This window comes from Sciurus vulgaris, assembly GCF_902686455.1.
Source record: "Sciurus vulgaris genome assembly, chromosome: 14".
In the NCBI taxonomy this organism is placed as follows: domain Eukaryota; kingdom Metazoa; phylum Chordata; class Mammalia; order Rodentia; family Sciuridae; genus Sciurus; species Sciurus vulgaris.
The window spans coordinates 31,899,755-31,971,843 of record NC_136475.1 but is presented as its reverse complement, the minus strand read 5'-3'; the positions used below and the strand labels follow the sequence as shown (position 1 = coordinate 31,971,843).

Genomic DNA, 72,089 nt, shown 5'->3' with positions numbered 1-72,089 from the left:
GTGGATTTTACCAAGGTGTTAATATCTGTAAGACCTTGATCTTCTTTCTTGGGATGGGTGACAATTACCTGAAATAGGGCATAGGGACACCATTTTGATAAGCAATAGCTCTAACCAGTAGTCTCAGCTTTTAGTACCCTTCTTTCCAGGAGTGAGCACAAATCTAACCTCCTGTCAGGTAAAGGGCACTTCTGCAAACCATCACCCTTCAGGACTTGAAATACCTAAAGGAATAGAATTTCATTTGCCCATGGCTTCAGCCCCCGTTCATTACGTTCTCTCTCTCTCTCTCTCTCTCTCTCTCTCTCTCTCTCTCTCTCTCTCTCTCTCTTCTCTCTCTTTCTCAAATGTTTATTTTGTTTGGGAGCATGCTGTATCCTATTTATATTTTTTTCTACAGATTTTTACTATCTTTGGAGGAGAAGGGAGAATTTCAAGCCAAAATGCACAGCACTATGCATGTGTCATTGGCGGGAGTTTCATTGAAAACTTCCTCAAATCTGGGCTGGATTACCCAGGCTCAGCTCAGCATTACCACCACCTGCATCACTAAGGAGAGGTCAGGAATGATATTTTCAGAACCTTCTTATCTCCATGATCCCAGATTAGCATGTCTATGAGAGGTATTTGCTTGAGTGTGGAAAGCAGAGGAGTGCAAGAGGCCACAGTGTCGGAAAGCATTTGCAGACAGGGACAGAAGGCTGAAGTATACAAGGCTTTTAGCACTTTGGGGCATTTACTCTCATGTGAATGACCTTCTCTGGTACTGCAGACAGCTGAGATAGCCAACAGTGGCCTCTTGAGAATCTTACTCCAGAGCTGCTGGCTGAAGAGAGGGTGGGACTTTCTTGAAGTTTCTTTTTTTTTTTTTTTTTTTATTGTAAATAAATGGGATACATGTTGTTTCTCTGTTTGTACATGGCGTAAAGGCATACCATTTGTGTAATCATAAATTTACATAGAGCAATGTTGTTTGATTCATTCTGTTATTTTTTTTCCCTTCCCCCCACCCCTCCCACCCCTCTTTACCCTCTATACAGTAGTTCCTTCCTCCATACTTGCCCCCCTCCCTAACCCTAACTCTAACCCTTTTGAAGTTTCTTATATTTGAAACAGCTTCTAAGTGAGTGTTACCAAACTTCTTTTGTTGGTGATGCAGGCTGGGATCCTCACAAATGGCCTCTTTGACCTTTGTTCCCTACCCTTACAGACACATATAAAATCCTCCAATATCCAACTTTCAAGGTTACAATACTTGGAGTAGATTTAAGAACCTCCAAGATCGTCCCCAAGGAGGGTTGGGGATGTAGGTCAGTGGTAGAGCATTTGCCTGACATGTGCAAGGCTCTGGGTTCAATCCACAGTACTGTCAAAAAAAAAAAAAAAAAAAAAAAAAGTTTCCAATTATGTTTTCTCCTGATGTGTATGACTTTGTGGGGACCCCTTCCACACATGAAATGATGTGGTAGGTTTGGCGTGTGAATTCTGAAGTTGTATCTTAAAAGGCATTGTGGTTTCTGCCTTTTTCAGAATGCTTGCCCTGGAGGAAGCTAGTTGTTAAGCCACAAGGACATTGAGATAGGCCTCTGGAGAGGTGCACCTGATGCCGAAATGGAGGCTTCCACCAACCGGCACCAACCACCAGCCATGTGCGTGAGCTCCCTTGGATGGACCTGTAGTTCTAGGCAAGTCTTCAGATGACTGAAGCCCCAGCCAACCTCTGACCACAACCACCTGAGAGACCCCAAGCTAGAACTTTCCAGTTGAGCCTCCCCCAAATTACTGATCCATGGAAATCATGACAGATAATAAATGATTATTGTTGTTATAAGTCACTAAATTGGGGTGGGGGGTTGTGCAGAAATGGATGATTAATACGTTTTTATATTCACAGATAAACTTTCCATTCTTATTTGTCCCAAATTGTTTTATGGACCTATATAGTCACTGAACAGTGAGAGTTAAATTCATTGCCATTTACTCACCTGGAATTATTTGACAAGCCTAGGCATTATGGTTTTTCAAACTGGTTGCCAATTTCCAGCTGGAAGAGTCATTTGTATCTTCCATGTTTATCAGCATGCCCTTTTCTTATTCTTACAGACAGAAGATGGCAGGTTAAAGAGTGGTCAGAGTGTACTTAGTTTGATTCTCATTTCTACTATTTTTCTGGCTGTATAATATTGAGCAAATTTCTAAAACTTTTCTAAAATTTACTTTTCTTGCCTATTAAATGTGAATAATAGTATCTACCTCACAGGTTTATAGGCAGGTTAAATTTTAAAAGTATATAAAAACCTACAACCTAGTATCTGGCACTTAGTCATCACTTATTAATGACTTCTATGATGATTATGATGATAACAAATATAGATTTTGGCTTTCAGTGCCTTTCACAAGTCCCTTCCTGTTTTAATTATTTATTGTTGTATTAAATACCACTCCCCAAATTTGTGTCAAACAGCAAGGGCCTTTTTGTTATCTCTCACAGTTCTGTGAGTTGACCATGATCAGTTGAATGTTTATTCTGCTCCACATGGTGTCAAATGGGCCTGTGTCACCTGGGTACTTGACTAAATTGGGATATATAAAACATGATTACATGTTTACATGATTGGTCTTATTACTATCTGTTGACTGGGGATGCAGTTGGGGGCTGGCTTTTATTTTATTTAAAATGGGGTTTCACTATGTTGTCTATTCTGGTCTTGAACTCCTGGACTGAAGTAATCCTTCTGCCTCAGAGTCCCTAGTATCTGGAATTATAGGCATGTACCACTGCATCTGACCAGTCAGTGTGGACTTGTGATCAAAGAGTCTAAAGATGGCTTTTCTATGTGGCTTGGGTCTCTTGCAGCATGGTGACTGGGTTTGAAGAGACAGCAGCTAAACAACCAAAGTTCTAAATAGTAAAGTAAAAGGTACTGAATCTCTTAAAAAGGCTAGATCTGAAACTGGCCTCTCTGGTTTGAGTGTGTCCCCCAAATTCATATGCCGGAATCTTTATCTCTAAACTCATGTGTTAATGGTATTCAGAGGAGGGTCCTTTAGGAAGTGATTCTGGGATTTATGGGATGTGGCCTATACTCTCAAGAGTGGTGGATTAATCTATTCATGGATTAGTGGATTAACAAAAGCCAGTGTGTCTGGGTCTCACCGTGGTATGTCCTCCATGCTGTGAACCAGTAGGAAGGTCTTCACCAGATGCTGAGCAGATGTCATGCCTTGCTCTTGGATTCCCTGCATGCAGAACCATGAACTAAATAAACCCCTATTATTTATAAATCATCCAGTCTGTGGAATTTGGTTGTAACAACAGAAAATAGAAAAGACAGAAAATTGGAACCTGGAGTGCGCCACTGCAATAAGGGTACCTGGAAATGTGGAAGTGGCTTTGATGGGCAGAAGATGGAAGAGAAAATGAGGTATGGCCCAGAGACTATGTGCTAAAGAGATTAGCACAGATAAAAGGGAGCCAGGTGTTGTTTTTTAACACAATGAGGGAAAGGCCCCCAGGATATCTTGGAGATTTCTGAGGCTGCCCCTTCCATCACAGGTTCAAAATGTTAGGATCTTGAGGACAGAAGGGTCTTGCTGCTCTGAACTGCTTTGAATGCCTGCTCCCGGTGTTTCAGCTGTGCCTAAAGTGGACCCAGGTGCTGCTCATCTCTCTGCTCTGGAAAGTACAAGCTGTAAACCTTGGCAGGACTGCACCACACCATAGTTCAAACAGGTCCATATGCGGTTCATGCCTCTGCTCCAGAGGGCACAAGCAATAAGCCTTGGCAGTGTTCACATGATGCTAATCCTGTAAGCATGCAGGACACACATGCTGTGGGTTCACAGCAGCGTCCACTGAGATTTCAAAGGATGTCCTGAATAGTCTGGGGGTCCAAGCAGAAAGCTACCATAAAGTTGAAGTCATCACAGGCAGCCTCTACTAGGGAAATGCCCAGCTGAAAAGCAGGGTACAAGATGCCTCTGAATGTCCCCACCAGCACAGTGTTATTGGAGCCTCAGGGGCAGGACAAACACTGAGTTCCCAGAACTGTAGAGTAACCCTGCATGCAATACTACTGGGGACAGCTGTCACGAGACTCTGAACTGAGAGAGCTGAAGTGTGAACTCAGCCCAGCACAGCCACAAGGGTGGGACCGCCAAGGCTTTGGGGGCCCTGGTCCCCATACCAGTGTGTCCAGGAAGCAGGACACAGAGTCAAGAAAGATTATTCTGGAGCTTTAAGGATTAACATGGTTTCCTCTGTTGGATTTTGGACTTATGTGGGGCCCATCACTCCTTTCTTTTTGCTTATTTCTCCTTTCTGGAACTGGAATGTCTATCCAATGTGTTTGGGGAGTAGATAACTTGTTTGATTTCACAGTCTCACGGTTGGAGTGCATTTGCTCCAGGCATGCTTTGAGTGGCACTCAGATCTATTTCAGATGAGACTGGACTTGGGAATTTTAAATTAGTTCTGGAATAAGTTCTGACTTTCGAGACTATTGTCATGGAATGAATGCCTTTTGCATGTGAGAACATTAGCTTTAGGGGCCAGGGTTTGAATGCTATAGTTTGAATTTGTCCCCCAAATTCCTGTGTTAGGAATGTAATCCTCAAATTCATATGTTAACAGTATTTGGAGGAGGGATTTTAGGGAGGTGACTGGATCACAAGGGCTCTGTTCTAATGAATGGATTAATTCATTAATAGATTAATAAATTAATGAATTGATGGGTTTTCATGGAACTGGCTTTGTTACAAAAGCCAGTTTGATGCTGTCTTATCGTGTGATACCTTTCACCATGCATAATTCTTCTTTCTTTTTTTATTGCAATCCTAGGGATTGAACATAGACCCTCAAGCATACAGGGCTAGTGTTCTCCAAATAAACTACATTCCCATTTCTTTAAATTTTTATTTTCCTTTTTCTTTCAGTGAAGAATGAGAGAGAACAGAGGAAGAGACAGAGAAAGAGACAGGGTGGGGGAGCCTTTTAAATCTTTCTTTTGAAACACAGTCTCACTAGTTTGCTGAGGCTGTCCTAGAACTTGCCATCCTCCTGCCTCAGCCTCTTGAGTAGTTGGGATTACAGGCATGTACCACCATTTCTGGTGTCAAAACTATTCTTTACAAATTACCCAACCTGTCATATGTAGTTATAGCAAAAGAAAATGGGCTAAGACATTGACATAGTATCACTTCTGCTGCATTTTATTTGTCTTGCAGTCTCAGCACAGATTGAGGAATAGAAGCACACGCTCTCATGATGAGGAGGGGGTGACAAAAAACTTACCACCATCTTTAAACCCACCCCATTTTCTAATTTCCTTTCCAGAATCACCCACTCCGACCCCAAGTCCTCTAAGGGGTTTCTATTTAAATCAGATAAGTCTATGAGCTTTCCCAAAATATACCTACTTGTTCCTCATCTCTTTGCCCCAGAGCAAACCCAACCCTCATATAGCTTTCCCTTAGATACCCCTACCCTCTGGGAGATCCCCAAACTGACTGTCAGAATTGGCCATCCATCAAAATCTCCTGTGTGGTTTTATGCCATCACATGTGCCTGTCATTTGGCCTTTCCGGTTTTGAATCTTCACTTTGAATGTCATTTCCCATTGAGTGGCTTTTATACTTCTCAGCTTCATGCCTTAAGCTTGGTATAAGTTTTTCCATTAATCACTGCTTGGTATTTTCTGAATTGAATGCTAGACTATGGAAGGAGGTAGTAGTGGAAAGGAATTGACATTTATTGAACACTCGGGGTCAAGCGTAATGCCAAGTATTTAGAGCTCCATCATCTCATATGTTCTTCATGATCATCCTATAAAATTGGTATTATTATTCCCAGATGACAGATGAGAAAGCCAAGTACCTAATTTGCCCTACTGAGAACTACCAGTCGGTGGAAAACCGGAATCGAATGCAGGTCTTTCTGATGTCAAGGCCCTTATATCTTTCCTTGCCATTGCCCTGCCTATAGCTCCCTAGAGATGATGCTCTCAGGGAAAAGAAGAGGAAACTATGTGAGTAACTGCAGACTGTGGTTTCTAAAGCCCTTAAACCATAAAATCCCCTGGCGAGGGCATCCTCTCATGAGCATCGCTGTGTGCAGGCATGGACTTCACATGGGACCAAAGTTAAACATTAACTCGCTCAAACTTTGCCTTTTCTTTCTTATTTTCCAACTCCCATGACTCCTGGTGGCTTTGGTCAAATAGACGCTATCCATTATTATTCCCTTTTAAACAGCTTCCGGGCATCGTGACAACATGTTTGGAAACACTGCGGCATATTTGTGGTGATTAAACTTCACTGAAACATCTGGATTCCCGGCTTCCACGGGCCTGGTGGCTCCAGCACCGCCCGGGAGCCCCCACTTATGCCTCCAGTTGAGGAATCTCGAGCGAGTGCTTGTGGCTCCTTCTCCCCAGCCTCAGAGGGAACAGAAATTGCTGCCCAGGCATTTCCAGAGGGTTTCGAGGGGATCAAAGAGAGAAAAGCAAACACTGAGGGAAAATGTGCTATTTATTCTTGGAACAAAGTTACATTGGCAGCTTTCTCCTCTCCAGTAATACTTGTTTTCCTGAAAGGATTACACTCGCGTTTGCTTCCTCCCTCGGGATTTAGCTGCCACTCCGCTCATGACCTGTAACTTCTATCTCCCGCCCTCTCCCAACCATGCTTTCAGTTTTCTCATAGGCTGGGCAAAAATTAAAGAGATTAAAATCACCCATGGGAGAAAGTGGGTTAGCGCAGCTGCTGTGAATGCCCTGCGTCAGCAACCCAGGTCAGCAGCTCGGATAAACTCGGCCATGTGAGTGGACTTCCTGTGCCACAGACCAAGCATCCTGGGACTTTCAGGCCTCTCTCTGGGCAAGACATGAGGAGGGCGGGGCTGAGTGAGGAGGGATGCTAGATGGAGATATCTATTTTCTTTCTTTTCTTTTTCTTTCTTTCTTTCTTTCTTTCTTTCTTTCTTTCTTTCTTTCTTTCTTTCTTTCTTTCTTTCTTTCTTTCTTTCTTTCTTTCTTTCTTTCTTTCTTCTTCTTCTTTCTTTCTTTCTCTCTCTCTTTCTCTCTCTCTCTCTCTCTTTCTTTCTTTCTTTCTTTCTTTCTTTCTATTTTTATTTTTTTGGTCCTGGGGATGGTATCCAGGGACATTTTATTACAGAGCTAAATCCCAACCTTTTTTATTTTTTATTTTGAGACAGGGTTTCACTAAGTTGCCCAGACCAGCCTCCAACTTGTAATCCTCCTACCTCAGCCTCCTGAGTTGCTGGGGATTACAGGCATGTGTCCCCACTCCCAGCTTCCTGGAGGTGTCTTCTTTTAGAAAAACAATTCCATGCAAGTTCTTCATGGTTTTAAATAAGTAGTTAAATTCAAGAATGGTTGTATGGCAGAATGATTTTCTGAGATATTTGAGTCTTGTTCTCTTGGCTATAGTTTTTCATCTTTCTCCAGGAGATAGCAAGACTTTTGTGAGAGTTTTGTTGCAGGGCTGAAAACGGACTTTTGAGTAGGAGAAGGATTGCGCTTCCTATTTGTATTGTGGTTGGCTATACTCACTGAGGGGAATCCTGCTGCTCTGGGATGGGGCGGGGCTTTGCATTTCTAAGGATGCACAGCCTGAGTAGAGGCGAGGGGAGTCCCCTAAAAATGAAAGTGTGGCATCATTGGTAGTGTCCACGAAATGTGGTCACCTGGACTCTGCCTTCCCACCCTGGGGGCTGCTGAGGGGGTGAAAGGTTAGAGGGGGATAGAGCAAACTAAACACCAAGGGCTATGGCCTTGAGGACCCCTGTGAAAAAAATGTCCAGGTGAACAATCCTCAGGTGAACTTGCCTCATGGTTCCATGCAGGCTTGGGCATTAATCTGGATGTGGTGACCATGTAGACAGAATCCGGGGGGCTCTCTGTGCATCTTCTATATCCCGCCAGTCATGGGGGACCTCCACTTGACTCTGGGGAGGGGACATGCTCCAATAATGTCTGAAATCACATTTCCCTATGGGGCAAGAAGAGTGCTCAGAGCAGAATAAATTTAATTTAGAGAAATGAAAGAAATGATGTTTCCTGCACCCTAATCATACAGAGGTGCTATACTAAACCCCAGGACAAAATAATGAAGAAGCACAGACTCAGATCTGGTTGAGGGGACACAGTACAGAGCTCTACAATGGAGGTAAGTCACTGACGCTGAGGACCCAGAAGGAATCCCTGCAACTGCCTGTTTGGGGGCAGAGAAGCCTTCCTGGAACTGTTCACCTTTGTTCTGAGATGATGTGGAGTTCTTCAGAGGAGTACGGGGGCGGAGGGGGCATTGAGTTGAGAACATTCTGTACCTAGGTACAGAGCGTGAAATGGCATTACATGTCGGGGAAACTGTAAAGAGGCTGACGTGGCTGCAGCATAGAGCAGGTTGTTACTGAGTGGTGAGAGAGGCAGGTAGCGGGTGGCCCTCTGCATTCTATGCTAAGGAGTCTCCACTTGACCCTGGAGATATTTTAGTGATCAAACAGATGCTTTTGTTATGAGTCCAAGTCAGTGCAAGAGGGTTGCAAAGGAGGAAAGATCTCGAAGGTAGGAGGGGGTCTCAGAAATGGGGAAGTGCAGAAGTGAAAGAGGAAGGGGTGAAGAAGGCTGAGAGCAGATGTTGCAGAGAGATGGAAACACAGGCACAGGACAGACACCGGTGACTTAATGAGGGCAGTGCTGGTGTGGACAAAAACTAGACTACTATCAGCTAGGATCCAATGAGGATTAAGAAAGTGGGGTGGAGAGGGAAGACATCCATTTGCTTGAGAAGTTTTGTTATAGAAAATAAAGATGCAAAAAATATTTAGAAATATGAAAAGTCTATGTGATAATTGATGAACATATTTTATTTGTTTTATTTTTGCTGTACACAGACAATGTATAATTGGACAGATTGTGACATTTTGATTTATGAACACCATGCGGGGCATTTAAGCTAATTAACATATCCATCACTTCAAATGCTTATCATTTTTCAAGATGAAAACATTTGAAATTTACTCTTAGCAATTTCAAATATACAATACACTATTATTAACTATATTCACCATGCCGAGCAATAGAACAAGAAAAACATCCTTATTCCTCCTGTTCCAGAGTTTGTACCCATCGTCTCCCTGAAAGACTCTGTCACCACCATTCTACTATCTGCCTTGGTGCCCTTGATTGTTTAGATTTCACGTATAAGGGAGTCTGTGCAGTTCTTGTCTTCTTCTGCCTGGCTTTTTTCACTTAGCACATGATTCTCTAATTTCCTTCATGTTCTTAGTAATAACACAATTTATTGCTTTTTTAAGACTGAATAGTATTCCATCGTCCAGCTTTTCTTTATCCATTCACTGGATGGTGGACACTTAGGTTGACTCTGTATCAGGGCTATTGTGAACAATGCTGCAATGGTCGTATGAGTGCAGACATCTTTTGACAAATTAACTTCAGATCTTGTGGGTAAACAGCCAGAGGGGGATTGCTGGAGCATATGGTAATTCTATTTGTAGTTTTTTCAGGAACTTCCATGCAGTTTGCCAGAGCGACTGCAACATGTTTTAAATGATGGGGGGTGGGGCGTAGTTCAGGCAAGTTCAAAGCTGAGGGCAAAGAGACAGTGGAACGATTAAAGACAAGGAAAGAAAAGTCAAGCTGAAGAAGAAAGATCTGGCAAACAAGGGCTTGAAGCCCAGAGAAGACCCCAACCTGAATCCCATGTGCCCAGGGGATTTGAAGTCACTCATCCACGTGAAAGCTCTGGTGCCCTGCACAGCTCATTGCAAGTAAACCTATGCTGCCAGGGAGTAGAGTAGACCATTAAAAATAAATCAATGACTCACCAAATTATATACTATAAACGTATTAATCCAATTTGCTAATTTAAAGAATTCCTAGTGGGGGACCCTTTGGTGCAGCAAATGAATCAGCCTTTTATCTGATATTTTTTATCTGATATTCTCTAAGGATCAAAATCTCAGATTCCTTTTTTACATCTACAGTAGATCCCTAACTTGGTCTGATGAATCTATGGAGGAGACCCACCAGCTACTGATTGCAGGTGCCCATTTAGGAATGGAAATCACCCCAATTTGGACACCCGGGTCATGAACACATTGCTCACCAGTTAGTTTGATTAGATCTTTCACACCTGTGCCTGAGGACAGCCTGCTCTAGAACCTGCTACTGCAAATTTAATGAATCAGAAATGTAGGCACTGTGGGGTTTCCAGAATCCCACACAGTCGTCTGTTCTGGTAAGTATGCACTCCTACAGGAAATCAAGACTTTGGTACAATTTCTCTTGTGCTGTGATTGCCCATTTATCTTTCAGACCAAGACTGTTAATTTTTCAAGTTCATGCCTTTTGCAGAGTTATGGGAAATAATTCTGAGGAATCTGGGAGAATTACAGGTAGGCTTGTCATGCAACCTTGAAATAAGGGCTCAGTTTTCAGATCAGTTATGCTGTCAGGTTGAGCTGCTTTGATTCAAATTTATACTTGATTCTAAACTCTAGCACCTCCTTTTGTTCTAAATGCATAGTTTTCTATAAAAGATGTGTGATTTTTTGATAGAGTGTGGGACTACAGCATAGCAGAAGATCTCAATTTTATGTGTCAACAGTATTTCCTACATAAAATAGATGTAGACATTTATCTCACTGACAACTTTATGGGGTCATGTATATTATGGCTAGGGATCTAACTTGCATATTCTTAAAGAAGTATTGGCCATTTTCTCTAGCCATGTTAAATAGTTTCATTCTCATTTTTTGTAATTGAAACCTCTCACTTTTACAGTAGCTTCCTGTTGGTTAGGAAGGGACAGCTTTACATGAATGATTTATTAATGTTAAGTTTCTGCTTATTTAACCTTGTTAGCCAAGATGAAGAAAGTAGAGGTGCTGTCAACCCTGGGCAGGAGAATTTCACTATTAAAAAGATGGAGGGAAAGAAAAGAAGAAAAATTTATACTAAGCTATGTTTATGGTTTAACTGGTGAAATGTTTTGATTTAAAACCTATCATTAATCAGAAGTAATGTTGTACTAGGCAGCAGCAACTGGATAGAGAAATATTTTGATTGCTACTCTATTAACCCAAGCGAGAAGATAAAGTGCGTAGAGTGATTGAACCAAGAGTATTCAGATTTCTCCTCCTCTGATTGGCAAATAATTCAATTGGATAAGCCTTCACTCTGTAATAGAGCAGATAAAGCCAATGCTTAATTCGTTTTTTCTTCTCACTATTTTATCTTTTTGGGAAAGCTTACTTTTTAAGAAAGGTGGGGGATGTGATTAGACATTGTGGGGACGCAGTCATGTAATCTGTATTCCCTGGAATTTTTAATTCTATTAAAAGTTCTTTTTGACACCTGAATGGTGTTCCTGGCATCTCTTCCTATTCCCCTGAATAGGTGAAACTTCACTTCCTGGAAAGAAATACAAAGTCTAGAGGATGTAGATTTTTATAATTTGGTTGTCTACACCTCAGAGAAGGTACAACTGTGAATGTTGATTTATTTAGTGATTAAAGACATCAGACTTTATGAAATGGTGAAAGTTTGCATGTAAATAGGTGTGCTATGTTCTTTGACCTGTGGTGTCTGGGAGGTGTTGGTAACCAACATTATCAAATGAGTAGCTTCATCTCAGCATGCTGTCATGGGGTGAATGAATTTAAATGCCACCTAGTTAATGACTATCCATGGGCCTTAACAGAAATCCCATTCCTTTGCCAGGGAATGCAATGGCAGAAATGAGTCAGTGGGTTAAAAATGAAAGAGACAGAGAGAGAGAGAGAGAAAGGAAGGAAGGAAGAGAGGAAGGTTGGTTGTCCTGCTCTCCCCAAACTAACATTTTAAACAAGTGTACATTTTCTTTTCAAAATCACTTTGGCTAAGATGAATAGATATGAAACCACCGTAGGGCAAAGCCTTAAAAAAATTCTTGGCCTCTTGATTTTTCCTAAAGTGACATCATTAATGGTGACACATTGGTGTCTCTGTCTGCACATCCATTAGCTTCTCATTGGGCCATGAGGCAATTTCCTTTGTCCCTCACTATTTGGTTTACATGACTGCCTTGCTCCTGCACTCCTGGAGATCATTTACTACTTCTGGAACTAATAAGAGCTGGAAGTTTGAAGGCTTCTTGTAAATAGCAGTGCCATAGGAGAAGCAGGCATGGATTCTGGTTTCAATCATTTGTACTTTCCTAGGGTGGACCCAGATTTCCTACCCTTGACTATGTGGGGGTGACTTTACTCAGTTAAAACAGAGGTTAAGTCCAGGGATTTTTGTACCTTTGGCACTGTCTCTTTTTTGGATTGGGGTTTGAATATAGGGTGCTTTACCACTAGGCTTCATCCTCAGCCCTTTGGATTTTTTATTTTGAGACGGGGTCTCACCAAATTGCTGAGGCTGGCCTGGAACCAGCAACCCTCCTTCTCAGCCTCCCTAGTAGCCATGATTACTGGGATGTCCCACTGTGCCCCTGCTGACATTGTCTTAATATGTTTTGGATGGGGGAGTGATTTTGGTGTTTTCCTTCTCCTGATGACTTCTGGAAACAATCCATTCATAGACTGAGCTCCTTACTGTTTTATAAGCTCCTCAGCTGTGAGGACTCAGGGTTTTTTCTCTGTATTTCCTACAAAGGTGGTTCTCCATCCTGATTGCATGCATTAATTACCTGTAAAGGGTTTTTTGTTTTGTTTTGTTTTGTTTTTAAATAAGGTCTACCTAAAGATTCTGATTCAGTTGATGTGGTCTAGAACCCATCCTGCAATCTGAGCACATTTTCCAGGTGAGACTGAGTATAATATGCACCAAGGTTACCTATGGTATCTAGGACAGTTCCCTGTGAAGGGCAGGCAGTTTTCAGGAAGTGACAGATATGTTGAATTTCACTGATAAATAAATGTGCTACCCAGTACCAGATGATCTGGGGTGAGGACATTTCTAAACATATCTCACTGTAGGCATCTTGTGGTCCCTTCAGCAGCTCATCATTTTGGGGTGAATCATAGTGGTCTAAGTTCTCACCCTAATTCAGCTGGAGCTCTGCTTTATTTTGTTGACCACCTTTGGGTTTTAGGCCATAGTTTGCTCATCAGTAAAATGCTGATAAAATCTGAGGTTGTGCTTTTATTCAAAGCAAAAACTGGCAAAAATTTGCCCTAGAGAGCTTATGTAAAATCATCAAATTGCTGTCATGGAAACACAGATGGAATTTTGGAAGCAGAAGCAGCAGAATTGTGATTGGGGTCATGGCTAACAGTAGCTAATCAATAGGGCTCAGTGATGACATGGATGTGGTGATCCTCTTATTAGCTCTTATCTTCACGACGTTAGAGCTGTTGAGGGAAAGCCACTGCCTGGTAGCACTGAGTTTTGAACTACCACACCTCCTCTGCATGAACTGAAGCGCCCCATGGGTCTAGATTTTCCCCATGAGTTGTATATGCTGTTGGCCTGAACATCTATATGAGGGATGGTGGTCCCCTGCTCTGATCACTAGTATCTTGAGAGTCCTGTGGATTCTGCAGGGAGGCCCAGCTCTTGGCACCACCTGTCCACATCAGCAAGGCTGCTAACTTTGAGAGCCCCAGGTCACAGCATTGAGCCTGGACCTAGGCATGAGTCCTGAGCTGTGGATCCTGGTTTCCTGCCACGAACCCTTTTTCTTTTAATTCCCCACTTCTGATTAGAACCAGAGCTGCACCCTGTGCACTTGGACTCCTCCTCTGCTCTGCCTGTGTCATCCTGTGCATTCCAACTCACCTTCAGCCTCTGCCCTTCATCCCAGCAGACCCTGCAAGACCTGGTTGAGTGGCTTCTTGAGGCAGCCACTAAGCATGTGCCCTAGTTTACCACAGGGATTTTAGTGTCCCTCCCTCCTAGCTAACCTAAAGTCTCATCTATTTATTTATTTTTGTGATGCTGAGGATTGGACTCACTGTGCTCCATTACTGAGCTACATTCATAGTCCCTTTTATTCTTTATTTTGAGACATGATCTCACTAAGTTGTCCTGGTTGGCCTCCAACTTGTGACCCTCCTGCCTCAACCTCCTGAACAGCTGGGATTACAGGTATGTGTCACCACACCTGGTTTAACTAGAATTCTTAATTGGTATTTAATGCTGTTCTTTAATGTTATTCCTCTAGGAATGGAAATTAGATAGTTGCTTCTTTTATGATGGTTGTGCTATTATAGAAGTACCACACCTTCTCATCTTGTGATAAATCATCCAGTGTTTTCAGTTTCTCTTAGTCTGTGGGTTATCTCCCCTCATCTCCTCTCAGGATGTCAAGCTACCACGGTAACTTGAAAAAAAAAAAAGCCATCAAGGGTCTCTGATTTTACAGGTGAGGGAATAGGTCACTGAGAGTTCTGATGACCTGTAACCATAACAAGTGGGGATTCTTCTTCCCTGGGAGGAAGTGGGAAGGATGGTGGTGGATGAAGACAACTGTGGTGGCAGAGTATACTTAAGAAACTTGGACTTTAGGTTAGGAAGAAAAGTTCACCTCATGTTTCAGTGTTACTTATAAAATGAGAGTGTACCTAACCCGTCAGAAGCTGTGAGAATTAAAGGAAATATATGTGAAAAGGTCTGGTACAGGGTTTGGTGCTTGAGACTCTCCATAAAGGCAGAGGTACATGCACGCACATGTGCACACGCATACACAAACATGCACATGCATACACACATGCATATACAACAAGAAGGTGGTAGCTTTGGAGAGTCTTCATTTAAAAAATATTGTTTAATTTCCATTATGATTTCCTCTTTGACTAGTGTGTTTTTAAAATTTTATGTATCTATTTTTGTGATGCTGGAGATCAAACCCAAAAGCCTCATGCATGCCAGACAAACACTTTACCACCAAGTCACCTCCCTAGTCCCCAAGGGGATCTTCTTCCAAGACTCAGTCATAGCCCACAGGTCCTCTGACTCCTGCAAGCATCTGCCTCTGTAGGATCCTGGAATAGTCACTCCTTTCAAAATTTGTTTCCATGAAAGAATGCCTGCTCTGGAGAATGATGTGTAGGAACCCTAAGGAGCCTCTCTGGCCAGCAGTAGATGCACCTATGTCCTGCTACACAACACAGGCAGGGGCTACCCAGATGGCAGCTCTAGTCCTTCCATATTTGTGATTCCTAAAAGCTGGTGAAGGGCAGAAGTTCAGCAGTATTTACATCATTTTAACAAAATGAGGCAATATTTATAAGTAGGATGCTTAGGGGTTAAGGTTTGGCTCAGTGGTAGAGTGCTTGCCTAGCACGCACAAGGCCCTGGGTTCAATTTCCAGCACTGCAAAAATAAATAAATAGCACTTAGCCCAATGACTGTACTAAATGTTCAACATATACTGTTAGTTCTTAGTAGTCAGAGTAGTTTTACATCTAAAGTTAGATTGGGTCCAAATGATTCCAGGATCCTTTCTCCAGCTTACAGGGAATATGAATAGGTTCAGTAGTCACTAGAAAATTGTCTAGTGCCAAATGGCCCCAGGGTAAGTCTACATTCACCTACTCTATTCATTCATTCATTCATTCATTCAACACACATTTTACTGAGCACCAGTTGTGTGTGGTCCTAATGCTCAGCCCACAAATCTCTGAAGTCTGATACTGGTGTTTGTTGAGCCCTGGGCTGGCGGCACACAGGGCATTATGTCAGGAAACCTGCCTCTTGACACTGCCTCTCCAGCTGTCCGCTGATAAAGCTGGTGAGTTAGGGAGTGCTCTGATGATGGCACTTTGCATGCCGGGGTATGGAATTTGGAGTCAGTCAAGTGTGTGTTCTTTTTCAGATAAGGAAAGTGCGTCTGAGAGAGAAGTGCTTACCAAGTTCAGATAGTAATTTAGTGATTGTCTGAGGCTAGAACCTAGTTGCTTGATTTGTTTGTCTCTTCACAAAAGCAGAATAACTCATATTTTCACTTTCATTTAAACATGGGTGCTATTTTCCTTTCAAGTCAAGATGTCAAGTGAAATGGAGTAGCTCCTAAGTAGTCTAGAACAGTGGTTCTCAACTCTGTATTAGGTCATCTGGAGAACATTTCAAAAATACTGATGTGGGAGCCCCACTACAGACCAATTAAGTATTTGTATGGGTGGAACTGGGGGCTCTGAGTGGGTTTAAAAGTTCCCCAGATGTTTTTAATATAAAGCCAGGACACCACAGTCTATAGTCAGTGGTCTAGAGGGCAATGGTTGCAAATTATAATGCACACTTAAATCCTTGAATCACCTGGGGATTTTGTTAGAATGCAGATTCTGATTCAGTAGATAAAGGGAAGCTGAGAACCTCCATTTCTAGTAGGTTTTCCATGTTCTATTAATCCTGCCTGTCCCTGGACCACACTTCCAGTAGCAGGTCCAGTTGGTGCTCTGAGATTTTGGTCACCCACTTGGTACTGGTTACTCTATCCAGAGACCTGGGAGTCCCTTCTCACCTCCTCTCTTTCACTCTCTCTGAATCTCCACCCTATCCAGTCCTTCCTCTTCAGATCTGGGATTCCACTGTACTGCTCCCTGCAGCTCCGATCCTTTCTTTATGGACCGGTGCAGAGCTTTTCCCTGTTCTTCAAGATCACTCACTACCTTGGTTCTGTACTTTGCTGGACTCCCTCCTGATGGGGCTTTCTCTTTCCCTCTTGCCTCTGCTTAGGCTGGTTTCAGCAGAAAGCTCTCCCACTCCTTGAGCCATGACAGCATCCCTGGACCTCTTCTTCCCTGCATTTGTGACCTGTGATGATCGTCTAGGAAAAGGATGCCCTCCCTCTGGTTTCGTTTCTGCATTTCCAACACCCAGCTTAGTCTCTATCAGACTCTTAATAAATACTTGTTGAATTTAACAAACAAAACCTCGAACCTGAGTAAGCAAGGCCAAAGGCTTCAGCTGCTCTCGTTCTCATAAAAACGAGCATTCCTTCGCGATTATGCATCAGACTTTAAACTCTTCACTCGGAGAAAAAAAAAAAGTTGATCAAATTTAACAAAGTAAGTGGTTATTTCCTGTCTGACTTGGATGTTTTAATACGGCTCAAAGCAGGCGACAGGACAGAAATGGGAGCATGGATGCTAGCAGGAGCTTGGAGGTCTGCTTCCATAACTGGGCTTGTCACAGAAGGGGAATGAGCTGGAAGTTAGGGACTGGGCGTGTGGGGACGGCCGCTGGGGAGTCTCTGGGTTTGGGGACAGTCGGAAGCGCGGGGAAGCAGGCAAGAGTTGCGAACGCGAACTAACTTGGCGCGGAGGGAGGCGCCCCGCGCCGCAGCCGTTCAGGTTTCTCGTCTTGCGAGCGCCCACATGGGCCGCTGGCTAGGGAAGGGGGCGGGGGAGAGGGAGGGCTGGTCCGGAGCCGAGGGGGTGGAGGAGGGGAGAGACCGAAGGAAATGAGACAACCTTTTCCTCCCACTGACTCTGGCTCCTCCAGCGTTTGCGGGGCTCAGCGCGGTTGTCTGTGAGCGCCGAGGCCGGGACTCCGTGTGCCCAGTTCAGGCCGGACCCTGTTGGGTGGCCAGGATTTCTCTCCGAGGTGCGAGTGCCAGCCCAAACCCGGGGCAGCGCTTCGTCGCGTCCTCCCCTTGGTGATCCGCTCCAGGTCCCCCGGCTCGGCCCGGAGCGCCGGGAGTGCAGCCCCCGGAAGTGCGCGCCGGCGGTCCCGGCGAAGGTAAGCGGCGCCCAAGAGCGCGCCCAGGGCGCAAGGGTGCCGGGCTTTCCCAGCGGGCCCCGGCTTCTCCGGAGCGCCCCGCTTCGGAAACACCCAGAGCACTTAGGACCTGAAGCCTCTGCTTTGTTCTCGAACCCCTGCCCAGGTGTTGTAGGCTGCGTCCCCTAAGGATCACTTGCTTCCTAGCACTTTCTTTTTCTTTCTTTTTTCCCCTTCTCTTCCATTTCCCTGTTGCTCCCCTCGCCTGTATGTTTGTTTTTCGGTATCAATCAACTCTTTGCTCCCTGTCTCTGCAGCCTGGCTTCGGAGACCTGGTCCTTTCCAAATCTGGGCGCTTCTCTCCTTCGCCTCCCGGAGCAGGTCTGAGCGGACCCCTCCGCGACAGTGACTGACTTTGACCTCTGGCCTGTCCGGGGCTTACCTGCCTGAAAATTAAGCGTTACTAGTTGAACTATTTACCTGATTTGTTTTGGAGGCACCCAGCTCCCGGCGCGCATTTGTTGGACCCCCCCACCTCAGTCCCTGGACCCCGAAATCAGTGTGGATTGCGGAGTAAAAAGGCTGTTGGCGCCCTCTAAAGCCTCAGCGGGATGCTCTGCTAGCGGAGAGGGGTACAGTCAGCTCCACACCGCTAATCTCGGGGTGAGGGGAACCCAAGGACTCGGGGGCGCACTTGATTTGGGGCTCTGGAGCGTGGAGGTGATGGAAAGGTTCGGAGAGAGGGATCCCAGCAGGTCAATGCTATACATACCTAGTCCAGCGGTAGAGAGGGTTCCTCTGTACAGTCTGAGCCACCTCCTGCTTGCTCATACCACAGAGGACCAGGCTTTTCCCTATTTGAACAAATAGGTCTTGATTTTATTCAAATCCAAACTATTTAGCACCTATCCTTGCAGTTCAGTGGCAAGCTGAGTCTCACTTTCTCATCCTTTCCCTGCCATCCGGTCTATCACCAAATTTATAATTTTGCCACTGAAGACTGACTTGAGTCTCTCCCTGAAAGGGAGTAGAGTGGCTAAGGACACTCGTGGAACCAGACTACCAGTCTTTGAATCCCAGTGGATGCCCCTGCCTGCCTTCCTGTACCTTTTGATAACTGGATTTTCTCATCTGTGAAGTTGGAATGGTAGGGTTTAAAGCAATCGTTTCAGCCAGGGTTTTGATTTTGACCCTCAAGAGATGTCTGGTAATGTCTAGAGACCATTTTAACTATCACCATGTAAGTGGGGAGGATGCTGTTCACCTGATGGGGAGAGATCAGGGGATATTACTAAGTATTCTGTGGTGCACAAGACATTAATGTCCCAAAACATTAATAGTGCTGAGGTCGAGAAACCCTGGCTTAATGTATCAGTTCATAGAGTGCTATTATTTCCAGTTCTCATCCTTTCTTCTGCTTCTGTTTGACTGATTATACCAGCCTCTGTCCTCCTGTCTCCCCTAATTCCAGAACCAGAATTTGTTGCTAAGCAAATCAGAACATGCTATTTTACTGCCTCAATTTTTGTTTGTTTTGCCTAATTTATGTTTTAAAAAAATTAAATATTTTATTAATACATTATAATTATACATGATAATGGAATTCATTGTTATATATTCATACTTGCACACCATATAACAATATAATTTGGTCAGTATCTTTCCACAGTATTTTTCCTTTCCCTTTCCGTGTCCCTTCCCCTAAGCCTATCTTAGTCTTACTTTAATTTTTATGAGATTTCATCTTTCTTTTCATTTTTTGTCTCTAGCTTCTACATAGAAGAGAAAATATACAACCCTCAACTTTCTGAGTTTGGATTATTTTTGCCTAGCCTCATACTCTCAAGTTGCATCCATTTTCTTGCAAACGACATAATTTTGTTCTTCTATATACTGGCTCATACTCTTGTTGGACCCTCATTGCTAACAGGGATCAAGCTTTAAAGGTACTCCTCTGCCTGTACAAGTTTGAGAATCACTGTCTTTATAAAGTAAAATATAACCTCTGACTTTGTACACATGGCTCTTTGCAATTAGCCAGCCTTCCCAACCTCACTTCTGCCACTTTCTCTGTGCTTCTGCCATACCTCCTAACTGACAGCTTTTTTGGCATTCTGGGTCCTTACTTTCTGGAATGTTCCTTGATTGGCAAATCCTTTACCATTCTTTTGAGACTAGACCTCAAGTCTCCTTATGGATGAAGCCTGCTAAGACAGTCCTGTTGCTCCCTGCTGCTCCACCTATTCCACCATTTGTTCATTCAGTGACTCCATTTTGTAGGGATCCCTTGTTCAGCTCTCTACTGGTCTCTATATACCTTGAACCTTGCACAGCACTTGTGGTCCTGAGTGGGGGCAAACTTTCAGGCTTTGGGGTCCATTTACCTGCATTCAGGTCCCAGCTCTGTCACTTGTTAACAGTGACCTTGGGCAAATTAACTCAGTCTTTCAAAGGTTCATTGGTAAAATTTGAAGAAATAATCTGCCTTCTCTGTAGACTAGTATGACTAACAAATGGGTTCATAATTGTTCATCTTCGTACTGAGTGCCTATTCTCTGCCATGATATGGTTCAAGTTTAGCATTTTATGAGTTTTTACTCAATCCTTATAATGCCTATTTAAAGTTAGTATTGATGTTGTCCCTCTGGAAAAGACATGGAGACACAGAGAAGATAAATAGCTTGCCCACCATCACACAGCTCATTAATGGTGGGGTCAGGATTTGCATAGACATCTGGATTGTAGAACACTCACTCTTAATACTGTTTAGGTAAAGGAGTTAACCCAGTGATGGACATATAGTAAGCACTCTGTAAATGTGAGCTGAGGTTTGATGAGTGCATTAATAAGAGCCCAGGTTCACTGGGTTTTCACCTGCATCACACTTGCGCTCTAAGGCTGTACCATTATTTATATAACACCTGTTCCTTTCCTTGCCCACAATCACAGAGGGGCAGGACATTGAGGTATTCCCCTGTCACAGGCTGGGCCAGCACCACTGACCTCAATGCTAAATGAAGCCTAAGTGTGCTTAGTCAGAGCTAGAACAGCATTATCTCTTTGGGGATGGGGGTGGAGTCCACACCCCTGCCTGGAGGAGAGAGTTATGGACATGGGCTTGGGAACTCCATGACCCTGGTTTTGTCTTTACCAAGCATGTGCCCTTTACAGCATGCATCAATCAAAGATGGTGAAGCCAATTGGTGAGTGAAGGTGGATGAATAAGTCCACCTGCTGTCTCACCTTATACTTGATCAGATGCAAGAGCACACCTTCTCACCAGTGTCAGGAGAAATATTCATCTATCCAAGGTAAAACTTGTTAAAGGGGTCTAATGACCCACATGGTGTGTTGGAGAACCAGGTGTGGACCCCGTGTGAGTTATGTGTGACATTGGATACTGGTTACAGAAGATCACTTCACTAACTTGCTCTTATTCTCCTAAAAGCAGCCTCGACTTTGAAAGCTGAGTCCCCTTCCTTGCTAGTCCCCAGGCCACTTGCTCTGCAGGCCAGGCTGCCTTGCACAAATACCTGCGTATCTGTGCACTCTGGCATTCTCTGCCAGAATTACATAGCTGTAATTCCTCTGAATTTGCTTGTTTTTGCAGATTGTCCCCAAACTTCAGTGGGATGAGGTCACCTGGTGTATGCAAGGACTCACAGTTTTGTTTTAGACAGTAAGAACTTTTTTGTGTGTGTGTGCGTGTGTGTGTGTGTGTGTGTGTGTGTGTGTGTGTGTGTGCTGGTGAATGAACCTAGGAGCACTTCACCACCGAGTTACCTCCCTTTTATTTTTTATGTTGAGACAGGGTCTCAGTAAATTGCTGAGGACTTGCAAAGTTGCTGAGCCTGGCCTTGAATTTGGAATTCTGCCTCAGCCTCCTAAGTTGCTGGGTTTAGAGGCATGTGACACCACACTGGATGGGCTGCTCTTAAGAGTGGAAAAGGGTGAAAACTTGTCCATGGACACATCTGAGGCTCTGCAGATGCCCCATGTAGCACTGCCTTCCCTTCAGACCACATACTCACTGTTTCTGGGAATTATCCCCTCCCCTGGTCACCCGCTGGCCAATTTGAGAAACAAATTCCCCTAAGATGTTCGTGACTGGAGTGCAAAATCCAAAACCTTTGGGCAATACTTGTATATACACTGATTTTTACAGTGTGAAAATAAAATGGTCACAGGTGATAGGGTGGGAGTTTCAGGCTTAGTGCCTCTGATGTCACACCTTGTTGGCTGCCATCTTGAGTGGCTCCTCTTAACTGTCCAGTAGGCAGGTTTCTAGTGAAAGCTGACTCCTGGTTCTAGAGGGATACATTTTGCCCTATTTAGGTCTTGAACTGTGTTCTCTGTGAAATGTACTCTGCTGTTTGACTCGATGTGAAATCCTTTTTGGTACAATAAGGGGCATTATGGTCTCAGACTAGAATGCTGGCAGAATCTTGAGGTGTTAGTGTGACTTGAAATACAGGTGCAAAGAATAGCTCTGTGCTAGATGCCACAGATAATGAAGACATGGTCCGTATCATCAAGGTCACAGTCCATGACATATGGATGGGCATGAGAACAGGTTATCAGAGTGTCTTCAGTAGATTGAGAGACCTGAGCAGAGAGACCTGGGAGCTCAAAGAAAGTAGCTAACAATCTGCTGGAGGAATCCAAAGAGGCTTGGGAAGAGAATGTTTGAGCTGGGCCTTAATGCATAAGTAAGAGCTTGCTGGGTTTTGAATGACTGGTGGTCAAAGGGTGTTACAGACAGGAAACAATAGGCATGAAGTAGAAAGTGGAGAAAGGGCCTAGCAGATGTTTATGTATACTGGGGACTGGAGGGCTAGAGATGGGTCTAGGGAGGTGACTTGGACCATTCAACAGTTCAAGAACCTGTCCTTGAACTGTTGGGAGACAGTGGAGTGGACATTCACAGCTCAGGTGTGCTGAGCTCTCTGAAGGGCACCTTTGACTCCTGTCTCTGCTCGTCTTGTTTCCCCATGGGGCCATGAGATCAGAGTTCAGGGACCTGGGAGGGACGCTGTCTCCGGTAAGCAAAGAAGCCACAGTCAAAACAAAACTGGTCGTGGGTGGTGGTTTTGTTTCCTTTTCAAGGCCCTGGCTGATGAACTATGTGGACGGCTCCTCCAGAGTCTGAGCTTTGGAACAATGACATTTGGAGCACCTAAAAGCCTGTATAAATTGCTAAGGCATTGCTGGGTTTCTCCAGATTTAGAGAGGAAGAGAGGCAAACAGGGAGGGAGAAAAGAAGGGAGGAAAGAGAAGAGAAAGACAGGGAGAGGAGGAAGAGAGATTCTGTTTTATGTAAAATCCAGCCTGTGATCCAGCAGATCAGTTGCTGTCAGAACTGACATTTCCTGGGAATTGTGTTCACATTGCAGTCTGTCTTTGAGCCTAAAGCCTTTTGCAATGAGTTCCCCATAGATGATGGGCACCCGTGTTTGTTGATTGGATAATTGCTATGCTGTCACTCTGTTCACCATTTAGTGATCTTCAAGCACGTGGGAGATGCTTAGTGATAGATGAGTGAATGAATGCCATAGCATGGAAGTCCCAGTCACCACCTTCAGGATACTCACGGCCTGAAAGAGGAGACAGACCAGAAGACAGACAGCACAGCACAGTGGCCTAGGGCCATGGAGAGAAGATTCAAATGGGTGCAGAGGAAGGCCCAGTCCTGCCAGGGATCAGGGAATGGAGGCAGAGAGAAGGGTGTGGTCTTCTGAGGATCATCTCCCTCGAGAATGTGGTCCCATGGCTAGTCCCTAGTGGTCAATTATAATAGTAGCACCTGAGGTGGGGGCCAGGGGCTTCAGGTGTCTTTGTTGAATTGACAACAAATACAGGAAACAGGGACAGATCCACCCCAAATCAGAGCCAGGCACTGATTCTGAGTCCTTTACCACTGCCCTGGACAGTCTTGGGGTAGAGTATTATCATCAAAGATGTTTTTAGAAAAGCTGTTTTCTATACACAAGGGCAGAGCAGTGTGGGCTGCTATGCTCAGGGCAGGGGCAGCCACTTCCTCCTCTGTCCTCTTCCCTGCCTGATGTTTAGGCTGTACCTGGGGCAGTCAGAAGCTCTCTGCTCTGGGGCTCAGTGACTCTCACCCCCTCTTTGATTACCAGGTCGGCCTGCACTTTGTCCTCCTCGTTGAGAGGAGGAGGAAATGCTGCCCAGCAGAGAAGCTGCCATAAACTTGCCAGGAAAACAGGGTTTTTCAGAACACCTGCTGTGGGCAATGGGTCCCTCCCCACCTCTTTTGCCCTGTACCTTCTTGCCTGTCACTCAGGACACTGGCTGCAGGGAACAGGCTTCTATGGATACCTGGAATCACTAGGGCTTCCGACTGCCATCTTCCCTGGGCACCTACACCCTCATAACCTCACCTAATTTTTATTATCTTTCAGAGGCCCCACTTGCAAATGACTCTGTGTCCTCTTGCTAGCTCATCTCATGAGGACAAGGCCCTTTACAGAAGCCTGAAGAAGGGGTGGGTAGGGTCTCTTACTGGCAGATGCATGTTATTACTTTCCTGAGGTCTCCTGTCCTGCACAATCTCTGTCTGAACAACCTTTGACAGTGGCTCCTTTCTTTGCTGCCCTGAGATGGGTGCAGTGAACATCAGAAGGGAGTCTGTACTGCCACTTGCCTGCAGTGAGGACTTGATCCCTCAGTTTTTCACTAAACCAGCCACATGGGGCAGGAATGGTTGACCTGGGCATTCCCCAGCATTCTACCCTCAGAACCTTAGGAAAGTTCAGAGTGAGGAGTATCCCTAAGGGGACCCTTTGTACTCACAGTTCAATGTTTGCTGATACCCCCAGCTGCCAGGCATAATTCTAGGCCCTTTGGGACACAGAGATGAACAAGATACTCTTTTTGCCCAGAGTTTAGCAATTCAATGCGGGACAAAGAGATTGGATATATGGCTGCAACAATGTTTTTCTGACGATCTCTTTCACCAAAATAATTTATCTGAAAGCAGGGCATATATCTTGTTGATTTCCAAATCACCACCACCTACCATGAACTCTGGCATATAGTAGGTCCCCAACCAATGAACATTATCCTAGTCTATTTTCTGTTGCTAAAACTGAATACCAGAGACTGGGTATTTTATAAAGAAAAGAGGTTTATTTAGTTGATGGTTCTAAAAGTACAGCTTGGCCTCTAGTGAGATCTTCCTCCTGGATCAGGACATGGTAGAGGACATTGGGGAGACAGATCAAGCTTGCCAATTCACGTGTCTCTTCCCCTACTCATAAAGCCACTAATGCAATCATAGGTGTCCCACCCTCATGACTCATCTAATCCTTATTATCTTCCCCCACCTGCAAATACTATTAACTTGTGACTTTAGGGATTTAGTTTCCAACACATGAGTTCTGGGGACACATCCAAACCATTGCAGTTGAACTGCCCTAAAATGCAGCACTAGAGGCAATCCCAGATTGCCATGAGTGCCTGGAGGAGGGTCACCTAAACTCATGGACAGCAGGTGGGTGTAGGAGGACACCAACTGGGGAGATGCTGACATCCAGGCTGACGAGAGAGAAGGGAAAGGGGCCTTGCTGTAGACTCTAACTTTACTCTGGAGGCACTGGAGAGCTACTGCAGGATTTCACACAGAGGAGAGACTGGGTCAGAATTTCATTGTAGTAACACACCTATCTGGCAATAGACTAGACCCTGGAAAAGAAAAAGACGGCCAGGATGTCACTGCAGTGCAGGTGGTAGAAGCAGCCTGGGTTCTGGAGTCAGATGTGCCTCAGTCTACTTCTCTGTATCTCTTTATATATCTCCCTCAGTATCTCTTTATATAATTGGTGTCTCTGAGCCTTTGTCTTTGAGAACAGGGCCTCTAATTCTTCTCTTGTGAATGGTTTGGCTGGTGGTCAGAGTCGTACTGGATGAAATATGTGAAATGTCTACTATATGGCAGGTGATGTTAGTGGCCAGTATTATCTTTAATATTGTTACTATCCTCCAGGTGAGAAATAATGAAGTTCTAAATAATGAAGACACTGGTAATCAGGGTGGAGAACTGGGCACTCACTCAAGGAATACTTGGGCAATAAAGTCACTCAATTTGGCGAATGATTGGATGAGGGAGTAAGGGAGGGGCAGGAGTCTAAGATGACTGTGATATTTTGCCTGGGCAACCAACAGTAAGGATAGTGGATCTATTCATTAGGAGAGGTGATGGAGGAGGAGGTGGGGGGGGAGAAGGAAGCACTTGTAGTAGAGGATGATGAGCTCAGCCTTGGACATGCTGAGTTTGAAGCACCGAGGACAGCCAGGGAGAGGTGTCTGTGGGCAAGCGGTTCTGTAGGTTTGACTAAGGACAGCCAGGGAGAGGTGTCTGTGGGCAGGCGGTTCTGTAGGTTTGACGTTCAGAAGAGAAATCTTGAGCAAGATTCATGAGCAACTTAACAAAGAGGTAGGGGAGTCATGGCGTAGATCAGTCCATGAAGGAGAGTTATGGAGTATGGTTAGAGGAATTATAATGGCTATTGCTAATTGAGTGTTCTAAATACTTTATATGCATTAATCTCTCAACAACAATTGCCAGGGAGGACTATTGTCATTTTACACCTGGGTAAACTAAGGCACAGAAATGGTAACTTGCCCAAGGTCCTGCAGCAATCAGGATTGGACCTAGGATTATAGCCAGGTGGTCAGGATCAGAAGCTTGTGCTGACCTGCTTTCAGAGTTGAGGCCCCTGGGGTCCCATGCTGTCCTCTTAGAGTGATGCATGAAAGGGACATGCAGGGAGTCAGGGGGAAATGGGTCATTGAATTGCGGAAGAGGAGTATCCAGGAGGGAGGGGTAGTAGCCTTATATTAAGCTGCTGTCCCCATGAACTGGAATGTCCACAGATTTGGGAATTAGGAAGTTACTGATGACTTGGTGAGGGGAATTTGAGAGATGGATTGGGCTAACAAACAAATAAATGTAAGTAAGACAGTGGAGATAGCATAGGGGATTCTTTCCAGCACTCAGCTTCAGAAGTTAGAAGAGAGAGAAGATGTGTTAGGTAGAGGCAGGGTTTTGGAGGAGACTTGCACAAGTTTACAGGTAGAGGGATGAGCCTGAAGAGGCCCTGCAGAGTGGCCACAAATGCTCTATTCACACTGGAAAAAATATCTCCTTGTTCATTTTCTTTTCCCACAAAGATTTTTACTGCTTCCTCCCCTAATCTGGATGGCTACCATGTTGAAAGTTGGACATCATGGACGAAGTCCCAGGTAGTGTTTCAGATCTTCAGTCGCAGATAGGTGGCGTGGAGGAACTGTCTTTCACAGTGCCCAGTGGTGAGTCATCACTTGTTCAATCCAGATACGATCAACTTCCGGTACAGTATGTCATTCACTGAATTTGCCTTTGAAAGAGTGTCTGAGACAGCAGTGTGCTGGGGATCCATGTCTTGCATGGGAAACTGGTGTCTGCTCTGTAGATAGTGGGAAGGTGAGAATGACGGACAGGTGGTGTGAGGCCTTGGCAAGGGGAAAGAGGACCCAGGCACAGTGGGGATGTGGGGAGGGGACACCAGCTTTGGACTGGACACAGGATGCCTGCTTCTCTGAGCACAAAGAAAGGTGGTTGAGGACAAAGGCAAATCTGTGGGAGGAAACAGATGGATTAATTTTTTGTAGGAATGGAAGGTATATTATAAGGAGGTTTGATCAAAATGACCCTGGATGATTTGATTGCTTCCATTTAAGTTCTTAATGGTGGAAAAGACTGGCATTCCCTTTTGAGTGCTTTGAAACCAGGCTTAGAGAATATAGGCTCTGAGATGATGTATTTATCTAGGGGCGAAGACGGTCTCTGTGTTTTGGGATATCTAGGATTTTAAAATTCAGAACACAGGCAGATGCCACAGAGGGTTAAAAGCTTGACTGAAGAAATTCAGTTTTGCAGAGGTTTGTGGCACTGACATCCCTTAGGCTCAGGGCTAGAATTAGGATTTGGCTGCCAACTTTATAAAGTTGCCTTGGATGAAATGGCATCTTTGCTCTTCTTGGAAATATTTCAGTGAAATGAACACACCTTCACAGAGGGCCTTTATGAAGAGCCTCTCCCAAAGAGACACTGTCCTGAATCAGAAAGGGCACACAGGAAATGGCCTCAGGATATTTGTGTGTGTGTGTGTGTGTGTGCATGCTTGCGCGCACGCATGCATAGTTTTCATATGAAGCAACGATTCAGATGAGTTATCATGAAATCTTGAGCCTTCAGGTAGCAGGAAAAGTGAACAGGTCATCTTTCAAGAGTTACATTTTAATCTTGGAGGTTCCCTTGATCTTGGAGGGCACTGTGGGAGGCAAGGAAGGACCATCTCTGCCAGTTCCCTCCCCACCCTACCCCACAAAGGTTGATCACTTAGATGTGGGCATGCTCAGAGTGCCTTTGGCTGGGTGTGCGTGTGATAGACAAGACATTATCTCCTTAGGGACAGAAAGAAGGAGCTGAGGTTGTCTTGTTGAACCTTTCCTCAGTAGACAGAGAGCAGATGTTCTTCTCTACAGCAGGCTTATCTGGAATACCCGATGACTCAGCACAAATGTGAACTCAATGAAGATACATGATCCTGTGTGTGACTTTATTGCAACTCTAGTAGGTATGGGTTAAGGTCTATGTACATGCCTTACACTGATTCCATAGATGAGTGCACAGGACCATCTCCATATTTCAAAAACCCTCATGTACGCTATCAGTGATGCTTATGCCCATCCAATCTTCTGGATTGTAGGATGTCAGAATGGTCTGGGATACAGTATCCACTGTGCCCATAAAGTAAACAATATTGATACCTTAGATTCTTTCATTTGAATTTTACTCCTTAAGACAATTTTTTTTTCCATTCAGCCATTCATTCATTCAACAATTTGAACAAATGCTATGTGGCTGGCTCTCGGTGGGGCAGTGATGAAGTGGTGATTCTGATTGTCTTAGTTTTTGCTTTCTTGAAACTCACTGTTATTAGAGGACAGACATTAGAGAAATAAACACACAGATAAACACATGGTAACATTTTGGTAAGTGCTGTGGTAGGTTAGAACAGGGTGGTCTAGGAGGGTGAGAGAGAAGACAGTTTAAATTGGGTGTGTCTAGAGAAGGAGATTGATATGTGGACCCCTAGCATTATATAGGACATGCTGTTTATTGGTGGGATATTACATGGTATTAAGAGAGCTCAAAAGAAGAAGTGACCCTGGGATAGGGCTGAGAGAGCTGTTCTGGAAGGCTTTAGAAAGAAAGGGACATTTAAAAACAAACTTGAAGAATAGGTAGAATTTTTCTATGTGGAAAAGTAGTGGTATTTTCAGTAGAGAGAATGTGGTGTATTTAAGGAGGACAAAAGATGAGTAACAAGAAATGAGCCAGGCCAGCTAACATAGTTAATAAGTTTTCTTTTAGAAGCAAGTCACTGGAGGGAGTAACAAGTTACTAAGGGGCCAGCAAATGGTATTCTGTAAAGAACCAGATAGGCCATATTCTAAGCTTATAGGTCATAATGTAGTTTTTGTCACAGCTACTCAACTCTGCCACTGTAGTGCCCAAACTGCCTTAGACAGTATGTAAATGAATAAACTTGGCTATGTTCCAACAAAGATTTACACACAGAAATTGGCGGTGGGCTGGATTTACCCATGAGCTGTAGTTGATCATCCTGTGTTCTAGAATGATAATTCTGGTGACTTGGTGAAGCTTGGATTAGAAGGCAGGGAGAAAATGGAAGTAGGGAGACCAATTAGGGGCTAGCACTTTAATTCCGATCAACTGAGGAAGGCACAGTGGGGGAGAAATGATTTGTGACATGCTCCAAGGACTGATTCTTCCAGTGATGGAAAAAAATTCTGGACATTATGGGCATGTGACTCAGAAGAACACCCACCACCTAAGAGGTCACCTGATGGTCACCAGACATTGCACTTGGTCATTACATGGATTTTCTCACTTTTTGGCATAGTTCTTAACATTTCTTAGGAGTATGAAGTTGTCTTTTTCAAACTGAAGTGTAGAAATGGTCAGTCCTATAGCCAAATGATGGAGCTGAGATTTAACCTGAGTCTGGTCAAAGCCTGGACCATTACTGAGATACAGAATCTCCTCCCCTCAGGGTGTGGCATGAAGCCCCTTCTGTGAACATGTGCATCTCCCTCCACTCCCTTCTCATCTTTTTTACCTTTTAAGACCCACCCAGGCCCTTAAGAGTCTCAGCTAGCCTCTAGCGTACCTGTGTTTTAATTGCACTGGACCTATGTTTTATTTGCACACCTCTCTATTGTTATTGTGCTTTTCCCAGCTTAGCATCCCCCTTGGCTTCCTAGTGCTGATATGAGAGAGTACAAGATCCCTCCAAGAGTACACCAGGCCCCCACGACCTGGCCCAGCCCCATGACAGTCTTATCTTTTGCTCTTCCTTTCCTTTCACTTTGTGCTTTGCTCATTTTGATCCACTTGCTGTTCTCCAACTCCGCGGTCACATCCTGCCTGTCTCCATGAATGCTCTTTCGGTTGGGACATGTCCTTCCTCACCTTGAACTATTGACTTGATTAACTCCTACTTTTATGAGATTCATCCAGGGTCACCTTTTCCAGGAAGCTGACTATGGCCCTCCTCCCCTGCCTTCCCCTTCCCTATGTGCCCCTATGGTAACAACCTCCCTCCCCTGGAGAGACCTAGCTGCCTCTTCAGAGAACAGCTAGGTGAGTGAGTCCTGTGCTCCTAGCTCCACTTCTGCTCCCAGGCAGAACTTTTCCTTTGGCCTACCCCAACCCCCGTCACATCTGGTCACCACTTTACTCTGCCCCAAATCCAGAGATATCTCTGCTCATGACATTGTTTCCATTGTGCCTCCCCCTCAGCTGTGCTGGCGCTGATGATCAGCAGCCACATTTGTCTACCCTGACCATCTTCTCTTTGTTCTGCATGCTTGTCTCTAGGAAGATTGTTCTCCTAGGAAGGCTGATCTTCCTCCATGGCCTTCCCTGTTTCCCCACTTCCAAAATTCCCCCCCGTCCCATTTCCAGAAGCAAGGGACACACTATTTCTGTTTCACTGATGAATTCAACAAGCATTTTTTTGAGCCTGAGTGCATTCACTCTTATCCCATGTAGTAAATGATACAGTGATTTTCATTTTTTATCATTGAAATTCTTTAAATGAATTAACATAAGGAATATTAGTGAGTAGAAGAGAAGAAATAAATATAATATATATAGTTTATTTGATAATTCTTATTACATACAACTCATTAATGAGTGTTATGATAAATATGAAAATTAGAAATTGAGGGTCTGGGATGATCACTGTAACCTCTTAGCATTTTATTCTCAAATGCACCCCTGTATATTATATTGGCTGAATCACCTGGGCAAGGTGGTGCCACTAGAAGTTAGAAGTGACAATATTTTTAAACAGTTGCCTTGCAGACTCAGGCTATTCTGATTTAAAATATCCAGAAACTTGAAAGAGGAATATAGGAATATAGGAAAACTTGTTTTTCATCTTGACTCAGTAACACTCTGTAACAGTTGTTTGCATTCCTTAATTTGAAAGACTCTAACTAGAAGAAATAGACGAACAGGTTCTTCCACTAATGTGTGTCTTCATTTGGCAGAAAGTATTTCCCAAAGTTATGTCATTGTGAGATGTTATTATGGTATTAAATTTTTGTTTCCAGAAACATCAGTTCCTGTTGCTTTATAGTAGTTGCTTAAATCCTTTGACATTAAAAAATGCTTAATTTGGCATGTTGAGCCTAAACTTTGGTTTAGTTTTATCATTGACACTACATTGGTCATAGGAGGAGACCTAACAAAGTATCCCTACATAGCTGAGTTGGTCTTGTTCAGCTCTGTAAAGGTCTGCCAAGCAAATTAAAACAGGCATTGAACCTACCAATCATATTTACAATGGTGCATCCAATTATGTGGTCACTTATTACTATATGGTTTACCATTATATTTTTGTAAGACTGCATTCAATGGAAGTCACTGGGCATTGCCAGACATTTTAATTAAATATGACACCTGGAAGCCAGAGTTCTTGCTCCTACAGTTTTGCAGCATGAAAGGACTTGCATGGATTTCCATTTTAAAAGATGGTTTTGGAATTATGGATTTCTTAATTAATGACAAGTCTATATGTGTTCAAACATATTCATGGTTTTGGCAGGAGCACCTTCATTCTGAAGTGGGCGTGAGCATATTCAGCTGTGGCTTGTAAAGAAATAGAATCTGTAATTGTTCACATTTTGTTTGTTTGTTTGTTTATTTGTTTCTTTTCTGTTGCTGGGGATTGAACGAAGAGCTCATGCTAAATGCACACTCTACCACTGAGCTACACCCCCATATTGTTGTTCACATTTGACTTAGTGTACTTGAATGTGTCTGTTTATAGTTTCCAAATACTTTGAAAATGTAATTTGAGTCTAATATTTGAGAGCCTTTCAAAGAAATAGGTTGATCTCATTGTATTGAAGAAAAATATGACAGTTGTGGTCTCAAGTGGGACATTCGGCAGGGTTAGTTTGGAACAGACTCCCTGTTGGCCATAGGATTACTAACCCTCTGCCCAGCTCAGGGCTTTTCACCTCCCAGGAGCTCAGCAACTTGTCAGCTCTGAATTGACTTCAGCTGGCACAGAGCAGGCCCTGCAGGGCTGTGGGACTAGCTCCCCCTGATGAGGAAGGATCAGGAAGGTCTCAGGTGCAAGCTCCATGTCTATCCAAGAATCCACACAGTTCCTGCCATGAGGTTGGCACAGCCCCTGCCGAGTCATCCCTTAACTCCAGCTCCTGAGAAAGGGGAGCTGTCTGGGCTTCCAGACTCCCTGTAGTCAAGCTTTTTGAGCCCCCTGTTGACTTCCTCAGGACTCCTGGGCTTATGCTCTGGTTTTACTTATTGTAATGCTCTCACAAGTCACTTTGGAACTGCATAGAAAAGAATCAGATGACCAGGAATGTTTTTTTTTCCTTTCCTTTTGCATTTTCTTTATTGTGCATTTTTTTCTGAGTTCTCTGTATCTGTAGGAGCCTCAGGTATATGGGAACTGGAAAGCCCATGAGAGCAGACTGAAGCCTTTGCTCAAGGAATGCTGGGTAGGAATAAAATGGTGGCAAATGGGACACCTTTTTTAGCATCGTAAATTAAGGGTCCACATATCTGCCAGCATGTCCTGCTCTACCTTGCAATTCTAGAGGGAAATGTCATGCAGGGCTTGGTCAGGATTATTCAGGTACATGTTTGCTGTGGTGGAAATTCTTTTCACATTCAGTGTGGCAAGAATGTTGTGATTGTCTTCCACTCCATACAACTGCTTCCTGCCAGTCTCTTTGTTCTCCAACTGATACTTGTAGGCTGGTGCTCCCAAGGTTCCAGTCATGGGTCTTTTCTCCCCACACCTCCCAGCTAGGACCAGCCCCCATCAGTACCCAGGCTTATTGACTTGAGGCAGTAAATACTTCAGTGGGTCCCCTGTCATGGGCATAGATATCAGGGCATTAGTCCTGATGGGCCCATCCAGAACTGATCACACATCTTGCTGCCTGTCTCCAACCCATGTGGTCCATTCATAGGATCAACTTTTGGTTGTTTTTGGAAACATACTCCCTTTCTGAGGTTCTACCTTACAAGGCCCTCTTGTAAGGTAGAAACCCCTGTCCCCAGGCTGGTATCATATCCCTAATGTCCATGGACAGACCCCAGAGACTGAAAGCTCATCTTTAAAATAACTTCCTAGGTTTATTATATACTCCAGTAACCTAGGGGACACTTTGTGACTTGTGGTTATTGATCATTTTCAGGTCCCATGGGGTTGGCTCAACTCTTCTGTCTGCAAGGCCCAGTGCCCAGTTCCTTTCTTGTCCTCAGGGTTGAATCCTGGCCCTCTCCCCACTCCCACCACTGGCTCCTGGCAAGGGTGAGGTGTCCAGCAGGTGTACAACACTACGTGCACCTTACATTCACTGGGGCCTTTGATGAATGCATCTTGCATCCTATCTTTCGGGTTTTGAACATTCCTCTGGATTCTCATCCCTCTGTCCATACCCTGATTGTAGAGACCCATGACTGGACACTTGACCTCCATGCATACTGGATGTCTTTGGGTTGCTGGTGTTGATGTCTCCTATCTTGGTTGCATTGGCTGCTAGTTGTACTTTGGTTCCGACGGTGTCAGCATTTGGTTTCATGGGAGTTTCCTTTGTGTTTATGGTTTGGCAACTACAGAAATAAATGAAAGCTGGAGAGAAGGCTGGGAGCATGCAGGGCCTCCACGACTGATTTAGTCAAGCAGCTTCAATCACTTTTTTCTTATTCTGAAGATTTCACATAATTAAAATCATTCCCAGCCAAACACTAAATAAATTTTGCACATGCTGCTTGAATTACGGTGCAATCTTATCCCAGTGTGGCTTTCTCAGAGATTAATATTTCACTAAAAACCATTCCTCTGGGTAGGCTGAAGCCAGCAGCTGTGGAAACTCAACATTTGCTTTGTACAGTGAAACTTTAGGACAGGGCTGCTTTTTACATTTTTTGGATATGCTGCTCATTTGGAAAAAGTAAGTATTCTTGGCAAAGTTCATGTGGCATGAACCCAGCTTGTGTTTCTATCTATTCAGATATTAAATGATGAGAAAATGTGGTTCTAAGTGGGATCACATAACACTGGCACATAAAAATTATAATTACCATGTATTAAGCACTGCTTTGGTTTGGATGTGGTTTGTCCCCAAGGGTTCATTGTGGCTTGGTCTTCAGCATGGCCATGTGGGAGGTAATGGGACCATGAAGAGGCAGGGTTTAATGGCAAGGCCTTGGGTCATTGGGGGTGTGCCCTTGGAAAGGATTCATGTGGTTTTCTTGGGACTTTAGTTAGTCCCCAGCCGTCCTTTGGCTTCCTGTCCTCCTGTCTGCCTGTGTGAGCTCTCCCTCTAACATGCTGTCCAGTCTCTGTTGTACCATCCACCATCCGATGATGCAGCCACAGGAGCCCTTGTAGGGTTGGTGCCATGCTGTTTGGAAGGTCAGTCTCCAAAACTGTGATCATCAATTAATATGATTATTCTTCTCTGGTTTTATTAATATGGAAGATTATATCAACTGATTTTTTTGAATACTGAGCAAATCTTGTGTCCTCAGAGTAAGCCCCACATAGTCATCTTATAAAAAGTCACAAGAAAAGATCATTTTTATTGATTATTGAAGTCTATTTCTTGATCCTATATTAAGGGCATTTTTTTTTTTTTTTTTCTGTACCGGGTATTGAACCCAGGGTTATTTAACCACTGAGCCACATCCACAGCCTTTTTTTTATATTTTATTTAGAGACAGGGTCTCACTAAGTTGCTTAGGACCTCACTAAGTTGCTGAGGCTGGCTTTGAACTTGTGATCCTCCTGCCTTAGACTGCCGAGCTGCTGGGATTACAGGTGTGTGCCACTACGCCTGGCTAAGAACTTTTTATGTCTATATTCCTGAGAGTTTTGAGTCTTCTGGTTTTTGGATTTTTTTTTTCCGGACCTGGCCTTGTGCATACTAGACAAGTATTCAAATACTGAGCTGCATCCACAGCCCCCAGCCTGTTTTTATACTATCCTTGTCTGGGATTAGTATCAGGGTCATGCCAACTTCTGAAATGAATGGGTAACTATTCCCACCTCTTTGATTTTCTGGAAGAGATTGTGTAGCATTTGTGTTAATTCTTTTAAGCATTTAATAAAATTTTCCAGTGAAATGAACTGTGTCTGGAGATTTTTTTGTGAGTGGGGTTGAGGGAAAGGGGTAAGTTTTAAAATTTCAAATTATAAGTTTATTACTTAATGGTTATAATGCTATTTGAATTCTCTGTCATATTGCATAAGTTTTGGTAGTACTTTGTGTTTCTCAGGGAATTGGTTTATTTCATTTAAAAATTGTCAAATTTAAGTGCATAGAGTTGTTCTAATATTCCTTTTTATCCTTTTGACATCTGTAGGGTCTGTGATATCTCCTGTTTTATTCCTGATATTGGTAGTTTTGTTTTTCTTCTTGTTTTTGTCAGTCTTGCTAGAGGTTTATGAATTGACTCTGGTAATTTTTTGTGTTATGACATCTACTTTATCTGATATTAATATAGCCTCTTACTGTTATTAATTTTTGCATAATATAAAATCTTCATCCTTTTTCATTATATTTGCCCATATTATTATATTTGAAATTAACTCCTTATAGATTACATATAGTTGGCTCATGTTTTTGATCTACTTTGCCAATAGCCATCTTTAATTGGTATATTAGATCGTTTACACTTAATGTAATTATTATTTGTTCATGCTTAAATCTGCCACTTTGGTCTTTCTCTGTTTTCTATTTCCTACCTTAATCGTATCACTTGAACATTGTTTTAGAATTTCTTTTTGATTTGTCTATAGTGTGATTTCAAGGGTGTTTCTTTGTCTTGTTTTCTTAGTGGTTGCTCCAGGTATTACATTATATGTATGTAGCACAACCTACTGGTGTTGTTTCACCAGTCTGAGTGAAGTGTAAGAAACCTTACCCCTCCCTCTTTGCCCTCTTCCATTTATAATTTACATTACTTAGGTATTTCCTTTATAGTCATTTAAAATCATATCAGGAAATGTTTTGCTTTGCCTGTTAAATTTAGAAAACTGGTGACACAAATTTTAGGTCTTTTGTTCTGTTTCTGTAGGTCTCTTAAGATTTTGTTAATTTTTTTTCTAGTCTGTTGTCTCTCCATTTCTCAGTTGAGCAATGTCGTCTTTCAGATCACTGATTCTTTCCTCTGTCTTCTCCATTATGCCATCAAGTTTTTCTACTGAATGTTTTATTTTGGTTATTATATTTTTAATATTATAATTTCACTTTTTCTTTATATCTTATATTTCATTGCTGAGGCTTGTTCTTTCTTTATGGAGACTTTCAGTTTATTTTCATCTGTTTCAAAGATCTTCACAATTAATCATTGAAGCATTTTTATTAGTGGGCATTTAAAAATCTTTGTCAAATAATTTTATCTTCTATTGTCAACATCTATTGATTGGCTCCTCATTAACTGCTGGATGAGGATGGGAATTCTGTATCTCAGTGGTCTCCTCTGGTGTGGAGCTTAGAACCACACTGGCAGTGATCAGAATACTGACTGTCCCCAAGTCCTCCTCTGATACCCCAGCACAGATGGGGAGGGGCACCTGGTTATTTCTGGGTGGGGGTATACGGTGGTTTGAATGTGTCCTTTGTTGTCTGCATTTTGGAAACTTGATTTCCCAATGTAGCAATGTTGGGAGGTGGGGCCTCATAAGAGGTGATTAGGTCATGAAGGGTCTTCCCTCATGATGGATAGTTGTTACTGCATGAATAGGTTAGTTACTGAGTGAATGGATTTGCTGTAAGAGCAAGTTCAGTCTGCCTCTTGCACTCACTCTAACCCTCTCTTGCCTTTCTGCCTTCTGCCATGGGATGATACAGCCAAAAGGCCCTTGCCAGGTACTGGCACCTTCATATTGATCTTTCTAGCATCAAGAACTGTGAGACAAATAAATTTATATTCATTATAAATCACATGGTCTGTGGTATTCTGTTATAGTTACGCAAAATGGACCAAGACAGGGTGGGAATCTGAGCTTTCCATCTGGTCTCCACTGATACTGCCAGGGAGGGTGGCTCGTTAACAACTGTCTTGGGTGAAAGTCTATCTCCCTCCTTGCCTTCTCTGATATCAACATGGCAGGGATGTTGGGGCTGCTTGTTATATAGTCTCTTCAGGGTGGCTATCAAGGCTCTTCACTTGGGCTTCGCTGGTGTGGGTGTGGTCACAGCGTTTTTCTATGGTATTTGACTGGAGTAGAGTAGTTGTCTAAAAGCTTCACATCTTGTTAGACTGCCCCTTTCCTGGTCTTTTGGCAAAAGAGAGTAGGTATTTGTTGGGTATTTTTGGCTTGTTTGTTTCTACCTGTTTGGTTTGGTTTCTGGGTTGCTAGCTTCTTCAGCTACTTGATGCCCATGGGTTTTGGTGCTCATCATTCTTTACCTGGACTAGTTAGCCTCTCTGTGGAGTCTTTATGGATTTTCTCCATGGCTGCCCATTATTGTACTTAATTACTCTTTCGAAACCTTCCTCATATCAGTTAACTTACATTTCCTTTATGTTTTATATTTGCATTGTAGGTAGCCAGATTGCAAATTGCTATTGCTGGTCACATTTATTCACTTCTAGATTCATTTAAAGGAAGCACTATGGGTCAAGTGGTGGGCACTGAAGTGACTAAGATGTGGACCTTCCTTCGGGATATTCTAAGTTCCTTCATAGTAGCTAAATAAATGGTTTGCAGTAGGGCTTAGTAAGTGTTTATTGACTTAAGACAAGCGGTGTTGGCCTTGGATAGGACAGCAGTCTACCTGCAGGCTGAAAGGCATCACAGGGTAGGGAAGCCATTCCTAACATTGGGTGAACTATTTCAAATACTGACCTTTGCCCAATCCTATGTGAAGTTTCCAGGCATTAGGACTCCCACAGTCTGTGACCTTCATGTATATCTTGTCTGGGGCTAAACCAGGTCTAAACCCTGGTTCTATAACTCAGCTGTTAGGCTCAAATCAGGACAGAGGTCTTGTTGGTGTCTTATAAATATATCACTGATGGTTCTGTTTTAAACCCCACACATTCTGACTCCTAACATGGGACAGAATTTCTCTCAAAGCAATTGTGTGCCAGAGACTGTGCTGGCCACAATGAATGGGGAGAGATGAGACACAAGATCCCAGACAGCCAGGAGCTCATGGTCTCCATCCTGGAGCAGTCATTGGAGGTGTAGACTCGATTACTTAAGTGTAAGTTTCTACATGGATGTTTGGCCTTGAAGGAAGGAGAATGAGTGATCAGGAACTATAGGGGAGGTGAACAAAGGGAAGATCAATGTAAGGGTGGAAGCAATTAAGTGAGTTTATACTAGATAATGTCAGTAGATTGAACCATTGAGAGAGTGGGAAAGAACAAGAGAGTATTTGAGAGAGAAAGATACACATATATACATGCAAACACGTATACACGTACATACATATATACATGTGTGAACTCATGTAGGTGTGTTCTCTATATCCACATATATACAATACATATTTATGGGAGGAAGAAGATGAGAAAGGAAGAGACTAAAAGTTTGAGAATTATATATATATATAATTATATATATATAATTATATATATATATATAATCTCTCTGTATATGTATATATCTATCCATTTGTCCATTATTCTGTCTTTTCATTTAGAGAGACAGAGATTATCTTAAGGAGGGAAAATGAAGCAGAGAAAATCATGGAAGGAACTGTGCTTTATATGAAGAAGCAGGGAGTGATTTGATCAAACGCATGGGAGGAAATTCCTTGGAGGGAAGGCAAGTCAGGCTGAGATAGAAGAGAATGAAGCTGAAGTTCATGTAGGGTGACCTTTGTGTTCTCAGGGAAGCTTGGAAGATGGAGAGAGGTGAGGATGGAAAAATGAGCTTGCAAGAAGAGGAAGGCTTGCGTCCATTTTCTCTAGGGAATGGGAAAGTGAGAGTGAGATTCAGGCTCTCCTAGCAACATCAAGACCCTTGACTGGTAGAGTTCATAAACCCAACCTTTGCCATGATGCAAGGACATAAGTTTTCTTTCAGAAGTACCTAGGTGGTGGGTAGGACAGCAGACAGGTGGAGGGCTGGAGTGGTTTGGGGCTTAGGTCTGGGGGTAAGGAGGGCAGCAGATGGGTCCTGGCAAGCACAGAGTGTGGTGCAGTTGTAGTAGCCAGGCTGTGTAGATAAAAAGTGAGCCCAGGATGAGGATGATAAACTGGATGAGCATGAAGAAGAAACCTCAAGAGAGGCTGGGGAGCACACTGACCTTGATTCAGGGGTGAAGAGGTGGGATAAAGGTGCTGATTGAGAGGTGGGATTTCTGAGTGTGAGTCATTCATCCAACAGTCACTGAGCATTAGCTCAGCACACTTACTGTGGGAGGCTCTGGGAACAGAGAGAAATTAAGACATGGTCTCTGCCCTTAAAGGGTTCACAGCCCAAGCCTCAGAGGTGAAAAGCCTTTTTAGGTGATGACAGGGTCCTGAATATATCCTGGAACTGATGTGTGCAGTGAGTTGAAAGAGATTGTGGGAACAAAGGAGGCCCCAGTGACTGGCAGGCTGTATGGTGGATATGTCATCTGCAGGTGCTTATCCATTATAGAGAGAAAGTTGGGTTTCTCTCTGCTCAGCCATTTCTCAGGGGCACGTGTATCCCCTCCCACGTGTGTGGGAGCCGCTTTTCCTTCGGAGCCTTTGCCCCTCATACTCCAAGTGACTGCCCTGAGGTTCATCCTTGATGGTTTTCATGAGTGAAGAATCACATGTCAAGGTCCTCAGAGCCTGCTTCTGCACTTAGGTGCATGAGTTGTAAAGAACTACCAATCTCCTGCCTCAAGTTTCCTTATCTTTCTTGCTTTTAATTTCTTGCCTTGGGAGGATACTGAAAATCCTCTGTGGAGCAGAAGCAGCTGAGATTAGTATCTATAAAGATGTAAATGGGCAGGAGTCAGATGCTGCTGGAGCCGGCAGGATGTGGTGGTGATGAATGAGTTGTTCAAGTGGAGCAGGGAGTGTTCAGGCACCGGAGCTCTGGGACTGATTCATTCCTCCTACATACTCTTAAAAGAAGCTGGTGACAGAAAGAAGCTTCCCAAGCTAGATGGAATGGAGGTCTTCAGGATAGAAGCAACAGACTGTGAGAATACACATATCAGCATTTACAGGTTTCCAGCGCCCACAGAGCTGCGGGAGACTTCATTTCATGGGCATTCTCTCTGGGAACCAAATTCCCTCCCTTCCTGTTTTAGAGAGGTCACCCTGCGAATTTTGCTGATGAAGGGCCAGAAGGACACATCCCTCTCTAGCTGTTTAATGGCTTTTGGCTGATGAGAGGGAAGAGGAAACACATGTCTTTGATCTTCTACCTCTTGTTTCCTTTCTGCAATGACCTTGGGAGGTTGGTGTCCCTGGGCGTCTAATCCACATTCCAGATTAAATTTTGGCAATGACCTTTCTTCTTTGAGGAAATACTGCCCATCTCTCCAGGGATCAAGACACACACCACCAAGACCTCTCTGTTGGGTTCATGTCAACAGCTGGTCTAAGGCTTGATGTGATCTCCTGGATATGTGATGGTTTCGTGTCACCTCTTTTTTCTTTCAGAGTCTGAGAAGTGAACCGGTGCCATCCACATTTAGATCCTTTACTGACTGAAACTAACATCAACAGGGATGATCTGCTCCTACCAGGTACTTCTTTGTTCCTGACAGTACACCATTCCCCTGGTAGTTAAAGAAATAATGAGATTACTACCCCCTGAGTACCATGTAATGAGATAGTCACCTGCATGGGGCTCACATACCAGGAGATGCTCACTGCTGCTACTGACATATAAGATGAAATATACTCTCTCCAGGTACATTTAATTTTATACTTTGCCATTTAGATATTATACTCAGTATAGATGGGTGGACTCAGGGCTCCAGAGAATATAAATCTGCAGCAATGGGAATGAGGTTACCTCTAAATTGAAAGCCAGTAAAAATAACACACTGTGCATCCAATTAGCCATTCAATCTAAGGGGAAGTGTTCACAAGACAGCATTTATTGCATCTTCATCAAGAGAGCAGCATGTGGTCAGGAAGACAAGATTCTTGTATGTAAGTGATGGAAAGAAGCTGTTTCTTTCAATTGTGCTGCAGTTCATCAGTAAGGAGGTGAAGAAGCTTTGGGTGAAGGAAAGCCGTTGTAGAGTAAGGTAAGTCTTGGTCGGTGCTGTCCAGAGTGTGCTGTGATGCTGGTTACTGGTCCTAGAGTGTTCTCTATAAATTCTTTCTTCTCTAGAATGGTGTGGGGTTATTACAATGGGTTATCACTGAGAGAAAGCCCTGGCTTTGAAAATATATGGCTTGGTTGTAATTTCGTCTTTGCCAACATGGTCCCTAGCATTAACATGTCCCGAGGAGGACCTAATCAGATCTTGTTCCAGGTTACTTCCAGTTCAATTAATAAGGTAGTGTTGGTTGATGATGCATTTTTTAGAGAACTTTGTTATTGTGACTCATTCTTCTGGAGTGTAGTCACTTTTGGTCCCTGGGAACATTGCTGATCCAGAGTTTGGAGCTGTGTAACTCTGGTCAAGGCAGTGGGAGTGGCTAAGCAGCCCCTCTCTATCACCTTTCCCACTGTGTTGGTGATATACTTGGGAGTCATAAGCCCTGAGAATTGGTTAGGCTGGTCAGTGTAGTAGTGGTATTTGTTCTAGAGCAGGTTTCTTATCATTGGCACCATGAACACTTTGGATCAGATCGTTCTCTGTGGCAGGAGTCCGTCTTGTGCATTGTAGAATATTTGGCAGCATCCCTAACTCCAGTTCCATGGATGCCAGTATCAATCCTCCACTCAGACACACAGTAGCTGTGACAACCTAAAATATATCCAGACACTCTCAAATGTCCTCTGGGAGGCAAAACAGCCCCAGGGTTGAGAACTACTGTTCTAGGAGCCAACCAGTGACAAGAAGTGTCTTGGAGGAACAGAGGATAAAGCTGGACTTGGCAGTATGTGAGTGCTTCATGCTCCTTACCTTTATGTTGGTAGGAGATACAGAGATGTTTTAATGACAGGGCAAATTGCCAATAGGGAGTGTCTAGAGCTACCTGGAGCAGGTTCATCCTATTGAGGGAGGGCTCACAGGGAAGGATTTGGGAGTGGAGTTTGGCTTGGTTCATCACTTCTCCAGCTCCACAGACTTGTCTCTTGGACAGCTGCCCTGAAGACTCCCCTCTGCCGAGTCCTTTCCTCTGGCCCATGCCCTCACTGAGGCACTTTGTAACTGCTTAGAGAACTGAGCTGTAGGTTAGGTTAGTGGGGACAAGCCCTCTCATTCCTGATCAGATTTATAAAAGCACTAAGTGAAACTCGCTGGGATTTCTGCTACTAAGTGGCATCATAGTGCTCAGACTGAAAGGGGTCACGAAGTTTGTGTACAGCCGTATTTCTCAAACTCTACTAGGCATCTATGAGATTTTTGATTCAGTGAGTTTGGGGTGCTGCCCAGGATTATACAGGTTTAACAAATAACCAAATAATATGGATACTACTGATCCTTGGATCATATTTTGAGCAGTAAGGATTCATACCAGGTGTCTGAAAATGATGCCGTAGACCAAAATGAAACTGTGCCTATTTTGTAAATAGTCTTATTGGAATAGTCACACTCGTTCGTTGACATTATATGTGGTTGCTTCTGTAATGGTTGACAAAATTGAATAATTATGACCGAGACTTTAAGGGCCCTCAAAACCTAAACTAGTTGCTCTCAACCTTTTATGGAAAAGGGGTACAGACCTGTACTTTGGGCTGACTTGTACTGTGTGGACGTGGTGGCTCATCCACAGAGGCTGCCCTTTAAGATATCTTTCCTCAGCCTGGACCCGCCTTCTTGGTCCTTCTTCCTCTTGCTCCTGATTCCTGCAACCCTCTGCATTGGTGTCTTGGGTATGGTGACTTGTGGGGAAGTCTGTGTGCCATAGTGGGGATCTATGCATGTGATCCTCTCACAGTCTTGAGGGAGTGCTGCTTGGTGGCCCACACAGAATCAGATCTGTCAGACCTTCTCTCCAAGATTTAGGAATACAGACCTTATGCCTAATTGCTCTTTTCATTCATCTTCCATTCATCCCGCCAGCCAGCATTTCTTGAGACCCTCCTTTCATCAGGCATCATACAGGTACTTGATACTTGTCACCTCTTCAGTTTAGGTGACAAGCATGCCAATAGGCAATTCCAATTGTAATATTATAGGTACAGTAGAAGAAGAATAGCTGAATACTTGATAACCAAAGAAAGGCATTTGGAGAGCTTCACTGTTGTAGACCTTTTTTAAAAAAAAAATCATGAATTTTTAGTACATTTTACACAAAAACATTTTTCCATCTATTAATGTGATAGAATTTTTTCTGCTAATCTATGAATGTGATGAGTTACTCTTACTTATTACCCAATTTCTTAATGTAAGATAACATATTTTACTTAAAAGTAAACCATATTCATAAGGTGATGTGAATTTGAAATTTAGCCACTTGAACATCAATACCACTAAAAAATAATTCTGCTACCATTCCTCTTAACTGGAAACCAAAATTTGATTGTAGGATTCTCTACAAGAAGTAACCTTCAAAATTCACTGTCATACCTAACATCTTATTATAGTAATTATTATCAATTAATTATCAAATCAATAAATATTAATTTATTATTAAATTAATAAATATCATCAATTATCAATTTAAAATTGTGGGGATTGATTTAAAATTTGCCATCTTAGCTTGCTCTTAAGTGTACAGTTCAGTGACATTCTTTATTCAGATTATTTTGCGACCATCACCACCATTCTAACCTTGTTTTGTTTTCTTCTTCTTCTTGGTATTAGGGATTGAACCCAGTGAGCTACATGCCCAGCCCTTGTACCACTGAGCTACATCCCCAGCCCTTTTTATTTTTTATTTTGAGACAGGTCTCACTAAGTTGCTGAGGACCTCACTAGGTTGTTCAGACTGATCTTGAACTTGGAATCCTCCTGCCTCAGCCTTTGGAGTTGCTGGGATTACAGGTGTGTACCACCACTCCTGGCTGTAGAACTTTTTTCACCTTGTACCCTGTACCCATTAACAATAACTTTTTGGCTCCACTTCCCCCAATCCCTGACAACCATTATTTGACTTTCTGTATGAATTTGACTACTGCAGGTAGTTCGTATGTGTGAGATCATGAACTATTTGTGACTGGTTCCTTTCACTCAGCATAATGTTTTCAAAGTCCATCTCTGCCATAGCATGAATTTCTTTCTCACTTAAGGGTGTGAGTACTATTGCATTATACGTGTACGTGGTTTATCTATTCCTCTGTTAATGGACACTTGATGCTTCCATCTTCTGGCTATTGTGAATAGTATGACTCTGGACATTGTTTACAAATTCTATTCACATCCCTGCTTTCATTTCTTTTGGGTATATTCACAGAATGAAATTTCTGGGTCATATGATAATTCTATTTTAAACATTTTGAGGAATCACCACACTATTTTCCATAACAGCTACCCAGTTTTCCCTCCCCCCCAAGAATATACAGGAGTTCCAATTTCTCTACATAGTCAGTAATGTTGAACATCTTTTCATGTGCTTATTGACTGTTTGTATCTTTGTGGAAAAATGTCTGTTCAAGCCCTTTGCCCATTATTTAATAGAATTTTTTGTTGTTGTTGAATTGAAGGAGTTCTTTATATAGTATGGGTGTTAAACCTTTATCAGATGTATAATTTGCAAATATTTTCTCCCATCCCATGAGTTACCCTTTCATTCTGTTTTGTCATTTGATGCATAGAAATATTTTATTTTATTTTTTGTCCTGGGATTGAACCCAGGAAAACTTTACCACCTGAGCTATATTCCCAGCCCTTTTTAATTTTTATCTTGAGGTAGGGTCTTGCCAAGTTGCCTAGGGCCTCACTAAATTGCTGAGGTTGACCTCAAACTGCTATCCTCCTGTCTCACCCTCCCAAGTTTCTGGGATTACAGGAATGTGTCACCATGCCCCACTTGATGCATAGAAGTTTTTAATTTTAATGGAGTACAATTTATCTATTTTTATTTTTGTTTCCTGTATTTTGGTGTCACATCCAAGAAATCATTTTGAAATCCACTGTTGTGAAGCTTCCCCCTTTTTTACTTTAAAAAGATTTATAGAAGTTTTACCTGCTACATTAAGGTCTTTGATCCATTTTTAATTTATATTTTATTGTGGTGTGAGGTTAAGAGTTCAATTTTATTCTTTTGCATACAACTACCCAGTTTTCCTAACACTGCTGAAAACACAGTCTTTTGCCCGTTGAATGGTCTTGGCACTCTTGTTGAAAATCATTTGAACGTACAAGTAAAGGCTTATTTGTGGAATTCCGTTCCATTGGTCTCAATGTCTATTTTGTGCCAACCCCACACTGTTTTCATTACTGTACTTTGCAATGCATTTTGAAATCAGGAAGAATGAGACCTCCAACTTTGTTCTTTTGTTTTATTAAGAAGATTTTCAAGATTGTTTTGGCTATTTGGGGTTCCTTGAGATTTCATTTGAATTTTAATGTGAAATTTTCTATTTTTGCCAAAAAGTCTGTGGGATTTTGAGGTTGCCATAGAACATTTGAATTCTCACTTGAAGGAAACATTTGCTAGACAGATGAGGGGAAGAGGGGCATTTCAGGCAAAAGAAAGAGCATGATCAAACACACGGAAAGATAAAAAAGGTTGGTGCACATGGGAAACTGAAAGTAATCTGGAATTGTCTGAATTTTAAGCAAGCTAGTTTCTCTGTGTATGTGTATGAGTTGGGTACAGATAAATTAGGAGCCAAGGCTGGTGTCTGATATTGTGGAAGTGACATTGTGTTGAGTTTAGTGGAGATGACTTGAAAGACTGTGCTGGGGAGTGATGTGATCGTATTTGTACGGTGGAAAGATGATGCTGGTGGTGAGAGTGGGTGTGACATTGAGCAGGAAGAAGGTGTCAGCAAAACACAGACCAGAGAGGAGACTGCTGAACACTTCCAGGCATGAAGTGGTGAGACCTGCATTGTGGGACGGTTCGCGGGGCTAGGCAGGAGGGACTGGATCTGAAACAGCTCATCTCACAACACACGGAGACAATGGAGTGTAGTCACTTCATTCTCTTCCTGGGCCCTGGGGTGCACACACCTGCTCAACTCAGGCTGGTATTTCTAACTCTCCACCATTATCATCTCTTAGGAATTCAAATGACTGATGAAGGAGACCCCATGCCCTGACCCAGACGCTCAGGGGGCCTCTCAACTATAGCCAGCCCCTTCTCAGAGATCCTGAAGCTCCCACTCTTCAACCTTACCACTCAGGGGCTCCAGCTGCTCTGGGATTTTTGTGGTTGTTTCTGTTGATCTGACTTTGTTTTATTTTTCCCTGAAGGCTGCAGGAACTTACCAGAATGACAGTTGTCTTTTCTGCTGTAACACACTCTATCCGTCTGTGGAATTATAGCTCTCCAGGCCTTCTAAATGTAACCCATTTACTGACCCTGTGACCCACTGAGAGCCCAAGTTTCTTCCCCAAGAAACTGGACTCTTCTGTTCTCAGACTGGACTCTTCTGTTCCTGTAGTTACCCTGTAATTCAGTTCCCGGCCTGAGCACACAGCAGCCTGAAATGCAAGTACCAGGGTCTTTGCCACTTCTCTCCCTCCATCTTGAGGGGCTTTTCTGGAAGTGTTTGCCTAGTGAACTAGGTAATGACTACGCTGGGGCTGAGGACCATGCTGTGGAAGGGATGTGCTCCTATAGTCAGAGGTGGCACCCCTGGGCACTGAGATCCCTGTCCCTGTTCTGACCCCTGGAAGGATTATTCTGTCAGTGGACGGTCTGTGGACCATGAGAATGTGGGCATGTCTGTGGATGGCCCAACACAGCCACAGGTCATGGAGCTGGGGGCAGGGAGCAGGCTGAGCTCTCAAATTTTCAGGGATATTTTAGAACTCGAGTGACTTTTGCAGTTCTGGAATAGCTGACTCTGACTCTTTGCCAAGGGTGCAAACTTTTTGACCTGAGGGATAAGGCAAACTGACCAAGGTACACAAGTGTCAGTGCAGGCTCCAGGAGAAAAGAAGAGGAGAGGAGCAAAGTGTGGCTTGGGGTTATAGTACAGGGATTAAGGTAGTGGAGATTTGAATCCTCAAAGGAAAGGACTGTTCTTCAAAGGAACCAGGGCAAATGCAATAAAGAATCCCAGGACAGGTAAGAGGGGTGTGCTAAAGTGGGAAGTAGTGAGGTGGGGAAGAGAAAGGAGAAAGGCCAGGAAAAGCAGATATAAGGAGTTGCTTCCTCTTTGAAAACCAAGAAGCTCACTTGAACAAAGAGGACAAGACCCTGGATCATAGTGTCTGCCTGGCTGGGAAAGGTGGCTGGCGTTCAGGAGACTGGCTCTTTATTCTTGAGCCTAGGCTACCTGGAACACAGCCCCAAGATAGCTGAATGTGTCTCATCCCTCACTTTGTTTCTAAACAGAAGAAAAGAGAGGGAGCGTGGCCACGTTGATTCATCTGCGGCATCTCCGGGAGGTCTCTGCTGGATGCCACATGAAGCTGTCCTTCAGCCACAGCACAGAGCCAGTGATTGCGGAGCACGTGGAGATGGCTCTGCTCAGCAACATCCTGGCAGCCTATTCCTTTGTCTCAGGTGGGTGTCTGTTCTCTCCTGGGTCCAGGGTTTCTTCCTGGATGACCATTGCTGGTCTTATACTAGGAGGGAAATGCTATGAACTATATCATAGCTCTGCTTCTGCTGTTTTGAGATGAAAGGTCTTTCAGTTGGAAGTTAAGATTGGCATATTCTAATTTGGTGGATGAAGGGTTGGTTCTGGGAGCTTTATTTTGCTGGAAATATTTGGTTTCCTTTCAGCAGAAGTGAGTGAAGTGGCCTGGGGCCTACTGTGGCTCTGTCATTGTGCATCAGCTCTGATGAGGGAAGAGGCTGTGAGTACCTTAGCCTGGTAATTTCTATGCAGTTCTCAACCCTACACAGGTTGTGTGTGTATATTTCATGTTGGGGCTGTCTGAGGTGTTTGGGAACGAGAGAGACAGAAGGTGAGTCCATAATCATCTTTTATTTGCTCTTTCCTTGATTCAAAGTTCATGCTTTAGGAAGATAGCTGTCTCCTCCAGATCATTTCTGGGAACCTGATACTGATACAAGGAGTGAGTTTCTAATTTTTTGAGTTTGCCTTTGTTTTGTTTTTCCTGATGCTTCTGGATGTTGTGTGAAAAGGAAGGGACCGAGGCACTGATTAAATTTCCTTTGGGGAAGGGCTGGTTTTACTTTCTGATTCTCTAGTCTGAATTCACATATGGTGACCTGAGTTAAAGTGTAAGACCTGACATTTTTATTTACTGTGGCAAATCCTAATCAACACCGAGGGTAAAGGAAGCTCATGGCTTCTCTTTGGGAGAGGATCATGGATGACATGGAATCTGACTTCAGAAAGGGGGACTACTCAGGGATTACCTAGGTGGCTCCTTTGTGGTTGGCAAGGCGAAATATGGAGTCTGCATGTGACTCACGTCCAGGGTGCAGTGTTCTTGGCTCAGTGAAGCCCAGGCTATTGGTCAGCTCAGCCTGCTGTCTCCTTCCCTGGGTACCCACACGTCAGAGGAACTTCACTTTTTCTCTTTCTTTAAGGCTATATTGGGGAGAAAGGACACTGGAGCTAAAATAAAGAAGATTAAAATTCTGACCTCATGTTTTCTCAAGAAATTGGGTAATAATCTCCTGACTCTATAGTGAAGATGTCTCTCCAATGAAGTAGGGGTATGTTAGAGAGGGCCTAGAGTTTCCAAGGTCCCAAATCAACTGTTGCCAAAAAAAAAAAAAAAAAAAAAAAAAAAATTGTCTCTAGCGACAGCAAACAGACCACTGGACTTTGGAGTTCAGCTCAGCACAGGAGGTACCTGGCAGTTTTCCATTTCGGTCAGCATGACCCTGAGTTGTGACCATCGAATGTGGTAACTCATTGAATGGTCTGGTGTTTACTGCGTATCTTGTGATTTTTCTTAAGGCTGAAAGGGTACATGGTGCTGTTATTTCTGTCCCCTCCAACTTTCTGTCTTTCCACCCCATACTCTGGAATGAAATGCTGTTTGTGATGCAGGAAGACAGTGCTGCTTTTAAGTGTAAGCTAAGATTTAATATAGAGAATGCAGGGAGGCCTGGGGATGTATGTCATGGGTAGGACCCTTGCCTAGCATATGTAAGGTCGTGGGTTCAGTTCCCCACATCACAAAAAGAAAAAAGAAAAGGTAGCATGAAACTTTATTTTGTATGAATATGTAACAATAAACCCCTCTGTCTTGTATAATTATAGTGCACCAATAAAATTTTTTAAAAATTAACAATGCAAGAAAGTGAAAAGTTAAATGTCTAAAATGAAATTTGTGAGGTCCAATAAATAGACTTGATGATTGAGGATTAATTTTGAAATTTGGAACACCCCCTGGTTGTAAAGGAACTGAATAAAAGGAACTTCAAAATAATGAAGGTGAATATGGAGGTTGGAAATAATCATTGTTTTTAAAGAAAATATAATAAGTGGATTGGAAGCAGTGATGGGAAGTATGATAGGAAAAAATCATGGAAAATGCCTTGTAGCTCTCTTCATGTTCTTATTCTGCCACACATCATCTTGGCTGACTCAGGGTCCTGGATCGATCCCTACAAGCATCAGTTGTAGGATGGTTAATCTTGACTGTCAACTTGACTGAATTGAGAGTTGCCTAGAAAATGGGTAAAGCATAGTTCTGGATGTGTCTGTGAAGGGTGTTTCCAGAGATGGTTGGCATGTGGGTTAGTGTAGTGAGTGGGGAGACCTGTCCTGAATATGAACAGCACCATCCAATAGGCGGGGGCCCGAAAGGAACAAAAGAGTTGAAGAAAAGGAAGCTCGCAGACAGGCATGCTCCACTTTTGAGCAGGTGCATTTCTTGCTGTTGCCATTGACTGCAGCTGTCAGACTCCAGATTCACCAGCCCTTTGAATGCAGACTTGTACCAGCCACTCCCCAGGGGGCTTCCAGGCCTTCAGCCTCAGACTGGGGCTGCATGATTGGTATCTCTTTTTCTGAAGCTTCCAGCTTCTTGGATTAAGAAGCAGCTGCTTTCCCTGCCTGCAGACAGCCACTGTGGAACTATTTAGCTTCTGACAGTGAAGGCCAATCTAATAAATTCCCAAATATATATATATATTCTGCTGCTTTTGTTCCTCTGCAGAATCCTACTGCAAGTTGCTTCTTGTCCTATCCATGTGGTCTGTTACTTTAACAAATCACTAGCTCATTCCCTTGTCCAGCTTTTAATTAAACTAATAGATGAAACCCTGAGTGAATCCTGCTCACTTTCTCTCTCTGCATATATATATGTGTATGTGCGCACGTGTATGTGTGTGTGCGTGTTCATTCTGTGTTTTGGGGGCTGTCGGAGGTGTGGATACTCTTCTGGCAGAGAGGGATACTGAAGGTATGACAGCCTGAAAGGGTCTGATGTTTGCCCCTTCCAAAGTTGATGCTTTAGGAAGATGGCTGACTTTCTCTTCAAGACCATTTCTGGAGACTCGATGCTCTTAATATAAAAGGAGACATTTAAAAATATATGGAAATGCTCCATGATTTGAAAGACCAAACTGTTCCTGTGCTGCTTGAGTTTTAAATTTTTGATAGATTGCTCTTGTTTTGTTTTTCCTGGTGTTTCTGGATGTTGTTTGAAAAGGAAGGGACTAGGTTCTGATTAGATTTCCTCTGGGGAAGGGCTGGTTTTACTTTCTGAATCTCTGTACAGAATTGCTATGTGGACATCCATTCTCCCTCTGTAACCATATTGCCAAGCTCTGCTTCAGTTTGCAGGTCAAAACCAGGACAAATGCATGGTCTACCCTCTCAGCAAGCCTTTCACATGGTGCTTTAGTTTTTCTATTTGATTCTTTTTTTAAAATTGTTTATTTATTTATTTTTTACAGACTGCATTTTGATTCATTGTACACAAATGGGGTACATCATTTGGTTTCTGTGGTTGTACACAATGTAGATTCATACCATTCGTGTAATAATATATGTACACAGGGTAATGTTGTCTCATTCCACGATTTTTCATACCCTGCCCCTCTCATTTCCTTCTACATAATCTAAAGTTCCTCCATTCTTCTCTCACTTCCCACCCTCCCCACCCCCATTATATATCACCATCCACTTATCAGGGAAACATTTGACCTTTGGTTTTTTGGGATTGGCTTATTTCACTTAGCATGATATTCTCCAATCCCATCCATTTATTTGCAAATGCCATAATATTATTCTTCTTTATGGCTGAATAATATTCCATTGTGTATATATTCTTGATACATCTTGCCCCTGTTCTTCACAACAGTCGTTTCAAACCTTGACTATTCCAATAATTGAACTTTTCTGCTTAACAAAATAGTCACTAAAGATAAATGACAAGAGACAAACATATTTTCATTTTTAAGAAAAAATGTAGCATTAATAATGAAACATTAAAGTTTATAATGTGTAAGAAGCTCTTACAAGTTGATAACAGTGTTACAAAAGAAAAAGTGACAAAGGACAATTAGTAGTTTGCAAAAGGAAAAATACAAATTGCCAATAAAATGTAAACAGTTTAAATTCAAGCAAATAAATGGAAAATGGGAAAAACAATGCAATTTACATTTTTATTTATACAAGTCTTAAAGATTTGTATGACTAAGTATATAACAGTTTTGGAGAAAGTGTGGGAAGATGAGTACTTGAATATAGTGCTTATGGAATTGTAAATTGCTATAATCTCTCTAGATAATGATTTGGCAATATCTATCAAAAGCCTCAAATATGCATAGATTACATATATATATAAAACCTATTTTATATATATGTAGTTTGTACATATATATATATAATATATATATATATATATATTTATATATATTTTAGTCAGCAGTCCCACTATTAGGAATCTTTTCTTCCAGGGAAATAATCAGGCAGAAACATTACCCTGAGGACAAAACCACTGAGCCACATCCCTGTCCCTTTTTATTTTTTATTTTGAGACAGGGTCTTGCTAAGTGTCTTAGGGCCTCCGTAAGTTGCTGAGTCTGGTCTTGAGCTCATGCTCTTCCTGCCTCAGCCTTCCAAGTCACTGCATTTTTCCTGGCATGCCCTGCTGAACCTGGATGAACTAGAATGATATTCATGGTGTGCTTTTGAATGGCTAAAACCTGTTACCACAGAACATATGCTGTAGAATCCCATTATTTGTATATATCCTTATATAAATGTAACCACACTTTATTATACTTTATATCTGGGTACTAAGATTGTATGAGTATGTCTCTGTGTATTTTTAATTTTCTTTTGCTTGAATGTATTTTTAAAGTAGTCTATTATTTATTGATATTACTTTGTAATAAGTCATGTTATTAGGATATTTTTACTTACAATACACATACATTAAACAACTACCATTCACCTATATTTTCTGACTTTGTGAGTTCAGTTTTAAGTGTCCTGAAAATTACCACTTGGATGTGTCAAATCAACCTGACCTAAATGGAATATTATCCTTCTCTTTAAATAAGCTCCTTCTTTTGTGTACTATTATGGTTTGGATGTGAAGTGTCCCCCAAAAGCTCACGTGTGAGTCAATGCAAGAAGTTTTGGAGGAGAAATGATTGGGTTAGAGCCTTAACCTAATCAGTGAATTAATCCCCTGTTAGGGATTCACTGAGTGGTAACTGAAGTGGTAATTGAAGGGTGTGGCTGGAGGGGGTGGGAATTGGGGTGTGGCTTTGTGGTATATGCTTGTATCTGGCAAGTGGAGCCCCTCTTTCTGCTTCCTGATCAACAAGTGAGCTGCTTGCCTCCACCACACTCTCCCACCGTGATGTCCTGCCTCACATTGAGCCCCAAGGAACGGAGCCAGCTGTCCATGGACTAAGACCTCGGAAACCATGAGCCCTCAAATAAACTTTTCCTGCTCTACAATTGTTCTGATCAGGTCCTTTAGTCACAGCAGCCAAATAGCTGACTAAATCGTGTACCTATCTAGGACATTACCTAATCTAGAAATATGATTCTTAACTTTTAATGCATCTTCTTGATGGTCCATATCTGTTCGAGGGTTCAGTTCATTTGCTCTTCACTGTCCTACATCTCCTTTATTCCTATCACCACCGATTTGGTTCAAGCCCCCATCTTTCTTTTGCCTGCATTGCCATAATGGCACCCACAGTCTTTCTGACTCATGTCTTCCTTCTTAGCCCATATTTTCTAGCAAAATGATCGTTCCAAAATGCAGGTGTGATGATGCACTACTTTTCATTTTTTATAATCCCTCAGTGGATCTTCATTACTTCTGGGAAAAAATCCGAACACATGTGGAGTTTAACTGATAGGATTATTTTTCAGCTACAAATAGTAGAAAACCTTAACTTGCTGGCCTAAAGCACATAGGAGATATCTTATCTACCCATGTTCTCCCCATATGTATTTTGTTTCCTTTCATCTCAGCACCTGGATTGGAGGAGTTAACATTCCTTGTTTTAACTATTTGCAAAGAAACCCCGTGAAGCCAGAATATAATACTTTATAATGAGGTTAATAACCTCATTAGCAATAATAATCTCATTAATAACTTCTAGTATAGTTATTAGAGTAAATGGAATAGTTGTTGATTTTAATTTAATGATTTGATAATACATTTGTCTGGTTCACTCTTCCATTCCTTTAGGTTTTCCCTTAAAAGTCACCTTCTCATGAGTTTTTCCTTGGTCACTCTACTTCCCTCCTCCTGCCAGCACACATTCAATACTTCATATCTACCTTTCTCCTTTGCCTGTTTTCTTCTCCTTATCGCCTTATCATAATTTAATATACTACATATTTTATTTATTGTTAATTTCACCTACTAAAATGTAAAATCCCAGGAAAAGAGAGATTTTTGTTTCTTTTGTTACCTGCTCTATAGCCTCAGAATGTAAAATAGTGCCCAGAAGCTCTCAGATGCTCAATAAATCAGTGAGCAAACATGGATCAACAACCACAATATAAAAAGACATAGAGTCAGAAGTCTAATCTCAGTGCAGCCCCCTCCATCCAATTCTCAGTCTTGAGCTATTGCTAGGCTTTTATGTATCCTTCCAGAATTCTTTGTTTCTTCTCTCTCTCTCTCTCTTTCTTTTTTTCCACCATACCAGGGATTGAACTCCTGGCAGCTTACCCATGGAAGCGATCCACATCTCATTTTTTTTTTTTTTTTTTATATTTTATATAGAGACAGGGTCTTGCTAAGTTGCTTAAGGCCTTGCTAAGTTGCTTAGGGCCTTGCTAAGTTGCTGAGGCTGGTTTTGAACTCTCCATCCTCCTGCTTCAGCCTCCTGAGTCACGGTGATTACAGGCATGTGCCACCACCTGGCTCTTCCAGAGTTATTTATGCAGATGTAGGAAAATATAAGCACAGAGTCACATCCTTCCCTATCTTGGGAACAGGTACCATATCAAACACGCTTGTTTTTGCACTTTGTTTGCTGAACAATATATTATGGAGCTATTTCATTCTTTTAGCCAGCTACATACTGTTCAGTTGTATAGATGGGCCATCCATCTGTTAGCCAGTACTTTTTACCATGGCTGGTAGCAGTGGTTCAAATCTGTGCAACTAAGAGAGATGCAATAAATACCATGACATATACATTCAAGTGCATTTGTAGAATAAATTTCCAAAAATCCAATTACTGGATTAAAGTATATATAAATTACTAACAAAAATATCACCAAATTTGGAAGAGTTCCCTCCTTTTATATTTCATGGGATAATTCTTGGAGGATTGGTATTAGTTATTTAAAGATCTGGTAGAATTCTGCTGAGAATCCATCTGGTTCTGGGCTTTTGATGGCTGCTTCAATTTCCTTAATTGAAATTAGTCTGTTTAAAATTTGTATATCATTCTGGTTCAATTTGGGAAGGTTGTAAGTCTCCAGGAATTTGTCAATGTCTTCAAGATTTTCTAGCTTATTGGAGTATAAATTTTTAAAATACTTTCTGATTATCTTCTATATTTCAGTTGTGTCTATGGTGATATTTCCTTTTTCATTACAGATTTTAAAATTTTGAATTTTTAAAATCGCTTTCTTTGGGAAGCTAGTATTACCCTGATACCAAAACCAAAGACATATCAAAGAAAGAAAACTTCAGATAAATATCCTTAATGAACATAAATTCAAAAATTCTTAATGAACTATTGGCAAATTGCATACAACACATTAAAAAGATAGTGCACCATGATCAAGTGGGTTTCATCCCAGGGATACAAGGTTGGTTCAGCAAAGACAAGAACTACATGATTATCTCAATAGATGCAAAAAAAGCATTTGAAAAAATACAGCACCCTAGAAAAACTAGGGATAGTAGGAACATACCTCAACATTGTAAAAGCTGTCTATGCTAACCCAAGGCCAAAATCATTCTAAATGGAGAAAAATTAAAAGCATTCCATCTAAAATGGAACAAGACAGGGATGGCCTCTTTCACCACTTCTGTATAACATAGTCCTTAGAATTCTAGCCAGAACAATTAGGCAAAAGAAAGAAATTAAAGGGATACAAATAGGAAAAGAAGAGCTGGAACTGTATCTGTTTGCTAACATGATCCTATATTTAGAAGATCAAAAAAACTCTACCAGAAAACTTCTAGAACTTATCTATATTCAGCAAATTCAGCAAAGTAGCAGGATACAAAATTAACACCCATAAATCAAGTGTGTTCCTATTCTCCAGTGATGAGTCAGCTGAGAAATTAGGAAAACCATCTCATTCACAATAGCCTCAAATAAAATAAAATACTTGGGACTCATTCTAACAAAAGAGGCAAAAGAACTCTACAATGAAAACTACAGCTAGGCATGGTGGCACACACCTGTAATCCCAGTGGCTAGGAAGGCTGAGACAGGAAGATCACAAGTTCAAAGCCAGCCTCAGCAACTTAGCGAGGCACTAAGCAACTCAGTGAGACCCTATCTCTAAATAAAATACAAAATAGGGCTGGGGATGTGGCTCAGTGGTTGATTGGCCCTGAGTTCAATCCCTGTAACCCCCAAAACAAACAAACAAACAAACAACTACAGAACACTAAAGAAAGAAATCTAAGAAGATCCTAGAAGATTAAAAGATCTTCCATGTTCTTGGATAGGAAGAATTAATATTATAAAAAGGTCGTGCTACTAAAAGTGCTATACAGATTCAATGCAATTCCCATCAAAATTCCAATTATGTTCTTCATAGAAATAGAAAAAGCAGTCACAAAATTCATTTGGAAAAATAAGAGACCCAGAATAACCGAAGCAATCCTGAGCGAGAAAAATGAAGCAAGAGGAATCACAATCCTAGACTTTAAATTATGCTATAGAGCTTTAGTAACAAAAACAGCATGGTATTGGCACTAAAACAGGCATAAAGACCAATGGACAGTATAAAAGACACAGAGACAAATGCATAAAAATACAGTTACCTCATGCTTGATAAAGGCACCATAAACATATATTGGAGAAAAGATAGCCTCTTCAACAAATTGTTCTGGGAAAACTGGAAATCCATATGTAGTAGAATGAAATTGAACCTTTATCTTTTACCCTGCACAAAACTCAACTCACAGTGGATCAGGATTAGGCATTAGACTAGACCCTGCACCTACTAGAAGAAAATGTAGGCCCAAAACTTCAACATATTGGCTCAGGAACTCACTTCCTTAATAAGACTCCTACAGCTCAAGGAGTAAAATCAATGATCAATAAATGGTATGGCATCAAACTAAAAATATTCTTCACAGCAAAGGAAACAATCTAGAATGTGAAGAAAGAGCCTACAGAGTGGGAGAGAATCTTTACCACATGCACTTCAGATAGAATGTTAATTTCCAAAATATATAAAGAACTCAAAAAACTTAGCACTAAAAAAAATCCAATCAATAAATGGTCTAAGGAACTGAACAGACAATTCTCAGAAGAAGAAATACAAATGATCAACAGATATATGAAAAAATGTTCAACATTCTTCGCAATTAGAGAAATGCAAATTAAAACTACAAACAGATTTCATCTCCAGGCAAAATGGCAGCCATCAAGAATACAAGTAACAATAAGTGTTGGCGTGGATGTGGGGAGAAAGGCACACTCATACATTGCTGGTGGGACTGCAAATTGGTGCAACCACTCTGGAAAGCAGTATGGAGATTCCACAAAAAAGTGGGAATGGAACCACCGTTTGACCCAACTATCCCACTTCTTGGTTTATATTCAAGAATTAAAATCATCATACTATAGCAACATGTACACATCAATGTTTATAGCAGCTCAATACATGATAGCTAAGCTGTGTTGGGCAACCTAGATGCCCAACAGATGAATAGATAAAGACATTGTGGTGTATGTATACACAATGGATTATTACTCAGCTATAAAGAAGAATGTCTTTATGACATGTGCATGTAAATTGATGGACCTGGAGACTATCATGCTAAGTGAAAAAAATCACTCCTAGAAAAACAAAAGTCAATTGTTTTTGCTATATATGGAAGCTAACTGACAATAAGGAGGTAGAGGGGAGAATAAATATTCAGTAGATTAGACAAAGGGAAATGAAGAGAAGGGAGGTGGGGTAGGAAAAGGAAAGACAGTAGAAAGAATCCAAAATAATTTCCTATGTACTTATATAAATACACCATAATGTACATCCATAAGAATAGGGTCCTAACTAGAATAAGATATAATCCATGCTTGTACAATTATATCAAAATGAAGTCAACTGTTGTGTATAACTAAAAATAATCAATAAAAAATAAAAATAAATTAAAAATAAAGATAATCAATAAAGTTTGTTAATAATAAATTCTTAATTTTAAAATAATATAAAAAGAAGTTAAGAAAGTTTCATAGATTCATAGTTGCTTAGTAGAAAAATTCCCATTACTCTCCTTTTTAATCCTAATATAAGAATATTTCAGTGTGTGTACATTTGTATATATGTGTGTGTTAAGGAATTGATATTCATCACATTTTGTTTTGATATACATCTATAATGGATATACAGATGTTTTAATTTTTAATATATTTTGACTTCTTTAATTTACGAGAAGCATGTATTATCATTCTGTACTTTAAAAAAATTCTAACAAAAAAATAATTACATCCATTAAATAATAAACATTTCTTTGAGTCTTTTGGATATTTTAAATAAACTACCTATGAATTAATGTAGCTCTATTATGTATAAAAAGAAATGTTTACCAAAATATGCAAAATAGCATGTTTTTACAACAAAAGACTGCTTGAGAGTGCAATAAACATATATTACACAGAAAAAAATCACCAAATTTATTATTAAGAGTTTTATTGTTAGGAGTTTTACCAATTTATTCTTTAAAAGATGTAAGAGAAGCGCTTACAGCAGTATTTTTAAACCTTTGGAGTTTTTGACAGTCTGATAGATGAAAAATGACATCTAAAAGTCAGGGGTCAGCAAATTTTTTTTCTATGAAGGCCTAAAGAGTAAATTTTTCAGCTTTGTGGGCCAGTCTCTTCTAACAACTCAATTCTGTGTTGCAGCTTGAAAGCAGACACAGATAATGCATGAATGACTGGATGTGGCTGTGTTTCATTAAAACAAGAACAGTGGGCTGGCCAGATTTGGCTTGTAAGTGATACCACGCCAAACCCTGTCTTAAGTGAGCCTCTTTTCATGTGTCGAAGTCATTTATATTTTTTTTTCTATGAATTGTTTATAACTTTTATCTATTTTCTTTCTTGATTGTTGGTATTTTCTTAATGTTCTTTTTGGTGCTTTTTTTCTTTTTTTTTTTGGTACAGGGTTTGAACCCAGATGTGTTCTACCACTGAGCCATGTCTCCAGCCATTTTTTATTTTTTGTTTTGATGCAGGGTCTAACTAAGTTGTTTAGGGACTTGCTAAGTTGCTAAGGCTAGCTTTGAACTTTCGATCCTCATGCCCCAGATTCCCGAGTTGCAAGGATTATAGGTATATGCCACCATGCCTGGCTTTCTAGGTCCTTTTTATCTACTATCGTTTTGTCTCTGCTACATATTACAACATTTTTTTCTGATTTCCCATTTGTCTCTTGACTTTGCTTATAGTAATTATTTTTGAATGCAAAAGTTTGGGTGATTATTTATTTATTTTCATTTAACTGATATTCTCTGCATGTGTAACTGCAACTATAGCTGTGCCAACCATATAGTAGCTGGCCAAAATTCAAATCACGTTTCTTATAAGCTTGGTGGAAGTGGGGCCTAACTATCTCTCCAGAATGCAACTGATGCTAGTCTCAAATTTGGACATTTCAGAAGGTACCCTCATTTCTGTCATTTCTATTTTATTATTCCCCTTTGTACTGTGAATCATGTGAGGTTTGAGAACCTTTGTGTTCTTAGCCCCTAAGCACTGCCCAAGGCATTGTAGACTCACAATAATTTGTGGAATAAATACCTTTTAGCAAATATTTTGTTAAAAAAAAAAGAAAAGGTTTAACATTGGAATATCCCCAATGTTAAATGTTAGATCACTTTGTTAAAGAGAGTTTGGTGAAAGTAGTACTCTCATATATGACTGATGGCAAGAAAATTACTGTACCACTTTTGAAGGATCACTTGGCAATGTGTATCAAAAACTATAATAATGTATATTCTGTTTGACACAGAGATTCCTTTTTGAGAATTCATCATAGGGAAATAAACAACTAATAAACAAAAAAGGAAGTAGTATTAAACACACAAATATCCCTTCCATCATTATATTTTTTTCAACAACCTAAACATCTAAAGGTAGGAAACCATTTTTATAAACTGTGGTGTATTCACTGGGTGGAATCCCATGTAGCCATTATTGATGTGATTGGGAGAATACTATGGAGTGATATAAACCATGTTATATATTTTATGAACTATATATCCAGAGAAAAAGGTTTGAATTTTATATATACCCTGACTATAACCAAGTAAATATAAATATGTGTATTTTTATATAACAGGGAAATAACAGAAGAAAATTTACTTAACATGACCTATAATTCTGAAGAAAAAAAAGAAAATTCACTTCACTATCCTACATATTATATAGTTATATCCAGTTGCAAATTATGGTGGTTTTATGACTTTTTTCCATTCCCTTCTCCTTAGTGTTATATCATATATATATATATATATGTAAATATATACTTACATACACACATGTACATAAATAAACATACATCTATACATAGACATATATCCACATGTAGTAAATTTATTAACTGAACTTTTAGAAATTTTATATTCATGATTTAATGCAATAAATATTTGTGAGGTACATTCCATGAGCAATGCACTTGTACTTGATGCTCTGAGAATCCAAAGTGATTCATTTGGCTCCAAATGTCTCACATAACCAGTTATAACTACACAAAGTGTTGCCTAGATTGCAGGAGCTAATTAATCACACTGTTCTTTCTTTCCAAACTTAAGGACTGATTAAAGCATCAGAATACTGTGTTGACTTCAACAGTGACAAAGCCAGATTAGAGAATGTGTCAGGGTTTCTCCCTAACTCCCTTGAGTCCCAGAGTGTGTTAGTCAGCCTCCCATCACTGTGACAAAAATACCTAAGATATGGGCTGGGGATATAGCTCAGTGGGTAGAGAGCTTGCCTTGCAAGCACAAGGCCCTGGGTTCAATCCCCAGCACCACAAAAAAAAAAAAAAAAAAAAAAAAAAAAAAAAAAAAAAAACCTAAGCTAATCAAATTAAAAAGAGGAGAAAAGATTTATTTTAGCTCACAGTTTTAGCCCACGGCTGCTTGGCCCTGTAGCTTTAGGCTTGTGGCCTCAGAATATATCAAGGTGGGAAGACATGCACAGGAGGCCCATTCACCTAGGGGTGACCAAGAAGCAATGAGAGAGAGGAAGGGGCTAGGATTCCAGTATTCTCTTCAAGGGCACTCTCTCAGGGACCTAACTTCCTCCCACTAGGCCCTACCTGTTAAAGTTCCACCACCTCTCAATAGCATCAGTGACCACGCCCTTACACATGGGACTTTAGGGGACACTCATCTAAAGCATAGTGCATGATAGCTACTGAGTGACAGGAATTTCCCAGTGTAGAGGAGAAAAGTGAGTGAGTGGGTAGCATGAGGGTTAGAGAAGTGGAGGCTTCCTTGTAGAGTGCTTATTGGTTATGAGGTGAGGACAAGAAGATAAAGGAGGTGAAATGAAAGGAGCAACACCAGGGTTGGCCTGTGGGGACAGAGATTCTCCACTACTTCTTCCTGGGAAGGAACAATTCAGTGAGGGGAGGAGGAAGCTTCCTTCAACATTTCAGAGAGGACAGAAGCTGTAGTAGGAGTCTTCCCTCTCCTAGGGAGTGGGCCAGAATTCCCCAGAGACATCCTTATAATACCTTAAGTGTTGAGAGAAGGGGTTATGCTAAGCACTCCCTGATTCCACAAAAGCCCTGTTATTCTCTTTAAAGCCCACTTAAAAACTTAATCTCTTCCACTCAAAGGATTAGAAACTGTGGGGCCAAAAAGAAATCCCAGGAAGGAAAAAGGTTACCCTTGCACAGATACCAGTGGACCCAGCCTGTGCTGACTGTTGCTATCTACTCCAGCAAAGCCTGTGGGCATGATGTGAACTCCAAGGGTGCAGATGATATTAGCCCCAGGACCTCAACATAGGGCCTCTTCCTGTCCATGAAAACAATGACCCTGCAGGAAACAAGATATAGCAATACATTTATTTTTATTTATTAAGGGAAAACAACCAACAATAGCCCTCCCCACTCTGCTTCCTGGGTAATTAACAGCTGTCTGGATCTGGTCAAGACCAGGGTGGATCATTGGCCAAGAGGAAGTGACCTGGAGCAAAGTATTAGAGGAAAAAAAAAAATTGCCAGAGAGCTCCAGTTCTGATTTATGCAGAAAAATTATGTAGTAGTGCAATGCAAATTTTATCAGCTATGAAAATCTGCCCTGAGGCACCAGCTTAGGACTCAGGGACACCCAGGAAATTCCTTGCCCAGTCTGGTTGCTTTTATTGGGCTTCTGTGGGACTCCGTGTCTGGGATGCTGTATGTAGAGGATGTTTCTGATCTGTGGGGGCAGGTGGGATCAATTAGTTATGCTAGAATGAGAATAGCAATTTCCAAAATAGAGTTCAGAAATGCTCTCCAAGGTTAGATCTATGTAATAGGTTGGGTGAGGGCAGGATATGGAAACCAGAATTATTTGTTTTTCTGTTTTTAGTATCAGGTTTAGTTTTCTGTCCTGGTGAAAGCATGAACGTACCTCATCTCAGTTTCATCTTTTAAACAAGACTAACAATATTTACCTACTCTTCTGGATTGTGGTAATGGTTGCAAGTTGATAACCAGCACAAGGGGATTATCCTGCATCTTGGCAAAGATTCAGTGAATGGTAGTCCCTTTTTTATGTCTGTGTATCTATCATCTATCCAGCTATCATCCATCTTCCTTTTCCTTCTTTTCCTTTCCTTCATTCCTTTCTCATCCTTGCCTCTCCTCCCATGTCTGTATTTCCATCTTTTGGTGTATGCATGCATGCATGCAATATGTATATCTGTGCATTTTTTTTTTAACATTCTTAGGTTCCAGTGTTGGGAAAGGGGGGACAAAGAGAAGAGATTCCACTTGTGACAAGTTTGAAAAGTTAAGAAGTAGCCCAAACTTTTCTGCTATGTCTGTTCACCATATAAATAGAATTATGGGCAAAAAAATCAGTCAACTCAATAGATATAGAGAAAGTTTTTGACAAAAGCCAGCACCCATTCATGATAAAAACACTAAAGAAACTTAGGATAGAAGGAACCTATGCCAATATCATAAAGGCTATCTATGAAAAACTCAAAGCCAAACTCATTATAAATGGGGAAAAACTCAAAACATTTCCTTTAAAATCTGAGCCAAGACAAGGATGTTCACTCTTACCACTCCTATTTAATATATAGTACTAGAAATTTTAGGCAGAGCAATTAGGGAAGAAAAGGGGGCATGGGAAGAACAAAAATAGAACAGGAAGAAGTCAAATTATCACTGTTTGCAGATAATGTGATTGTATACTTAGGAGATCTAAAAAACTTCACCAAAAGACTGCTAGAGCTAATAGATTCAGCCAAGAAGCAGGTTAGAAATTCAACATACAATAGCTTTCCTATATACCAGCCGTCAATATGCTGAGAAGGAAAACAGTCCCATTCACAACCATCTCAAAAAAGAAAAAAATACCTAGGATAAATCTAACCAAGGAGGTGAAAGACTTGTACAGTGAAAACTATAGAACTGTGAAGAAAGAAATTGAAGAGGAAAGGAGAAGATGGAAAGACTTCCCATGTTCATGGATAGGCAGAATTAATATTTTAAAGTGAACATACTACCCAAAGCAATATGCAGATTAATGCAATTTCCAACAAAATATCAATGATGTTCTCTCAGAAGTAGAAAAAAGTCATAAAATTAATTTGGAAGAATAAAAGACCCAGAATAACCAAAGCAATTCTAAGCCAAAAAAGCAATACTGAAGGCATTACAGTACCCGACTTCACATTATACTTCAGAGCTTTGGTAACAAAAGCTGCATGATGCTGGCATAAAAACAGACACATAGACCTGTGGTACAGAATAGAAGACCCAGAGACAAACCCACACATCTGCAGTCATCTGATTCTTGACAAAAGTGCCAAAAACATACATCAGAGAAAAGACAGCCTTATTAACAAGTTGTGCTGGAAAAACTAGTTATCCATATGTAAGAGAATGAAACTAGACCTTATCTCTCATGCTGCACAAAAAACAGTTCAAAATGAATCAAATACTTAGGGATTAGACAAGAAATTTTGCAACCCATAAAATAAAATGTAGAGTCACTATTTAAGCATACAGCCAATGGCAGAGACTTTCTCAATAGGACCCCTGAAGCTCAGGAAATAATGCCAAGAGTTACTAGATGGATGGCATCAAATTAAAAAGCTTCTGCACAGCCAAAAAACATATAAGAATATGAAGAAAGAGCTTACAGAATGGGAGAAAATCTTTGCTAGCTTCTCTTCTGATAGAGGATTAATATCTAGAAGTTATAAAGAACTCAAAAAACTTAACACCAAAAAGTAAAAACAGCTCAATTAATCAGCATTTACAGATTTTTATAGTCATATGTAGTAGTTGGGTTCCTCCCAATAAATTTATACATACATGAAAATCAATTTCAGTTCATGATCCCCTCCTTTTCCCTCCTGTCCTCCCTCTCCTTTCCCATTCTCCTTCCAGGAGAATTTAAAAATATTTGAAATTCTTCTTTTCCTAAGGGAGAATTTTCACAACAAACTGATAACTTATTTTTACACTCACTGTGAAGTGTTTCTTAGTAGCGTTCTAAGAAAACTTGTGTAGAATGTTTCATAGTGCTAAAGGGGGGTTCAAGGCATCTCACTTTGAGCAGGACTATGCTAATTTAAGAGAGGTTTTATGGAACCTTAATTATTCACTGTGAACAAAGGCGCACGAGGGCCCACATTCTGGCATTCCAACAAAGGAGTTAGCAATGAATCTGAAGAGGATATGTTTTGGGGTCAAGAATGAACATGAGGCCCTTGGCTTGTCTGCAGTAAAGTCTTTTATGGAGGAGTTTGGGATATGATCATGGGAGATTGGAACCTGATTTTTGAAGGCTTTGACAAAGATTACTTTTTTGGGGGACTGAGGGGATAAGCCATGTAATAGGAGTCACAGTTAGAAATGTCTCATTGACGTCTATCTTCAAAATATAATGGAAGCATGAGGAATTAGAATCGAGTTGTTGAGCTGGGAAGCTGTAGGGGTCGCCCAACTGTTGGGAAATGTCAGTGAGACTGGAAGGGTTGGAAGAGACGAGAAGAGTGAGACTCATTAATTCAGGGAATGGAAGCCACAGAGGGACTCAAAGAGGACCGGGGCATAGGTGATCGATGGACTAAGGGGAGGCCTCAGGCAGAAAGGTAACAGTGGAAAGGAGAAAGGGGCAGGGGACAGGGAGAAGGAGAGAGATCTTGGATGGTTGGAGGTAAAAGAAGAGCAGTTTCATGTGAGGTGTGTTTTGTATGAAGTTGGAAGTTACAAAGGAGTTTTTAATATAAAATTAAAATTTACTGAAGGACATCTCTTGGGATGGACGAGTCCCCCCATTAACTTTCAATTCATGGGTAAATATCAGTTAATAAAAGAGCGAGGCACAATACAGTGAATATTCTCTTCCAGTTTTCATTTTTCATAGATATGGATGTTGAGAAAGTTTGTTCATATAAATACATAGATGGGAGCAAAAGAAGTTTTATTATAATGACATCACTCAAGTCTTTGAATTAAATTTGTGCTCTGTGCCAAAAGTTAGAGTGATCTGTCATCAAAAATTATTTTTAGTGATCTATCTGCTGACAATTTGATTAGGCCTTCCTTCTGTTTGTTGAAAAGTAAGCATGGAAACACAGTTGGAAAGGGATGTATTGCCCAGTCACTGGAGGCTTTTGCCTTGTGACTTTTTTTTTTTTTTTTTTTTCTTGTGCTGGGGATTGAACCTGAGATAGGATCTTACAAAGTTGCTAGGCTGGCTCAAACTTACCATCCTCCTACCTCAGTCTCCTGAGTCACTGGGATTACAAGCATGCACCACCATGCCCAGCTGGCCTCCTGACTTTGACATTTATATTTTGAGTTATTTTCCTTGGTGGCCACTTTGGTACTTTGAGGCAACACACTGTGATAAGGTTCAGGGTATCAGAAGCCAGTCTTGCCTTTTGTGCAATGGGGGAAGGGCACAGTGAGGGTGGAATCGGGAAGGGCCACAATGGAGGCGTGAAGCAAGTGAGCACATCCCTTCTCCACAGATGCTTTCTCAGGTGGGTCCAGTAGAGGAAAGAACAAAGAAAGTGTCCAGTGAAGGTCTGGCAATTAATTTCTTCAAAACCATGGAACCTGTCTGCCTCTTAGCTTGTGTTACACTGTGAAGACCTTTTCTAGAGAAGAGCCCAGAGCAGTGAGGTAACGCTTAGGTCCTTTCAGACTCACAGAAACATAGGCAGGGTCAGTGACCTAATGGGCTGTGGGTCTGTGGACAGAGAAAGGAACTTGGACTCCCTGACCAGCTGTCGCTTCGAGTACAATGACCTTATTCCTGCCTGATGCAGCTGGTGGTAGAAAATCAATTCTTAGCTCAGAAACTACCTTTTCTCCCTCAGACTCCCGTATCGCATCTTGGCTTCTCCACTGCCTTTGTGATTCCAGGGCTCCCACTTCCTGTTTCCATTGTAGCTCTTTGCTTTTGTAATGGAACAGGGTGGATCTGGGTCCTTGTTGCACTGTTGGGGCCCCAAGGCTTGTGCTCCCTGGGTTCTCTGCGTTTGTTGATATATTAGCTGGTAAAGTTCAGTTTCCGGTTACTTCACTCTACTCTTGTTCCATTTGTTGCCTACTTTACCTCCTAGTCTTGTTTTCTGTTTTCTTCTCCACTCTACTCTTTGTTCTTATAATTTCTGTCAATACACATTGCCATCATTTCAATGGGGATTTCAGAGGGAGTGAGGGTTTAGTAACACATGGGTTCAATATGCTGTATTTGGACTGACAGAGCCTTTTATTGGAAACAATTTAGAATACATAAAACTTCAAAATGCCTAAGCTCTTTGATGTAGCTGTTCCATTTCTAGATAACTAACCTATAGAAATTATTCTGCATGTGCAATAAAGAGATGTGTGTAAGGACATTGACTATTGCATTGATCCTGACTGTTATAAATTAGAAACAATTCATATGCTACAGAAATTATTGAGTAACTTCAATAAGCCTGTGCTGCAGAACAGTGTGCAATCATCATAATAATAATGATAACAATAATAATAATAAATTGCTGTTGATAAACATGAAAACCAATGCAATAGAAGAGAAGACAGAGACAAATCCACAATTTTATAGTTGTCTATATTTGCAAAGGTGCCAAAAATATATCTTGGAGAAAAAACAGCCTTTTAAAAAATGATGCTGGGAACACTGGATAGCTATATGTAGAAAAATGAAATTAGACCCCTGTCTTTCAACCTGCACAAAACTCAAATCAAAATGTATCAAAGACTTAGGAATTAGACCAGAAACCTTACAATTGCTAGAAGAAACATAGGGTCAACACTCCATCATATAGATGCTGGCACCAGCTTCCTTAACCTGACACCCAAAGCACAAGAAATAAAACAAAGAATCAAGAAGTGGGATGCCAGAAATAAAAAGCTTCTGCACAGCAAAGGAAATGTTTACCAAAGGACAGAAGGAATGAGAGAAAATCTTGGCCAGCTAGAATCAACACAAAGAACACAGAAAAATTAACACCAAAAAAAACCGCAAACAAACCCAATAAATAAATGGGCAAAAGAACTAAACAGAAACTTCTTCATGGAAGAAACACAAAGAACCAATAAAGACATGGAAAAATGCTCTACATCTCTAGCTATCAGGGAAATGCAAATCGAAAATACACTAAAATTTCATCTTACTCCAGTCAGAATGGCAATGGTCAAGAACACAAACAACAATAAATGCTAGCAAGGTTGTAGGGAGAAAGAAACACTTGTACATTGTTGGTGGGACTGCAGACCAATAGAACCACTGTGGAAAGCAGTATGGAGATTCCTCAAAAACTAAGGATGGAACTTATGTGACCCAGCTATCCCACTCTTGGGTATTTTCCCAAAAGATGTAAAATCAGCATACTACAGTTATACAACCCCATCAATGTTTATAGCAACACAGTTCACAATAGCTAAATTACGGAATCAGCCCAGGTGCCCATCAATAGATGAATGGATTAAGAAACTGTCTCTCTCTCTCTCTCACACACACACACATACACACACACACACACACACACACACAAATGAAATTCTACTCAGCCATTAAAAAGAATGAAAATATGGCATTTGCCAGTAAATGGATAAAAATGGAGAATATCATTTTAAGTGAAATTAGCCAAAATTAGAAACTCAAAGGCTGAATATTTTCTCTCATAAGCAGAAGGTAGAGTAAAATAAAGGAGAGGGGGAGGGAAGGATAAGATTACAACAGGAAACAGCCAAATACAAATTAATAGATGAGTGAAAGGAAGTCGAGTAGAGTAGAAGAAGGAGAAGGGAGAGAGGACGGGAGGAAAAAAGGGGAGGGAAAGTGGGAGGGTATCAAGAACCAAATCAATTTCCATACATATATGAGTTTGTCAGGATGAACCCACAACTATGTATAATAATGATAAAGCTCTAATTTAAAAAAATTCTGTTGACCTAAATACATAGATCTGGAAATCTGTTTAAGAAATATTCTTATATTTAAAAAGCAAAAATGCATCTTCTATGATCCCATTTGTATTATTTATACAATTATAGATATTTTGATTCATACTTACAAGTGAATGTGGAATATGGAAATTTAATTTGCTGATGTCTAGATTGAGCCTATCACCTTGACCATGGCCTGTCCTATGATACAGGCCAGGCACATCCCCATGTTTTAACTCGAACCTAGAAAGGGACAGCTGCTTACCCAAAGGCTGTCTTCCTATTGAGCACATCTTACAAGGGTCGCCTCTGGGCCCGCTAAGCATATTGCTCATCAACAGAATGATTTCATTCTTCTCTCACCAAGGAAGACCTCAGATTCTTACTCTTCTTTCAGTTGACCTCATGAGATCATTCTTAAATGCCTAAGGTGATTTTAAACATGTGATTGATTGCATACATTATCTATTCCTGTGTACAAACTGAAGTGACCCAAAATTAAGTGATTTAAAATCATACATTATCTCTCAGTTTCTTTGGTTCAGGAACCTCAGGGTAGCTTAGGTGGGTTCTCTGGTTCAAGGTCTCCAACATGGTTCCTGCAAGGCTTAACCCAGGGATGATCCCCTGCCAAGATTACCCAGCTAGCTGTTGGCACCATTCAGTTCCTTGTAGAATATTGGCTGAAGGCCACCCTTAGTTCCTTGACACTTGGGCCTCTCTGGAGGAAAGCATACACATGGCATCTGGCTTCATCAGAGTGAGCAAGTGAGCAGAAAGAGAGAGGAAATATGAATGAGCAAGATGAGGTCACAGTCTTATACAACCTAATCTTAGAATCAGCTTTTATCATATCCTGTTTCTTATAAGTAAGTCACTGAGTTCAGCCCTTAAGGTGAGACTACCAGCTACGCAGGGGCATGAGTACCAGGAAGTGGGGCATCTCAGAAGTTGCCTATTACAGTAATGAAAAGGTAATTTAGAGGGTTGCATGAGTAAATTCATGAGCAATTTTTTTTGTACAGTTAAAAAGAGCCTTTAAAAAGATATATTTCTAAACACATGGCACCTGAGCACAGTTGCTTGCATGTAGTAGGTACTAAAATAGTTTTTCTTTAGTTTTTTATTCTGAAATAATTTCAAAATTAAAGTTGAAAGTAGAATAAAATGATCCCGTATACCCTTTATCCTTTCTAAATTCACCATATGTCAATAGTAATATTTGGACTACACTAATAGGTTTGTCACATTGGAGGGCAGTATTGGTAACCATCAAGGCTTGGAGCCTCGTGAGAGGTTTTGGGCAGAAGTCCTATGTGAAGTTGCCATTTCTCCAATGTTTTCTTCTTCTTCCTCCAGAAAACCCTGAGCGAGCAGCTCTGTACTTTGTCTCTGGCGTGTGCATCGGGCTGGTTCTGACCCTGGCTGCCTTGGTGATGAGGATCTCTTGCCACACAGACTGCCAGCGACGCCCCAAAAGGAAGTTCCTGCCAGACCGAGAGAGCAGCAGTGACAGCAGCGACAGCGAGGATGGCAGCTCCGACACCGCATCTGACCTCTCGGTGCGGAGACACCGCCGCTTCGAGAGGACTTTGAACAAGAACGTGTTCACCTCCGCGGAGGAGTTGGAGCGCGCCCAGCGGCTGGAGGAACGCGAGCGCATCATCAGGGAGATTTGGATGAACGGCCAGCCCGAGGCACCTGGCACCAGGAGCCTGAACCGCTACTACTAGGGGAGCAGCAGGGACCCTCAAAACCTCTTGAAGCCACCTGGAAGGGAGTGGGTCTGTAGGGACGGTGGCGGGCACAAGGAGCAGAACCCAGCCCTGCTAAATGTTGCTGGCAGAGAATTCTGATGTGCCCATTTTCTAGCCAGGACTGGTTCTCCTTTTGGATTCTTACCCATGGAGAACCAGAAAAATCAAGTTGACTCATCCATTTCCAGGTTTTGGAATGGTGCTGAAACACCCTCTCCAACAATGTGGATGGAGATTTGAGAAACGGGACTATGGTTTCTCTTGATTTCTGAGGATCTCAGAAGTTTCTACAGACTTCATTGCTATGTTATTCCTTTACAAAAGGAAAGATTCTCATAGCAAGAGAGCTGGAGTTATCAGGGTGAATAACCCCAAAATGCAGTTTTCTAAGTGACTCCATGTTGTGGAGGTGATTGTGAACCAGAGAGCATGATCCATGCTTATTATTTAAGGCTAAATTTTTAAAATCTTGAGTTGCAATGGCAATCTCTCCATTTTAACTGACACCTCAGGGATTAAAATCCTATTTTTTAGTATAGTTCCCACCTCATTCATTAAAATGAATAGAATTATTGTATTATGGGGGATGTGTCAGTGAACTAGCAAATGTCAGCCTCAAAGGATGAAGGGTTTTAATTTTAAATTGTTTATGAAAAATATATATTGACATGCATATTTGAAAATGCTGCATAAGAATTAAAATTGTGTGGTCTCCTCCCCCTTTGGAAAGAAGAAAGAGTTATATAACTCCAGATAATCATGATTTTAAACATGTTGTTTTTAAAAAGTTTGGATTCCTATGAAAAGAATGGAAATGGGAGCTGAGGATGGAAACCAAAGTTAGAATGGTATAAAAAAAATAAATGTTACTTAAACTCTTTTGATTCATGCCTCTCTCTGTGGTGACACTAAGCTTAAATGACAGCCTTCTATGTGGGTGGGTGTGGGCTTTTGCCAGGCACCTCAAGGATTAGAATGGAGAAATTGTCCCTGTGGGATTTTGGACATTTCATTTTCTGTAGGCTATGTGTTGTGGTGTATTAGTCAGGGTTCTCTAAAGGAACAGAATCAACAGGAGGTATGGTTATAAAATGGGAATTTATTAGTTTGGCTTACACGACCAGAAGCGGGATAGTCCACAGTGGTTGTCTACATGCTGGGGAGCTGGAGGAACCAGTAGCTATAAAGTCCAAGATGCTGAAGCCTCAAAACAAGAGAGATCAACCATGCTACCCCAGTCTGAGACTGAAGACTTCTGAAAACTCCCTGGAGAATCACTTTGGAAGAGTGAAGGAACAAGTTTGATATCCTCAGGCAATCGCAGCAGCAATCAAAAACACTTTGAAGAAGAATCAAGCTTACATCTGCTGTTCCTTCCTTGTTCTTGCAACTTTCATTCCATCCACGCCTCCAACCTATGGAACGGTGCTACCCAACTTAAGGAGGGTCTCCAATACAGTTCGGCATCCTACTTGCCAATTATGCCTAGACACACCCTCATTTATACACCCATAAGCCTCAATCTTTGGCATCTCTTAATCCAATCAAGTTGACAATTCAAATTAGCCATTATAGGTTGCAGTATAGTTGTTTATTGTTAGAGGAAT

The 72,089-nt window shown here is 41.7% G+C and overlaps 2 protein-coding genes across 4 annotated transcripts; both read left to right on the top strand.

Annotated features, from left to right (window-relative positions):
* Positions 1-17,070: 17,070 nt before the first annotated feature.
* LOC306644006 (uncharacterized protein) lies at positions 17,071-41,024 on the top strand. The gene is made up of 3 exons (XM_079110446.1): positions 17,071-17,136; positions 17,475-17,711; positions 40,939-41,024. Exons 1-3 carry the CDS (start codon positions 17,113-17,115, stop codon positions 40,987-40,989), a joined length of 312 nt encoding a protein of 103 aa, XP_078966572.1. The 5' UTR covers positions 17,071-17,112; the 3' UTR covers positions 40,990-41,024.
* Positions 41,025-44,368: 3,344 nt separating this feature from the next.
* Positions 44,369-71,370, top strand: EVA1A (eva-1 homolog A, regulator of programmed cell death). 3 transcript variants are annotated; one of them, XM_079110443.1, is made up of 3 exons: positions 44,369-44,390; positions 47,857-48,027; positions 70,085-71,370. In XM_079110443.1, the coding sequence occupies exons 2-3, from the start codon at positions 47,928-47,930 to the stop codon at positions 70,456-70,458; spliced, it is 474 nt and encodes a 157-aa protein (XP_078966569.1). In that variant the 5' UTR covers positions 44,369-44,390; positions 47,857-47,927; the 3' UTR covers positions 70,459-71,370. The 3 variants fall into 3 exon arrangements, with proteins under 3 accessions (XP_078966569.1, XP_078966570.1, XP_078966568.1); XM_079110444.1 differs by lacking the exon at positions 44,369-44,390 and adding an exon at positions 46,972-47,586 and having other exon boundaries at positions 47,860-48,027; XM_079110442.1 differs by lacking the exon at positions 44,369-44,390 and adding an exon at positions 46,973-47,586.
* Positions 71,371-72,089: the final 719 nt, after the last annotated feature.

Excerpts from the sequence above, each read along its gene's own strand:
- LOC306644006 (XM_079110446.1), top strand. The coding sequence starts at position 17,113 with ATGGATGCTAGCAGGAGCTTGGAG. Across the intron at positions 17,137-17,474 it reads ATGCTAGCAGGAGCTTGGAG|CGTTTGCGGGGCTCAGCGCG; the intron begins GTCTGCTTCCAT and ends TGGCTCCTCCAG. Across the intron at positions 17,712-40,938 it reads CGCCGGCGGTCCCGGCGAAG|AGTCTGAGAAGTGAACCGGT; the intron begins GTAAGCGGCGCC and ends TTTTTCTTTCAG.
- EVA1A (XM_079110443.1), top strand. The coding sequence starts at position 47,928 with ATGAAGCTGTCCTTCAGCCACAGCACAGAGCCAGTGATTGCGGAGCAC. Across the intron at positions 48,028-70,084 it reads AGCCTATTCCTTTGTCTCAG|AAAACCCTGAGCGAGCAGCT; the intron begins GTGGGTGTCTGT and ends TTCTTCCTCCAG.